Genomic DNA, 50833 nt, shown 5'->3' with positions numbered 1-50833 from the left:
GAAACAGTGAAAATCCATTGCACTGCTATTGTGTATAGGCCTCAGGGAGAACTGTTTAGCAGCTTTAGGCTAGGAATTCAAATCAATTAAAATCAATAATTTTTTGACTACAATACTGTAGTGACCTAGAATGAATGTTCTCAGGATACAGGTTGTGCACAGTTATACTGTTCTGTGACACCCAGTAGTTTATCTAGGAGACTGCAAAAGGTTAGCTTCAGTATAGATTTCCTTTGTTTTTTTTTTTCAGTGCCCTCTTACCTTTTTATGATGCTGTCAATCCTTCTCAAATTCTGGCCAGCTAGATCTGAAGAGCTGCTGCTGAACTCATAGTCTAAGCACCTTAATACAGCTTTAGAAAAAAACAACAATGTTTAGGGTAATGCTAGGATGAGGATTATTGCATGAACTTATATTTTCCTTCATTGCTGAAAAGAAATCATCATGAGAATACTAATATCAGGAGAGTACTGGTTTGCCCTTTGCTGAAGTATTATTTTTAATAGTAGCAGTAGAACTACATCTTCAATAATAACAGTAACTCCATGTAGTGTCAAAATGCTGACTGCTTATTAAACATCCTTAAGTAATATCATTGTACAATACTGGCAGATTCTTGTTTAAACAGTTTACAATATCATGAATATATAAGCATACAGTACATTTCTGTAGTTCACAGATTACACTATGTAACACAATTTTTGTTCCTGGGTAGTAAGTGTTATTTCCTAATTGCTTATGGCTCAAAAGTATAGAAAATGACTATTATTCCCCACAAACTTTGCTTTTGTGACCAGGACAGTGATATTTCAAAATATCACTATTTCCAATGGGAAAATGGGCAAATGTGTGTCTTTTCATTCACATAAAGTCAGAAAAAAACAACACATGAATCCAAATTAACATGTATTTATACTAAAGTAATACAAAAATGACTACAAAAGATTTAGAAGTGAGTAGTTTTTCGAGATTTACGATTATACTGTAAATTTTGATATTGACAAATAAACAACATAGTCTGTACTCCTTTTATTATTATTATTATTTATTATTATTATTATTATTATTATGAATGTCCTTTGTGTCTTGCAGGCTTGTAGTTCTTAAATCCTGGTAATACAAATCTGCACACTGCCTCCACCAGTATAAAGAACTATGAAGACCCAAGTTTGTCACAGTCCTTTTGAGATTTGAACCCCCAGGCCTGGATCAATGGTATTTATAGAGCAGAACTGGGTGGTCTCAGTCTGCACTGCACCTGGTCTGTACATTGAGTGACACTGTCTTCAGCCCTGACAATCCCTTTACAAACACATTATGAAAAAGCAGACGGATGTGTCAGCATTAAAACCAGTGTTACAAGGTGTCTGCATGATGATAGCCAGTATTCACACAAACACCATTAAGCTAAACAGAATAAGCTAAACTCCCTCAGAATGTAGCAGGCTTGTTTTCATGTTCTTAAAGAGTAAGTAGGTCCCAAAAAATAAAGCATTACACCTCCCCAGGTGTTGCTACAACTGTTTAAATATCATACCTGTGATTTTGCATGATAGTGTAAGGATTATTGCCCACATTGTCAAATAGGTAGCACAGCAATAACGATCCATGATGTGGAACAGAACAGAAAAGCCAGAGCATGTTTTTTTTTTTTTTTAGTCTGCAGTGATTTAGAGAACAGATCTCAGCCCCCAGGGGTTTGAGAGCTATTCTCTAAATCACCATTTTGAAAAGAGATTTGAAACAGACTTTAAAGTGTAAAAAGTTGTCAGGATGTTAACAGTGAAAGAGAAATTACAGGTATGTTATTTAAACAGTTGTAACAACATGCAGGCATGTATAGCTAAGGTGACCATATGGATCCGTGTTGACTGGGACAGTTTGGAACAGTTCAGGCTTTTCAACTCACAACCCAAGGCATTCTGGTATATTTTACCTGTCTCAGGTACCATTCTTTCCTTTAAGAGAAGCAGGACTACGCTTACCAGGATGCATTGGGTTGTGAGTTGAAAAGCCTGAACTGTTCCAAACTGTCTTGATGAACACTGAGCCATATGGTCACCTTACATATAATGCTATATTTTTTCGGAGCCTTGCTATTAACTTTTAACATGTATTGATTTGTTTTTCATTTAATCTAGAGTGTAATTCAAAAAACTAAAAGCTATGCCATTTTGGGTCATAATGTCAAGATTTAGAAAGTGGCCAAGTGATAGGGCTCTATTGTAATGAACTAGTTATCAAAATCAAAGATGATTTGCTCATTAAAATAGGGCAGATATTAATGTTAATACCAGGAAACATGTAGTTGTAAAATGCTTAGGATAATGCTAATAAAATAATGTATTATTTGTCACACGACCATCAATTAATTTTGTAATGTTTAAATGCATTTTGTGCAAGTTTTCAGCATGCATAGAAGATGTACACACAAAGTGCACAGTTGGTACTTGACATTGTGGTAAGTAGTTTAAAAACATATCAGGTTTGAAATTATGATGCATTATTTCTCCTACTCATATTTATATTGGCAACTTTGAAACTAAGTAACATAGAAAATGGGACTAGTCAGCGGTGTATTAATCTGATTCCGCCCTCTTGTGATGGTAGTAGTGTAATGCACAGCCAAAAGAATGCTGTGTGTACAAGTGAAAAACAAGATCAACTTAAATACAGTATGCCACTAAAGATGAATAAATAGATTTTAGCACATACTAGAAATGTCTTCAATCTATTTTTACAAACACACTGTACTATATTTAATGTAACATTGGTGCTTTCTAGTTCTATGCTGCTAACATCACTCATAAAACACAGACTCAGTAATAAACAAAGTATTTAAACACGTCTTGCTTGCATGCATGTGCACATCAGACCTCTAGCTTTAAAGTGGTGAAGAAAACTATCTAATACATTAGTATATGTACAATGCGTATCCTCTTTGGAACTAGTAATAAAGAAAATAATAGTATGTAAACATTAGAAATGTATGGCATCACTCCACAGTCCCAGCTGTACTCTGAATAGAAAGCAATAGAATACCAGGGATACCAGCTCTTTAAAACCTAAAGCATGGTACTTGAAAAAACAAATAAAGAAAGAAAAAATAATAAAATAACGTAGAACAAAATATTACTGAGCGCAGGACCAGTGATGCATTTCTGGAGTTTTAAACATATGTAAAGCTTTGGCTATTATTTCCTAAAAGTAGTTTTATTCTAAAAGAAGCACAACAAAATAATTACTCAAAAAAGACAAAGAAAAATGAACATATTTACACAGACCGGCCGAGGTCTCAGTAAGCCATAAGAAAGGAGGAAATTAGACCGTTTTTTTTTTTCATCAGGCAGTAATGAGACTCACAGTCGGGTAAGCACAAAAGAAAATGGTGAACTTATTTATACAATAGCTCTGACAGACACTTCACATAGAGAGCCCTACAGCTGTTAAGTGCCAATCCTGGCTTCTTCCTCTGCTAATTGACTAAACACCCAACAGGATTCCCTTCCCACCAGATTTCCCCTAAAAACAAGAACAAACCCATGGGCTTAAACTTTGCTTAACCCACGACATAACAGCTAACAGTGTCTCATCTCCTCACATTACATACCGCTATTCCAAATTGACCATGTGTGTTATGAGATGCTTACTATGATACAAATGATATGACGATACTTTTTCCTTTCTTCGGATATCAAGTGACATTCTTAAAATGAATGGTAATGTGTAGTAACGGACAATTTTTTCCAATCCAGTCACACAACATATTGGAGGCTCAATTTCTCGGATAGTGCTCAAGCAGCTACTTAAACTGTGCCCCCACCTGGAATGCCTTCCACTTTCCGTCACACCCACCACATTACAATCACTTCCGAGCGCACAGATCCTGCACATGTAACTCAATCCCCACGAATCATTCCTAATAGCTAATGGCTGATGCAGTTTTCCCTTCCCACACTTTCCCGGTGGTGCCATGATGTAATCCAGCAGCTGTTTCTCAGGGATTCCACAAATGCCTTTAAGAAATCATATAGTCATAACTGTTTACAAGAATACACTGGGTTGTTAATGTAGGTGCAGTATATTCATAACTTGATGCTACATTTAGTAAATGTAAATTACAGTGTACACAGTAATTTATGTATCTGTGTTGTAAGTGTTTTCATATTTAAAATATAGGTAAATAAAAAGGTTACTCTGATAATACATTTTTTACAAATGTAAGTAATAGTTGAATTTTTTTTTTTTTTTTTTACAAATGTTATTTGCAAATGTAACTATATAATATAAGTATTTGCAAAGATGTTTTGAATTTCTTGCACAAAAATGTGTCATAGTTTTTTAGATGTCTAGTAACACTATAAAGGACAGGATGTTTGAAACTGGTTGTGTATAATTTCATTAGTGTGATAATGCATCAGTATGGCTAAGTTTGATTGTTTTCTTGTAGTATTTCTACATTTACTGTCTATGTTTACAATGGAATTTAATGAAAATTGTCCACATTAACCCCAACTCAACCTAATAAATAGAGCAAGTTTGACCTTCCCTTTGTCTTAATATAAGTTCTTGACATTGAACTCAGTTTAAAGGCTAGAGTAGAAGCTCCCAGCCTTGGTCTTGACTGGCCTCGATCAAAATGCTCCTTCGGCCTCAATTGAAACTTGGGGACTGAACCTTAACTTCTACGCTTTGGGCCTTGGCCTTGTAGGCTCCGGCTTTTAATCCAACAATGCTATGTTTTTATTTATTTATTTACATTGAATTACAATGCTATATGCTGTCAAAGCTGTAATGCAGTACCCCTGCATGATGATATTACATCTGCATGCTGATATTACACCTGCATGAAATTATTCCTGCAGACTTCTTGCCAAAGCAAATGGCAAATACAATGTAATGTTAACAAATGTAAATTATTTGCCCTCCTCCAGGCACAAAAATATAGGATTCAAATATCAAATGGGAGGTACAGAACTAGAACAGGCCCAGCTGGAGAAAGACCTTGCTATTGTATTAGACTCTTTGCAGTCAGTACAGGGAAGTGATAGTCAAACAGAATTTTTGCTTTTAGTATCAAAAGTCTATAAACCAAAGCAGGTTTGATGAGGCTGTATACAGCACTGAGGAGACTGCAGTTATAATGCTGTGTTCAGTGCTGGTCACCACATTGCTAAAAGGACATTGTGGCCTTGGACAGAGTTCAACAAATCCCAGGGCTTAACACAATGAGTTATGAAGATAGGTAGAGGGAACTGAATGAATTTAGCCTAGTATAAAACAAAAATTGGAAGGACATCATTGACAATTGAAAAGGACCCTGGGCACTAAGCATGTAAACCAGAGGACACTTGGAAATGAAGTTGAGACAGACTTAGGACAGTGGGTAGGAGACATTTCTTTACACATAGTAAGGGTATTAAATGGGTTACCTAGCCATATTGTTAATGCTGAATCATCAAGACTAAGATTAACCAGCTAGTAGAAACAGGGCAAGCGATGGTGGGCCAGATGTTCCATTGTTTGAAAATCTTTTATGTTTTTATGTATACAAACATAAGGTAATACTGGGTTTATAAAACAGCACCTACAACAGTTGAAAGATAAAGGATTGTAGTGCTGCTTATCAAAATTAAAGATCCATGTAAATGCCTACTGGTTAATTCTTAGCTGTGAAGATATCATTACAAAACCATTTTACTTTAATGTATACGTGTACAAATACACACCCAGGCTTAGTTCCATATTATAGATTTATTTTTAAAATAATCAAGTGATGTTATGAAAATCAAAATACAACTTGATAACTCTAAATTCTAATTGTATTCAGGCACAACAGAGATTCAGAGTTAATACACAAAGTAAATTACTGAACAGTCTTTATTGCAGGTTAAAAAAATAACAGCATGTAACAAAAAAAACAAAAAACAATTTAACATTATAAAACACACAATGCAGTGGTACAGAAACAAATAAATACAGAGGTTCCAGCCCTCATCAGTTTATTATCACTTCCAAATTAACATTCGTTATTAATTACAAGCTTGAAATCACTGCAAAAAATAAAAGAGCATTTTCATTGACATTAATCATAAAATGTAATGCTAGTGAATGGCAAGACTTGCTACATGTGTTGGTGTCCAATCTACAGAGCCTGCTTTTTCTAATGTTTTCTGATCATTTTTTAAAAAATGTTTTTAATCCATAAAAATGTTTTTTTTTTTTTTAATAAATGTTCGTCAGATAAATAAAACAAACAAATCTAAAATAGCTGGTTTGAAATAAATCCTTATATAATCATGAAAATATAATTATTGCCCAAATGTTTTTTTTTTTTTTTTTTTTTTTTTTAAATAGCCATTAAAAATATTTAGCTTTTTTAAAAGAACTGGACATCATACATGCTAACTCAAAAAAACCCACTAGCTATGTTCCCAAATGATTAACAATAACAATTAAATAGACAATTAAAAAAATAATGACCACAATCCAACATTAATGTAAGTAAGCTCACACAACCATGTGTATTGGTCCGCATAACCTTCAGTGGATGAATTGTGGATCTGCTTGAGATTTTTAAAGCTTTGTTCTCTTAGTAGAAAATACACCTTCATGTGTATTGACTCCCAAAATGCCGTTATTATTTTTTAAGCTTTCCTTTCAGTGACACATAGAGTGGAACACTGTAGTAAAATCTGATATGTGGAATGCACCTGGCCCGCCCTTACAACAATGTACCAGTAATGATTTAGTATTGTGGACGCAGTAATGTTGCAGAAGTTCTAGGCGTCAGAATCATTTCTCAGGGTACATGAGTCCTTCACTCAAAGCTGCTATCCCAGTGTTGGCGGCAATCCACTGGTTGTATTTTGTAACCTGTGTATAGACGCCCGGCCTGTAAGCCTTGGCACAGCCTTCTCCCCAGCTGACGATTCCAAAGAGAAACATCTTTCCGTAGACATCACAGACCAAGGGGCCGCCTGAATCACCCTGCATTGAATACAAAAAATAATTTGATTCCTGGTTTGCATTCTTTTTCAAATCTTGGTCTAGTGCATGATATACAGAAAATGTGTAACATTTGTATGTATATTTAAAGGAGTTATTTATTAAAGCTTTCCATACCTCATTAATGTTAATATTATAAAGACTTAATTATACAGGTGCATCTACTCTTTACTGTAAAGAACTAATCTCACTTTAAATAAGCTGCACTTGTGAAGTCAGATTACATCTGTTGAAGCACAATTGAAGGCACTGCGCCGTTTTGTTCAAAATCACCTGTACCAGCATTGATGTATGTGTGAAAGAATTCAGAAACCTTTGATAGCAAAACATTTTTGAATACCTATATAAAAATGTTATCATTCTAATCAAATACTGAAACTCCCAACACCACCCAGAACTCACCTTGCAAGAATCCACTTTCCATTTAGGGTGGCCAGCACAGAACATGTTGTCTGTTACCAGAGACCCATAGTACTGCGTGCTTTTGCAGGTATTCTGAGAAATCAGTTGAACCGTCGCTTCTCTCAGATATTTGGAAAAGTACCATAAAGCTAAAAGAAAAAATAGAATTAATTTCCATCAGCTCAGATCATTGCTTATCTGTTATTTGAAGATATCATGTAATAAGCTGTGAGGTCTGCAAACCATATGCATATTATGCTGCAGCCATAAAGTATTAGTATACCAGTAAATGCATACTAACAAGCATCCCATTTCAATTACTGCTTAGCCTAGATATTGATTTGTATTCACAGATAATGAAAAATGATTTACATTGGGCCTCCTTTCCAAATCCAGCAATCTCACAGTAAGAGCCTTGGGGCAACATCTGGTTTGATGGGGGAAGGCAGACAGTTTTCACAGAACTGGACTCCACGGCACACTGTCCACTTAGTTTCACCAGTGCTGAATATAAAACAGAGGAAAACATTAATGAAATGATTTTCACAAGAAAGGGTTTCCATGCTCATGAGCTGATTTCTCTGATGTGCGTGTGCTCTGTTGTTAAACATAAATTGAGTAAAAGAACCCCCGTCTCTGTTAGGAATGCTTTTTCTGTGTTGTCTTAGCACAACTTCTTATTCAGCAGAATTGCACTGTACCTATGTCGTTGTTGTAATTTCCTTGGTTACTGTCAAACTCATGGTGAAGAATAACATTTTCAACATCAAATTTCTGTTCTTTACGAGAGTCAGTGGCATTGAGAGCATCCTTTCCCAAATAGACAGAGTATTGACCAGGTTTTGCATCAGGACTGCAAGAGAAACAAGATTTAAAAAATATATATATGGTTGGTTTATTAAACTTAAGAATAGCAGAACAAATAATTACTGGTATCATGTCTTACAATAACAAAATCCCCAACATACAAATGCTCCTTTGCCTCAGAAGCTAGTTTATTGATTTATATAATTTGAAGATTATATATGTGATGCTGCCATGATATTATACTGTAGTATATTTAGAATAAATCCTTCCAATGCATACTGCACTGTTAGCAAGTAGAGGCCACTTGTGTGTCATCTGGTGTTATACAAGATGTTAACACAGATCTAAAGCAAGTGTAGAATCGAACCCAAACCGCGGCTCAAATTACATTTGAAAGAAATACTATAAAACAAAATGTGACAAATGTGCAGAATTTTCCAGAAAAAAATATTGCCACAAACATCAAGTTTGTTTGTTTTGTACTTTGTTCTGTAAAGCTGCCTGAAGGATACTGGTGATAGCCTGCTCAGAAAAAATATATATTCTGAGCATGTAACACAGTGGTCAGTGTATCAATAAACATTACTTACCCCTCTTGGAAACAGTGTGCTGCTGTCAAAATCCAGCAGGGACTAATCAGACTCCCACCACACCGGAATATCTCTTTACCTCTTGATCTGTAGAAGATGGACGCTATCCAGGGGTGAGACTCGATTGTTGCGGTTTCTCCTCCTACAATTTTATACTGCTTTCCTTTCCTCAGGCCACAGGTGGGTGCTGCAGGAACACAACAGATCTTGTATGAGGTTTTCAAAAATAGTCCAAAAAGCCATTTTCTATAATGGGTTAACATCACATTATCTATTCCATTATATTCCATTGGAATCTGTTCTCCCATATCATCTAATCAGTTTGTCCATTGCATTCTATACCACGCCTTATAAAAGTGAGATCAATACACATTCTTAGCCAGGGTTTTGGTCTTTGTTTCCTATTCCTGGCTATGCTTTGCTATACTTTCACTTTGCTTTGTTGCACTTTCATTGCACCACGGCAGAGCACTGAACACCTATATAGGAGTGTGACAAAGTGCCCGCCCCTGTGTATATTTTGTTATATGTTGCGTGTGGTTTGTTAAATGTTGGTGTATAGTCACTGGTACACGGGATATAAACGGGTCTGTAACACGAGTGTTTAAAATGTATATTTGTATTTAGGCACGGTATTGTACATCACTTCACGTACATTTAAATAACTAATTAGTAATTGAATCCCAGCACAACAGTATATATAGAAGCACGTGTTCACATACTCGCGGTTGGGTGTTCGGTGAGTGGAGAACTGGATAGGAGACGGAGGTAGAAATAATAACACAAGTAATCGTTAGATAGAAGCTCGCTGTGTTTGTTTGTTTGTCCATTGTTTGTTTTGTTTAGTCCGTTTTGTTTGTCTATTTTGGCGAATGTGCCGTGTCCTGTTTTTGTATTGTTCCAACCGTTTATTTCTGTTTATTAATTAAATGCTGAGCGTAGCCATTCGCTCAGCTTCCCCAAACTCCACCTCTCTCTTTGTTTATTTTTCCTGCTTCTGGTCTGACGCCACCCACTCCGGCCGTCGTGTGACAAGGAGTCAGAGCAACAATCTTTTTTTTTATCACTGTCTTTGTTATTTGTTACAACCCAACACTCCTGTTTTACACAATTACTATTTTGGCCAAACATGAGTAAACAGCTTAACAACCATACAAGTATTTCTATTGATAATTCTGTATTTTATGCTAAGTCTCCTTCACTTACTAAGCTCTTGTGCACAAGCTGGAATGCTACAGAATTCCTTTACAAAGCTGTGACCTTTTTTCACATAGCACCAGGGCTTCATGCTGCTGTCAGGATTCCTGCAAACATAAATGAAAAATGTGTGAACACTGTTTGAGGATGTAACATGTTCCCTTGGGTTTTATTTCATTATTTGTAGTACCCATTGCAGTGGTTAATTGTTTTCTTGGAAAATCTATTATCACAGAAGGCATTACTCAAAGGGGAAGTAAGGGGGTATGTGTGTGTGTGTGTGTGTGTGTGTGTGTGTGGGGGGGGTGGGGTGGTGGTGTATAATTCTAATAAAGTTGAGTAATAGTGGATATTAATTATTTTGTTGACAGAACAAAAACCACAAACATATCAGTGAGTCATAATTTTAATATAAAATGATTTTGAGGAAACTTGAGTATGGCTAATGCATGTGTCAGTATTGACAACTAGTGAAGAGCGGGGGAGTATACATTCAGGTTCCTGTATCTCATCCACTCATCCCAACAAATCTGGAGGAATAAGCCATTTGCATGCAACTGATAAAAGCAGAAGAAGAAGTCACGATACTTCAAAACCAATGATGTACAATTGGTAGTCAACGAGTCAGTCCAGATTGATAATATTTGAGTTGAAGCAGCTTTTCTACATTACACTAGTTAGAAACAGTAAATGTGGTGACATGCTCCATATAATTACCGGCAGTAGCTGTGCTTGCCAAGTCCAAATTGAACAGCCCTCGGCCGCTCAGAACTGTAATAGCCAAAGTCAAGACATTCATTTCCTGATTCAGACTTGGACGCTGTGCCCCTGTAGTTTGCTCCATTGCCAGTATAGCAAGTGACTCTTGAGTCTGTAATACAGAAATTAGATTTGACCTTCGGTAAAAAGCATAGAGCCACATCCAGATGAAGACAATAAAACAAATCTGGTTTTGAAGATCATGATAGCCAAAAATAAATATGAATATTAAACAACAATGATATTCTAACACTTTGGACATACATGGAAAAATATCTGAGAAATACTGAAACATAGTTAAAGACAAAGTACCGATTTCACAAGTTCTTCCTTTGTAGCCTTTGGGGCATCTGCAGCGCCATTTTCTTTTGTGATACTTGTCTTTAAAACACAATCCTCCATTCAAACAGCCACACCCTTATGAAAAAAAGATATATTAAATACATACCTAATAAGTTTACACTAAAATATATATTTGTTTATCACACCCCCTATAAAAGCTTACGAAGGTAAGTTTTCATTGTAACTTTGCAGCTTATATGTTTTCTCTATGATTTGCCATGTGTTTTTTTTATCATGTTTTATCACACTTCAATATGGTTTATACAGATTAAATATGACTGCCACAGTTTAACTATGCTTTAAATATGTACAGTGCAAATGTATAGTTTAATATGTACAGTAAAAAGGAATAAACATGAAAGGGCACTACACCTGTAATTTGAAATATCAAGGTCTGTAATTATGCTATGGTGCACCTTGGTCTTAAAGCTCAGTGTGACAATAACTGTAATATTCATACTAAATTTCAACATCTGCTCTGAGTAAGATTCCCTGGACAGCATGTCTGACAGATTTCAGATTAGTCATGGAATATTCTGTGTTTTTAAGTAACTTAAAATGAAAGAAAAGAAAGTTTAGCATTTTTAGCAAGGCCCTACAGTATATCAAGTGGGGATTGGTTGTGGAATAATACAGGGATGTATCTCAGACATCAAAGGGGTTGGCTTACCTTCTTCCCCATATTCATAACTGTACAGTTCTGAGCTTGTTATTCTTGGAGCCTGCAAACAAACAAATATTCAAAACATTTAACTCAATTTAAGATGGATAAAAGAAAGTTTCTCCTTAAAAAAAAGCACACTGTAGAAAATGATAAAGTGTCATTACTGTCCTCTTGTAAAAGCGTTGAAACAATTACTTAACATGACTTGTAGCTGTTGCGATGACAGGAATATTTATATGAATATAAGACTGTGTTTTTAGGAATTAGACTTATTTGTGGCTTGCAAAAATGTTGCTTGCCTTATTTTATAATGCACTTCTCAGTTTTGCAATGATTTCAAAGGGCTTGCATCTGCACAAATGGTGGACTTTACTTACAGCTTCCAGACTGAAGATGTGTGGCAACACAGCTATTAATAAAAGCAGGAACTGCATTGTTATTCAGAGGTTGTTGTTTTCTTCCTTATTTGGAGTGTCTGCAAGCAAAAAGCACAAACATGGTACTAATTGGCAATACTGTTGAAGGATGTAATTATGACACAAGTGGTTTTTATTATGGTTACAGTATACATTTCTTCAAAGGCACTATTGATTCTGGGATGCGTGACGTTGCATACAATATAACAGTGTATTGTTTTAATTCACACCTACATAATGTATAAACATCCTGTGAAGGTTGACAATATTCTGGCAATAGATGGGGCCTATATTTTTTCTTCTAGGAATATTTACATTAAAGCACTAATCTCAGAAAGAAAATCATCTCTGGCTTTGTTTAAATCCCATTAATGATGGCATGACTCATCTGATTAAACTGGTTATTTGATACTGCAGGCAGCGGAAAGGCCAATCCTACCAAAACTCAAAGCTGCATAACGTTTTCAATGTCAAATGGCGTGTTCATCTGAAAGAAACCTTTAATTTGTGTGAGTGTTACTGAAGGTAGTTGACGTCCCTATCTGCAATGGTTCCGCCTAAAAGTCTGTCTATAACCTTCCTATAATCTCCATCAAGCTTACAAAGCTGTTGAGTTTTTGGTCCTGCTCAAACACAACCATGCACGTGAGAGCCCCAGGCGAGTTTCAGCATAAGTAAAGCACAGATGTCGAAACATGTTTATAGCAGATGAAAATAGCAGTACTGAAAACAGAGAAGACATAATGTTTTAAAATAAGTAATTCATTAAGTTAATTCACTAATTCATGTCCGTCACTATTTCTATGTGTGTAAGCTGGATGGCGAGTATTGTAAAATAAACAGTGCTTTGCTGGCACAAGTGGGGCTAGCCTACCAAATCCATTAAAGATTTACACATCAGCTACCCAATTACAGCTGAGGTTTAGAGCAGTAAAATATAACTGTTACTCACTACCACACAACACGATTATAATAAGGTTTCTACATCTCCAAGTTTTTACTATTACATATTCAGCAGGGGTGAGGGTCATCATGCCATGTGCTCGTGATACAAACCCAGATGATGTGATCAGTTTCTGCCTGGTATATGTGCTTGGTAATTTTTACATTGGATATGTGTAACCATTAAAATGTCTACCTATATTATATATATATATATATATATATATATATATATATATATATATATATATATATATATATATATATATTTCACAGCATTTACCACACACACTAAGCATTTACCATAGTTGTTCCTACACTGTACTACTGTCCTATGCTTTCCAATGCTTACAGCCACTACTGCAGTATGATTTTACCAAATACTGTATCACAGTAGTTATACGTAATTCAAACAATCCAAATATAATATTTAAAATGTATACTAACTTGAAATTAAATACAATTCTATTCAAGTTTCCAAACCACATTGTTCTTTCTATAGGCACGCTTCAATTGTTACACAGATGTCAATTTCCTGTGTGTATTTTGCTCTGTAGTTATGTCTCAAAATTGTATGCCATAAAAGTTTACAGACAATGCTGTAGACAACGGCTTTGTCGTCCCACAAAGCCAATGTTATGTGAAAAGATCGCTATAGTTTGTCAGGACCTGGTTTCCTGATTTTGCTAAATTACTGCCCAGCTTGCGTTGAATGTTTAATTTCATTTATATCTTTTAGGTTGATGTGTTAGTCAATATATGTTAGTCAATTGAATGCATACTTTTAAAAGATATATAGAAATCTATGGAATTTGTCAACAGCAGAAATTGATTTGCTATTTTTTTAATATGTTTGATTGGTTTAAAGTTTAGGTGTGGTTATTATTAAAAATATGTATTTAAATACTATATGACCATATATATAATCAATACATTTCAATGTAAAAGTATCCTTACCAGTCAGTAACAGCAGCCTGTGGTTCAGTGTTCAGTGGGCTGTAGGTGCTTCTTGATAGTTTGCAGTTCTTCTAATTCTCTCTTTGCTTTGCTGTTCTGCTGTGGAAGCATTCCTTTTTATAAAGCTTTGCAGGGATCGGATTGGCTTGTGGGTGGGTTCTGTCTGATGACAGGCGTGATATTGTCAGTCTGTGATTCTAAAGATTCCTGAAGCAGATGGAGGAGGTACTGTGTAAGTATTAATATTTTGAGATGGATGTGAGTCACGGGGATTTTTAAGCCAAACTATACATGCACTTACACAACTTGACACTGTACCTGCATGCTACTTTGTGCAAAGCTTCCCCATTTAAAAAAAAAAAAGTTTAATTTTGATTATTCATTAAAGTGTAAGAATCAAATGCTTCTAGATACATATTTGCATCTGTCACATGTGCTCACCTATGGCAAATCATAGTAGTGCTAATGGAATTGTAAACAGCACAAACGGATGATGCACTATGGTATTTCTGCCAGCAGTCTACTGCTAGAGTCTTAATTATGAAATATTTAGCTTGGTAGAAACTATGAGAGTTAGATTCCCAAAAGCTGAAAGATGGTCATGATAGAAACAAGGTGGTTCAACTACAGCAGAGGGCTAGCCATCTATCTGGAGGAAGCTGCATAATCTAATTATAAACCATACTTCAGCACCCAAAGATAATGACAGTAATGCAATTGCAGCACTGTACATTGTAAGTAAAGCCCAAGCTAACATTGTATTTTATGTAGCACATTGCAGGTAAACTATATTTAAGGAAAGAGAATTACCAAAATCTTTAAATTAAAATAATTATCAAGTGTCTTGTTAAAACATTATAACCAAAACGTGAAGAACCTTGCATTGGAAATGTACAGAGTACTACTATATGAAATATTTCTGAGTGTATGTGTTCTTGTTATTGCTTGTCCTAGGACTTCCGTTTTAAGAACCTATTTGAATTGTTGTCTTCCAGCCATTTTTGTTGCCAATCAGTTGTAAAAAGGGCCATGTTTGTACACTGGTTTGCTTTAAATTTCATTTAAAAGCATGAGCTGTAAAATTTGAGAAGCGATACTGGCTCTCCTATGATTCTGTTCCTTCTTTTAAATGACATTCTAATGAACAAAAATGTATTCACCAGAAATGTTTTTTTTTGTTTGTTTCTTTTTAAATTCATGACCTACCATCCAACTATTGACACCCCAAATTCAATGCAAATTCAAACTTTGTTATTTGCATTACTTATACAGTAGTAAATTGCAAAATGGCTGGAGGGGACACTTTTCTCTTCTTCACAATCCATCTCAAAAGCTTAAGTAGGTCAATGTCATAATGGTAAACAATGTCAAATACCTTGGAACCCCAGGTCAGTGTTGCAGAATACCAGACTGATTCTTGATAGACTGACAATAGGAGTTACTCATCTCTCAGCTGTGTTTATTTTATGAAAATGCTCTGTTTGGCAGACTTGCCATCTACATTTATGTCATTTTTAATATTATAAAGTGTCAAAGTAAAAATGAGGTTGTATTATTTTTCTGAGGAGACATAGCCACATGTGACCTGTTGTGCCACAGTTCTAGCTATAGGACTAAAGCAGGCAATGTAATTGTTGATCATTAATTGTTATAAATGTATACACATTTAGATTAATAAAAAGCCACGGTCAATAATAATTGCTTAAAGTTAGGTGGAAAAAAAACTACTTTAAAGAATAAACCCCTTTAGATGTATTTACATTTCCAGAACACTTGCACATAGGACAGTTATGTTGTATTCTTGCAATGTGTGTCAGCCCAGTTCACATTAATCAAAACAAAACTCTTCCCATACCTGTGGCTAAAACGATCTTCAAAGAAGCTTCTGCAGCCCTTCTGTTTTGTTCTCATTTAATAAAAAGGCAATGGCTATTTGTCTTGCACCAGTAGTGTCTTGAGATGCACAATTCTAGTGTGAAGATTGTTTTGAGTTCCCACGTGTATGAATAACTAATTTGCATATGTGTAAAATATACCACGGTTACAAATCCAACACCCACTAAGCCACTGGCCTTTCTTTTTTAAATGCAGCCCACATCAGCACCATGAATGTGGTTAGATGTTTAAATATCCGCTGAAAATCGCGTCTACAAAGTTCAGCTGTTTTGAAATGTATATGCTGCAAGAACCTAATGCAGTTCTCTTTGAGCCAGTAAGCAACAACAGCAAACAAATGCACTACTTTAAAAATATTTATTTTGTAATCACAGTAATACAAGGGTTTTCAACGTCTTGTTTGTATTTAGAGTCAGATATAGGCACACCGCATTGTAACCGCATAATTGCAAAGGACAAAAGTAATGACCCTTAAAATGAAAGGGCAGTCTTGAAGATGTCAGTAGCTTAAACACATAAAATAATTTATCATTGACATATTTTGCATCATTGTGTTTGAAACGGAAACATGACTTTCAGTGCAGTGATTAAGGTGATGTCATACATTTGGCGAATATGTGATTCACTTGTGTCACTAATCTGTAAATCCTCAAATTTCAATTTAATAAAATGACTTTTTTATGGTGAGAAAACAAAAACATGACATAATTTCCTCTGGGGATGCGAGCAAGACTGGAATAGTAGGAATGCAAAATTTCAGAATAGAGTGGGATTAGAAAGTTTCCAGAATTTCCTAGGGACTCACGTGTAACATTAGAAAACGTCCAGAGGTTCCTGAACCCCAGTTTGAAAAGCACTGCTTTAATATATTGTGTCATTTAGTTTTTGCCTATAGTGTAAACAAGAATATCTGGAGCTGTTCACACACTGTAAACTGTCAGTGAAAGAAGTGTCATCTTTAACTTTCTAAGATAAAACACTAGAATATCAGAATAGGTTTTAAAGATATTGAAGAAAACTGTGAGACTGCAACTGTTACTAATATCATTTGCATTTTTACATAATTACTTACCGGTATGTGAAGCTTCTTGCATAGTTCTTATACAAAATTGAAAACTACTGTCCATAAATGCGCAACGGAAACTAAATGACCCACCCTTCTGTGACTAAACTTGCTGTCATGAGGATAATTTCTAATGTGCAAACAACAAATTACTTAATCCAGAAACTCAATATGACTAAGAGACCAATAATACTATGCAATAAATATAAATTATTCTTGTTATCGCTAGCCCAAAGGAAAAATGAAATCTTGTTATAATAGAAAGGTGTTGAATCCCATTGTAAAAGTATACTAGTAGGTTTAATTTGTTGCTCAACAGGAATCAAAACAACTTAAAGCAAATTTGAAGTCTTAAAGTAAATTTTTGTCTAGCAGTCAGTCAGTTTTGTTTTGATTCTCCCCATGTCATTTCTATTTTTATTTTTAAGTAAAACACATACAGAAGTGTTGCTGCAGAAGTTCTAATATTTTGCAACTGAATGGACTTCCACACATTACAGTTTTCTCTTAATGTTGGAATTGCAGTTCCATCCATCCCCAAATATCCATCACAATTGTGGAAGGGACATATCCACACTGCCAAGCACACCAAAGGAAACATTCACAAAGATACTGCAAGTGTCGAGATATGAATTGAGCCATAGCATTAAGATAAATGATAGACAATGCACAGTGAGAAAAGGCGTGTCCCTAAAAATAGGGAGCAGCATTTTCGCCAAATATGACACAGATTCTGGTCTGTTTTGGCAGGACAGGTTGAAAATGGTTGGGCAATGAAGAATAAACAATAAAGGGTTTAGTGGATTTTAAAGACCATGGATCTGAAATGCAAAAATTGGATCGGAAAATAATCATGAATTAATCAGAAATACCTGAGCATAGATCAAGCATGCAATTTAAAAGGGGTTTACATAAGATAAAGAATATAATCTAAAATAGGTTAACATAAGATCAAGCATATGTAGAAGTTTTTTTTTTTTTTTCTTTTAACTATCTGGTGTCATTCTGTGAGGCCAATACTTCCAAGCTTGTAGAAAATTGCATTACTAACATCTTTATGCCTGTCATAAAGTCACTCTCAAATATGGATGAAAAAAAGGAAACCAGATTTGTCCAAAGTGCAGAGACGTCTGCACAATATATATGCCTTGACAGTGCTGAGAGTAATAGGGTGAGGAATGTTGATAACAAAAGAAAAAGGGGACATGCAATTATGGATGAGAGAAATGGGCTGTAACTAATATTAGAAGAAAAATGTTTGTGTATAAGACAATTGACTGTATAGAAGACTATAACAAAGATGTTTTTTACTAAAGGACTGGGCTTTGCATTAGTACTGTTGGGAGAACACAACAAGGCAATAAAAAGCTTAATAAAACAAACCTTTTTATTGCTGTTCTGCATTATATTATTTTTATTGCTTTTATTTTAACAATATATTAGGCATTGGAAAAACAGTCAGTGGGTGTCAAAAACGAGACGTTAAAAAAAAGTGACAAAAGATTTTTGGGTGGAAACCTGTACAAATAAAACCGAACCCTTAAATAGAACCTTGAAATGTCTCGCGTCTAGAAAATCACGTGGAGTTTTATTTATTTATTTATTTATTTAATTTTCAGGATAAAAAAAGGGGGTTGCCAAAGCAACTAACTCTTCAGAGCTCTTCCAAATGCACCCACCATAAGTATTAAAAATTTTTGGAAAACCTGTACAAATTTGGCTTGGGAATTTTAAATAGAACTTGAAATGTCTCGCGCTAGAAATTTAGTTGGAGTTTTATTTATTTATTTATTTATTTTTTAAGGTCAATACAGAAATCTCTTGTGTACACAGTGTAACAAGACTTTATTCAGTAATGTATTCATTTCTAACAATACAATCTGATTTTACTAAATGTTTTAGGGTAGACTACTGATACAGTTCAATTTGTATTGCTTAGAAGCCATGTACTGATTGCATCTGCCCATGGCAACAAAATAATACAAAACACAAAAATAAACCACATTTTTAAAAGGCTTGTATGCACGTTCTGTCTGGAATTCATTTACCATAGATGACAATTAATACCATGGTTGTACATCGCCTAGCTATATACTTGTCTATAGTGGGGGGCCTTAAAGTCCACATTTTGGGTGGCTGCTTAATCATTTCCTTTTGTGGGCGATGTGTTAATATAGATCATAATATTTGGAAGTTAAAACAAACAGTAAAAAGATTATATATATATATATATATATATATATATATATATATATATATATATATATATATATATATATATATATATATATATATATATACACCAAACTGAAAGATAGGTGGTGGTAGGAAATTTGCAGAGGCAACAGGAACTCTGTCGGATGTTTCCTCTTACTCACACTAATCTGTCTGGGTTGCGAATCTTTTTTTTTGTCAATTTAGAATGTATTCCATTAAAGTATGTTTGTAACATATTGTGATGGAAACTTAAGTCTGACGGTGAAGTAAAACTGTGCCTCTGTAGTGCTATTTGTTTTTAATTGTTTGTTTTTATTTTATTTTTGTTGAATAAAAGTGCTTAGTTGAATTGCTATTTCAAAAGCTGCCTGATTTCCTGCCTTTTTCCTGCCTAACCCTGACACAGCACAACATTATCTGCATTTCTTGATTCATCTTATTGGATACCAGTTAACTGTGACAGTGAATGGTCAAACTATCTAAACCTTTCTGTGTTTATCAAAACTTCATGCTGCTTTACAGTATAGTACAATGTAATTTGAGTGTTTTCAAGCAAACCAACATGTTTTCATTTTTTTTTTTTTTTTGGACTGATTTTCATCCACCAAACCACAAAAAAAAAAAACATTGGCAAAATATGTAGCAATTCTAAAAGAATTCTATGGGAAGTGCATTTTAGTATAACTGCTATAAGAAACAAATATTGGATAAAAGCAAACAAAATGATTAGATCAGAAATTAAACTATAGCAGAGTTGATCCATTACCTTACATCAGGCTATGATTCCTAAAACCATCCCTGAAACAGTTTTTTAAGACTCCTCTGTCTTTCCTGCAGAATGAAACAGGGTGGGTTAATACAATGCCTCAGGATTAACAACAACCCTAACATAAATTATTTGCTCAGCAGTGTTAGCCTTACTATTGAATTTTCGACAACCTAAAGGTAGACATGTCACTCAAAAAGTACTATGAAAACCTTGGTCTTACTTCACTTAATAACAGTTTTACAGTGACACCTTGTGGATGTAAGAGCATGATACACACTTGTCCAAATTTAACAAATGGTTATTTTATGAAAACCCGGTAATGTCACTCATATGCATTACACAGTCAAGAAAAGACAAATTTTTTTTTTAAATTGAATAATCTTTGAAATACTGCATTATAGTACATTTGAACACACGTTGGAAAAAACATGTCCCTATTTTATACCTGCCGGTGGGGTGGGGGCACATTTCTCCATCTCCAGTCCTGACCTCTATTTTGTCATTAATTTGTTAAGCATTCTGGGCATTTCCTTACAAAGCAAAAGCATTTTTTAAAACTCTCCCCTGGATCACTACTGCTGGCAGCATGCCAAAACCTCCGATGACAATCAGCTGCCGAGCCCCAAACATTCATACTGCAGACCCCGTAATTCCTTCAATTTTTTTGTGATATACACTTCAAAGACACTAGCTACTCCTGCTTTATTATAATCATGAAGAAACCAGACACACGGTAATTTATATTTCCACGCAATTGACAATTGAATTTTTAAACACACACACACACACACACACACATACTATAATATATATATATATATATATATATATATATATATATATATATATATATATATATATATATATATATATATATATATATATTCCCCCGCGCCCCCCACCCCCCCCCCCCCCCCCCCCCCCCCCCCCCCCCCCCCCCCCCCCCCCCCCCCCCCCCCCCCCCCCCCTCATGACAGACATTTTACCAAACCCAACTCAACTGTCAAAGAAAAGTGAGCAGCCTCTGACGTCACTTCTGGGAAAGACAAGAGAAACAGAAAGGCAGTTTTGTAGTGTGGTTTGCATAAATGTATCTTAAAATTAACTGATAACAGTAGACACAATAAGTAGAATACAGAAATGGATGCTGTTCTTTGAATATCTGTTTGAAGAATGAGGGAGATGGTAGATTTTCAGAAGTTACCGATAATTTGTGTATCCTGGTACAGCACTGTGAAAACAAGTTTGTTGACGTGATCTACTATTGCACAGGCCTGGAGAGAGTGGGTTGGATAGAGACTCGTTATTTGACTAGCAGACGAACATTAAGAAATACAAGGTAGCGGTTTGTTTGTTTTCTTTTGTCAAAAGAAAGTTCTGGATATTTCGCCGGATAAAGTCAAATATAACCGAAAAGAGTAAGTTATACACCAGCTTTTTGTACTGGCTTATTGCAAAACAAAACGGGCCTACTGTATGTCTGTTCAACGTGTCGTCAACATTAAGTTAAAAGTCGCACTTTTGAAATCAATTGTAATAAAGGTGAAGTCGTAAGATCATTAAAATGATAACTTTTTTTTTTTTTTTTTTTTTTTTTTTTTTTTAAAATGTCTATGAGAACTGTGTCAAGGCTAGATTGGCCATAGCACTGTGGCAGGAAGTGTAGGTTGTTTACCCTCAGCGTCTTTTCTAGTCATAGAAAAGTGCGACTGTATCTCTGTTTTTAGGGATCAGTTTAATTGATCAGTGAGAGCCAAACAAGGACTGCAGTAATAGTAACTGTATCAAAAATAATACAATAATCGATTTATCGATATACAATAATGGCTTTCTTGTGAAAACATGGTATTTCCACGATATCCCCTGTCAAAGATATCTAATATGTTGTTACAGTTATAACGATGAAAATTGAATTGATGGACAGTTGCTACTCAGTATAATAGAACGTGTACATATCATCTTCGTTGATATGTTTTACAAAATTTCATAGATCCCCCATTACTGCTAGTGGTAATTGGGGTCTGTTGACATATTATTGTAGTCGTAGTTAATAGAAAAAGGCATAGGGCCTACATCTTACCCACCATTCACTCACTCCCAAGTATTTAGGTGTGTGTTTAAGATTTTTTATTTTTTTAACAAAGATTTCATGTTATTATTTTCAATAATTTGCGTGGTGTGGAAATTAATTTTGTTGCCATTATTTTTTTAAATATAGAGTATGGAGAAGCCCCCATTCAGACAGATTCAGATATGTGGCGTCTGGGAAATGAAGGATAAACTCGGAACAGGAGGATTTGGCAACGTCTATTTATACCAACATTTGGTAAATATATTGTTTTTGATCAGTCTATTTATCTAATTGTCATAATCAAGTGCAGGGCTTCCTAACCCTGATCCTGTTAACCCCATGTGTCTGCTGGTTTTCATTCCAACAGCTCTCAGTTACTTAACTAGACCTTTAATTGAACTAATACTTTGCATAGTTAGACCTTTTTAATTATTGTTCTCAGTTTAAAAAGTTCAAGTTACTTATAAAATGTTATAGCTAACTTGACATCTGCAGCTGTTTAAGAGCTGAAAACAAGTACAAAGGTCTAATTAAGCAAGACATTGGTTTAATTAAGGGTTTAGATAAGTAATTGAGAGCTCAGAATGACAACCTGCAGACACACCCCAGGACCAGGGTTGGGAAGCCCTGATCTGGTGTGACTAAATAGATTATATTGATGATTCTTTTCCAGCTGTATTTAGCAGTATTAAATGAGAAAACTGTGGACTGATACTGGCTTCACAGTTGGTACACAACTATATATTATGTCACATTGAAGTGTGTTTAAGTGTTGCAATAAATTCTACCATTTACATACCAAAGTCATTTCAGTTTCTTAAGTCAATATTTTGGACCTTTGTGCACCCACACACAGCCGCTAAATTATTTGGCTACATGATTCATTTCTGCCATGAAAAGAGTCATGGTATTTACAATTACAGTAGTCTCCACGTATAGAGACACCTTGGAGAACATTTTGCCTTAATGAAACAGATTCTTCCCATTGTAAATGCTGCGGTTAAGGAACAGGAACTTTGCTAAAAAGAACACATTCTTGGCACCGATAGCAATTCGTTCACAACTGATACAGTACTGTTCTGTAACCTGATAACTCATCAGCATCAAACTTAAATTAAAATGGTTTATTCAGTCTTTTCAAAAGTGACTTGTCACCACGAGAGTGTCTTGAGGCACATTGATTGGTTCATTCAGTCTTTCAAGAACCAGCGTCATATAATTGACTTGTTTTGTATTCTGATTTCCATGAGTGCACATCATTGCTACTAAATGGCATACAAACAAATGGAAAAACGTGCCGCTTTTTCTCTTGCTAAAAAAAGTTGGAAATTGTTCGAGCCCTTGAAAAAAACCTGAATCAGACACCGAGCAATTTATGTTTCCTGTTATGGTGAGTTGCTTCACAATTCTGTTAAATAGTATTGTGATGTCTTGAATATTTCTCCTGTACATGTATTTATAATTAATCTGGAGCTGCAGCTGCATTATTTAACGAGTGTAGGGGTGCTGTGTTAGTTTATTGTGACAGTTTATTAAGATTAGCTTGTCTGTTATTTATTGTTATTATTATAGTTTATTAACATACACTTGCCTATTGCTTTTCTCTTATTCAGTTCATTTCAAATGTTGATGCACGTGCATCATGACAAGTAGTACATGTTTATTTATTTATTGATTCATATTGTGTCTGGAGGTCAATTTTGTCTTAGAGAACACTTCGCCTAAGAGAATACTTAAATTGCTTCCTGAGGGGTGTTCTCTTAGCCAGAGACTTCTGAACTAATCTTGTTAGCATCTTTTCTTCTTGTTTTTCAGGAAACCAATGAAAAGATTGCTGTTAAATCGTGCCGCTTGGATTTGAATGCAAAAAACAAAGAGAGATGGAGCCATGAAATTCAGATTATGAAAAAGTATGCTACAGTGCCATGTTTAGAATTTCTGTTTTCTTGTGAAATTCAAAGCAAAACTGAAAATACAGAGGAAGTATACAAGAATAACCGTGTCTAGTTTAATCAGTAGAGGATGTGGTTTTGAGTAACACCACTTTTTTTTTTAAATCAGGTTTCAGGCTAAATAAGTACACAGCAACCTTTCTTCATTGCAACTACAACCTGTACATACATAATATAAATATATACATAAAAACAGGACAGGGCATGTTGTGTTTGGTGTATTTATTGAAATTATATTTTTTATTTTTCTCCAAGGCTAAATCATCCAAATATTGTAACAGCACGAGACGTACCTGAGGAAATGAAGAATATTGCTTTTAATGATCTTCCACTTTTAGCTATGGAATACTGCTCCCGGGGTGACCTGAGGAAGGTAGGATGATGACACTCTATTGTGTTCATGATGTCATAAAATGTTACCGTACAAACTGGTAAATGTTTTTTCTTAATACGCAAGCATTCATAAAATATCTAGTTTTTATAAAGTACCTAATAGAAAAATAATCCAGGCCTTATTCACAACAACAACAACAAAATCCCATTGAATATGGTCACAAAACAGTAATGCAAAAATCTGCTAACATGGTGATACACAATGGCTGTATTAACATGCTGTTAAGTTTTGTGAGGTCCTTAGTTTTTTTTTAATGGCAGGGTTAAAGGACAAAGAAGAAACTGGTGTCCAGTTGCAGAAAATATATTTTGTACTTTTAATGCTAAATTGGACAATGCACCAAGAAGGTTAGGAAACCTAATTCTTCTGCCTTGTGTGGTCATATATTTAGTAAGTAATACCAGACCAAAAAATGTAATATTTTATTTTACAGCTTTTAAATAAACCAGAAAATTGCTGTGGGCTGAAAGAAAGTGAAGTGCTTTCCTTACTCAGTGAAGTTGGTATGTAAGGTCAACTGGTAAAATAAAGTGATTTATAATACTGTAATTAATGTAGTATTCTAATATCTAGATGCATGTATGCATACATGTATTTTTATAATCTGTGTATACAGTACATTTTATATCAATTATAATTTAAAAACAACATAGCTCAGAGTTTGTTTACACTAGTAAATTGAATAGGGTTTTATTGTATGCATTGACATAGCTATGAAATCATAGCTAGATTTAGGTGATAATAAAGAGTAACCCTGGAAAGCAGCAGGAAGTTTATTACATTACCTCAGCTGGAAAGCAAATAAAATGTAAATATACAAAATCCCAATCACCTGTATTGGTTTCAAAAGAACCTGTTCCAGTTTGTAAGACTTTTTGTCTTTGTTATTGTTTCAGGGTCAGGTATCCAGTATTTGCATGAAAACAGGATTATACACAGAGACCTTAAGCCAGAGAACATTGTGCTTCAGGAAATCAATGGAAAGGTGAAGCAAAAACTTTCTTTATGCTAAATAAGGAGTCGTAGTGTTAATCGTTTTATGGGAATGCATTGATGCTTTGGTTTTCATTGATGTGTGCAAACGACTTGGCTTCCTGAGGAAAAAATGGGGCATTTTAGCATTATGATTCAGAAGTAAGATTGGTTCAAACACCAATAATGTAATCTTCATGTTTGCTTTAACATTTTGTGACAACATTTCAATGTAATTTTCATTTCAACAGTTTCAGTATGAGTTTTAAGAATATAAGAACATAAGAAAGTTTACAAACGAGAGGAGGCCATTCGGCCCATCTTGCTCGTTTGCTTGTTAGTAGCCTATTGTTTCCCAGGATCTTATCAAGCAGCTTGAAGGATTCCAGGGTGTCAAGTTCAACAAAATTACTGGGGAGCTGGTTCCAGACTGTCACAATTATTGCTGTAAATAAGTTGTAATGATACTGTAAAAAACAAAACAAAACTGAAGACCTGTATTTTAAAAGAAACCATTGATTATCTTTAAAAGGTTCATCCTTTTTATTTTTAAACAATCTACAGTTGGTACACAAAATAATTGACCTGGGATATGCAAAAGACCTGGATCAAGGAAGTCTGTGTACATCTTTTGTTGGAACATTACAGTACTTGGTGAGTATTGAAAATGTGTGCATAGAGCTGGATAGTGTTTGCTTGGATTTTGTCCTTCGGTGTTGCTGCTAATATCTGATTATCTACATGAATTTGTGTGTGTTGAAAACCTGAAGGATGTTAAATGTTGTTGTTTTTTTCTAGGCACCTGAGCTGTTTGAGAATAAGCCATATACAGTAACAGTAGATTACTGGAGTTTGGGGACAATGGTATTTGAATGCAACTGTGGTTTTCGTCCATTTTTACACAATCTTCAACCTGTGCAATGGTAAGAAATGTATTGCATTTCAACTAAATGATAATACTTCTCATGACTAAATAAATCAAATAATAAACGTCATTCCCTAACAATTTAGTTATACAACTTTTTTATTGTATAAAGATTGAATTTGATAATCTTTCTTTCTTTGGTTTTAAAGATTGTATTTGGGATTGCTTAAAGTCAATGCTGGTCCTTCATTCCACATACGTAGATTAATACATAGATATGTACCAATCCTATTTGTGCTGTTTTTTGATCTCTGTATTAGAGGTCTTCACGGGTCCAAATGAATCAACCCGACCACGAACTGACAGTTATTTACCTGACCCGACCCAATGTAAAATTCTTGTTATTAGACCTAGATCCCACCCGGCCCGAAAAAACGCTTTCCTTTCCCAAGCTTAGTGTGTGCACTGACTAGATACAGTATTAAAGCAGTGTTTTTTCTCCACTCAACCTGGACATCTGGCTGAACTACAGTGTTTATTCCATCATGAACCTACACAAAGGACTGTAAAATGAAATATATGTTTGTTTCAAAGATACAAAGATAAATACATTATCTGAAAATCAAAGGAACTGAAGTATCTTAACACGAGCAAATGGAATTGAGATGTAAAATTTGTGTTTTGCAAAACTTGTTTTCCTTCTTTGTCCACAGTAACAACAAATGATTCCCACACTGCAGACTTGCATTTTTCTGTGAGCTTTTGTTCATGGAATTTGTTTTTAAGATTTTCTTTCACGTCCTTCATAAACAAATCCATTACTCTGACTTTTAATAATGAAAAGAAACCCGTTCGATGTGGGTCACATGTCTGCTGATGCGCTCTGCAAGCTGTGTCATGTGCTACTGGGGGAAGCCTATCCACGCAACAGGAATTACAAACAATGATTTTTCATACCAAAGAGAGCCTTTTTAATAACAATAGATTGTGTATTATTGAGTAAACAAAATCGGACCAAGACCCGACCCGAGTATTGCGTGACAATTTTGCACCTGAAAACCTGTTCGGTACGGGTCGGGTCTCGGGTCCTCAGGTCCGGGTAGACCCGTGAAGACCACTACTTTTTACAGAAGCGCACAGCACAAGAAGTTATAAAAGAAAGTCACTTTTTTTTTTCTTTTTTTTCTACAAAATGGTATTCCTTTGCCTTGAGTCTAAGGCTGTTCACAATCAGTACAGATAATGCACTTCTCCACGCCACCTTCTTCACTCAGGCAGAGAGTAGAGACATGCTTTGTGAGAATATTTAATACATACATGGACAGAAAGATACATGAACGTGCAGCCTCATATTTGTCACACGACTGGAGAAAATTACATTTTAAAACCAAAAAACACCAAAATGACTGCTGCGGGGCTTTTAGTGTTAACACTGTTTTGCAGGAACAATAAAATCCGTCACAAAGGCCCAAAGGATATCATGGCTGTTGAAGAGATGAATGGTGAAGTCAAGTTTTCCACCCATCTGCCGTACCCTAATAGGCTTAGCAGGTTAGATTCATTATGTTTTGAACCTTCATCATCATGACGAATAAGAGAAGTGCTCTCCGTCATATACCAAGAACCTCAATTCCTAAAAGTTTGCAGTAACTTTGATATAACTTCAGTGATTTAAATACATAACGGAATTAAATACCTGGCTCACATTTGCCTTTGTTGAAAGATACTGAAAATTGTACTTGTTTATCCTTTGTCCTTCAGAAATGTTTAAAGCCTTACCATTTTAACTGCAAGTTCATTAAATGTTAATTTTAAAATCAGTAATACCAGAAGCTTCTTTGAAAGAATGTCTTCCTTTTCTGCATTCCTGAAAGTAAAGTTTATTTTACAGAACAATGGTGGAGCCCCTTGAAAACTGGCTACAAATGATGCTGAAATGGGATCCTGTACAAAGAGGAGGGGGTATAGACCCTAATACAAAGAAGGCCCTATGCTTTTCATTTTTAGATCAGATATTAAGTATGAAGGTTAGTATATATTGAGATCATACATATTTTTTTTTTGTCTACGCAAAACAATTACATTTTAGATGGCAACAATTATCCATGCATTAAAACAACTTCATACTGTAAGTGCAGACTTTAATTTCCTATTTAAACAAACCAGACAAACATAACAAAATGTAGAAAAACATTACAAAAAACTGTGTTGGTAAGATATTTCTGTTTTAACGCTGAGCAGATTCTTTTTTTGTCAGGTTTTTCTTTGTAATGTAAATGCACTCTTTTTTTTTAATTTTAGGTAGTGCATATCTTGAACATGGCCTCTGCAAAAGTCCACTCTTTCCAACTGACTCCTGACGAAGGTCTCCACTCGCTTCAGCAGCGCATTGAAGCAGAAACTGGCATAAAACCGCTTAACCAGGAGCTACTGTTAGAGACAGGAGTATCCCTTGACCCTAGAAAACCTGCCAGCCAGTGTGTGCTCGATGGAGTGGTAAGGGCTTAATTACTATCGTAAGGTTTACAGGATATAAAATAAGCAAAGGAAAGTATATTGGTCTGTGTATTATTATTGTTGTTGTTGTTAGTAGTATTATCAATATTAGTATTTATTTATTGACAGAAGGCGTTCTGTGTATCTATACCTAGATCTAATTTGTGTACAGTAAACTCCACAATAGTTTGTTGTTAAGGTCTTGCTTACATGATTAACTTTTCTTCCAGAGAGGCTGGGACAGCTACATAGTGTATTTGTTTGACAAAAGCGTGACTGAATATGTAGGACCTTTTGCTGGCAGAAAATTACCAGACAATGTGAATTTCATTGGTAAGTTAAATCCTAGTTTTCACACCCATGCTAAAATGAAGTTATATATGTACTTGCATTAATGTGGTTCAGGATTCTCACAAGTGAAACTATAAAACCATTATATATATGTGTGTGTGTGTGTCTGTGTGTCTGTGTGTGTGTGTGTGTGTGTGTGTGTGTGTGTGTGTGTGTGTGTGTATATATACACACAGTGCCTTGCAAAAGTATTCAGACTCTTGACCAATTCTCTCATATTACCGAATTACAAATGGTACATTGAAATTTCGTTCTGTTTGATATTTTATTTTAAAACACTGAAACTCAGAATCAATTATTATAAGGTGACATTGGTTTTATGTTGGGAAATATTTTTAAGAAAAATAAAAATCTGAAATATCTTGTTTGCATAAGTATTCAACCCCTGTGCTGTGGAAGCTCCCAGTTTGCACTGATGAAAGAAATTGCCCAAATGAGGACACAGTTACCTTACCATTGGCCTCCACCTGTGAACCATTAAAGTTGCTGTCACATTTTCTGGATAAAAACCCCACTGTATAAGGATCATTGGTAAGGCTGTGAATCTGAAGGAAAATGAAGACCAAAGAGCATTCTACAGAAGTTAGAGATAAAGTAATACAAATGCATAGATTAGGGAAAGGGTACAAAATAATGTCCAAGTGTTTGGATATCCCAGTGAGCACAGTTGGATCAATAATCAGGAAGTGGAAGCTGCATCACACCACCCAGGCACTGCCAAGAAAAGGCCGTCCCTCAAAACTCAGCACTCAAACAAGAAGGAGACTTGTGAGAGAAGCCACAGAGAGGCCAACAATCACTTTGAAGGAGCAACAGAGTTCAGTGGCTGGGAGTGGTGTAATGGTGCACTAGTCAACCATATCAAGAGCTCTGCATAACACTGGCCTGTGGGAGGGTGGCAAGAAAGAAGCTGTTACTCAAAAAGTAGCATCTGAAAGCACGTCTGGAGTTTGCCAGAAAGCATGAGAGTGACCCAGCTGCGATGTGGGAAAAGGTTTTGTGGTCAGATGAGACCAAGATAGAGCTTTTTGGCCAAAACTCAAAGCGCTATGTGTGGCGCAAACCTAACACTGCCCATGCCTCAAGACACACCATCCCTACAGTGAAGTATGGTGGTGGCAGCATCATGCTGTGGGGATGCTTCTCATCAGCAGGGACTGGGCATCTTGTTACAATTGAAGGAAGAATGGATGGAGCAAAATACAGGAAAATACTGCAAGAGAATCTGCTTCAGTCTGCTAAAAAACTGAAGCTTGGGAGGAAATTCACCTTTCAGCAGGACAATGATCCCAAGCACAAGGCCAAAGCAACATTGGAATGGCTCAAGAACAAAAAGGTGAATGTCCTACAGTGGCCAAGTCAAAGTCCTGATCTCAGTCCCATTGAGAATCTGTGGCACTATTTGAAAATTGCGGTCCACAAGCGTTGTCCAACCAACCTGAACAACCTGGAGCAAATCTGCCAAGAAGAATGGGCCAAAATCACTCCGACACTGTGTGCAAAGCTGGTACATACTTACCCCAAAAGACTTAAAGCTGTTATTGCAGCGAAAGGTGGCTCTACCAAATATTAATGTGTGGGGGTTGAATACTTATGCAAGCAAGATATTTCAGTTTTTTATTTTTCTTAAAAATATTTCCCAACATAAAACCAATGTCACCTTACAATAATTGATTTTGAGTTTGTGTTTTAAAATAAAATATCAAACGGAACGAATTTTCAATGTACCATTTGTAATTCAGTAATATGAGAGAATTGGTCAGGGGTCTGAATACTTTTGCAAGCCACTGTGTGTGTGTGTGTAGTATATATATATATATATATATATATATATATATATATATATATATATATATATATATATATACAGTATATACATATGTACATGTTTCTCAGAACTGTTTTGTATGCAGTCTTCATTACATGAAGTCTCCTGTAAATATTTTATGATAACCATTGGTTTTATTCTTTAATTTAGTGCGGGAATCAAAAACGCAGTTATCTAATACCGCATTAAGGAAAGTGTGGGGAGAAGCAGTGAGTTACGTCTGTGGACTCAAAGAGGATTACAGCAGGCTCTTTCAAGGACAAAGAGCAGCAATGTAAGTAGGTGATGTGCCTGTTTCCATCATTAGAAAGTATTGCTTTGATGCATGATGTGAATGTGTGTTATATCAAGAGGCTTGTTGGTCCAGTGGTTAAAGAAAAGGGCTTGCTACCAGGAGGTTCCCGTGTTCAAATTCCGGCTCAGCCGCTGACTCACTGTGTGTGACCTGAGCAAGTCACTTAACCTCCTTGTGCTCCGTCCTTCAGCAGAGGTTGTTGATGCATAGTTCACCCCCAAGTCTCTGTAAATCACTTTGGATAACAGTGGCTGCTAAATGACTAATGAATTATAATAATAATCTTCAATAATATTGTAAAACGTATTCCTTTATAAACATTTACTTTTTTGTTTGTTGTTGTTGTTGTTGTAGGTTAAGCCTTCTTCGGTACAATACTAACCTTACAAGGTGTAAGAACGTGATGTTTTCCCTCTCCCAGCAATTAAAAGCCAAGCTGGATTTCTTTAAGAGCAGCATTAAGTATGACTTGGAGAAATACAGTGATCAGATGCACTATGGAATATGTAAGTGAAATGCAGGGTGCAGCTGGTGGGAGTCTTTTTTTCAAAATTGTTGTGGACCCCCAAAAAATGTAAACATTATGGAAAGTCAAATTAAATCAAATGATCCTGAATGTATTGTGTTGACAAATAAACCACATTTTATAAATAATTCAGAGAGCAGATGAAAGAGAATTACTCTTGTTTTTATTATACTTTAAACTAGGTACAGTATCGTAACTCCAAATTCTGTGAAATGGATTGCAACTTGATTGTTTTTTATTGTCCTGCAACAGCTTCTGAGAAGATGTTGAAGACTTGGCAAGAGAATGAAGAGAAAGCTGCTGCTTATGCACAGGTATGTATAAATTTATATATTAAGTTATGATGGGATGTAACATTTATCCTGTTGTGTAAAACGAGATCAAATTTGCGCATAAGTAATTCATCAGTGTTCAAAGTAAACTATTTATGTTTTTACTTGGTTTATACATGGTTGCCTAAAAAATAAAATGGTTGGCTTAAGGCACTATACATAGAGTAAATAACATATATACCTACTTAGTGGATGTGATCTCATGTTAATCTTTCACCCTGGGTTTGTCTTACTGCTTTTATGCAGCCTTTTAAAGTAATATATATATATATATATATAAAATAATGAATGTGTGTCAATTAGAAAGTACTTATTTAAGATAATAATTTTTTTTAATGGTTTCCCAATAAAAAATATCAGAGTAAAATTGTTGAGATAAATAAAATTGGAAGCAGATTGCAGAGTCTAATGAAACTTGCTGTAGCCTCTGTAAGGTACTTTCTGTTTTAACAAATTACAGAAAGTAAATAATATACATGCTACTTTCTGTCCCACTACAGCAGGTGTAGATAGATAGAACTGTATTACTATTGCAAAGCAATTCAGTCAGCTATTCGATTAGGAAGGATTGATAATTTTGAACCAAGTACCATTCCCTTTCATGGCTTGGCAGCCGAATAGAAACGCATGTAGAAATGTTTACATTATACACAATATTCACTAACTCGCAGCCACAGAAAAGTCCTTGTCATCAGTAGACACACTTACGCTGACTAAATGACCAAAATGATTGCTACCTGGAGCACTGAACACGTGTTCTAGTTACAAAATTCACCCTTTTCAACCAGATCTTCTGTTACAATCAGGTTACTATATAAAAAAGGCAAAGCTTCTTGAATAAGTAGCGTGCTTCCTGGCTGTATCACAGTATATGGTGCAAATAATAATAATAATAATATTGTGTAAACTACATGAAATATAAGTCTAGTGCCATTATTCATTATTAGTGCTTCGAAAACAGAGTAACAAAGTCCCATCATTCATCCAGTTTCATTGTTTTCTTATCATCATTGCATGGTTTTTCTCCTAAAGGTTGCAGAAATCAGCCACTTGGATGAAGAAATAATGTCTCTGCACTCCGAGATCGTCGAACTGCAAAGAAGTCCATACGCAAGGCGCCAAGAAGATGTTATGGAGAAGCTGTGAGGCAACATTTATTTATTTTAGTCCAAAGTTTATGAGTAATTTAAAAATCACGGAATGCATATCATTGTCTGTGTATTATGTACCTTTTAACTATATCTAAAGAACCACTTTGGGTATGAACATTCCTTAGTTGGGATAATGAAGAGTATATCATCAGAACCAAAGTTCTGCATTTTATTCAATAACATTTTGTATGGCCATTTTTTCTACGTTCCACATTCATGTTTAAGTTTTGAACTTTTTTAAAAGACAGACGTTAAGAAATAATTTTTTAATCCCCACAGAGAAGTGGAAGCAATTGAATTATACAAGCAACTAAAAGCAAAATGTAAAGGTATGTATGTGATCTAAATAGCTTGTAGTATAGTTGTTGATATTAATATACCCCTAAACTGTTCACCACTTTGATATGATCATCAGTTGTATCTTTGTAATGTTTTTTGTTTCTGTAGCAGATCCACAGCATGCTTACAGTGACAGTTCAGAGATGGTGAAAGTTATTGTAAAAACAGTCCAGTCTCAAGACCGAGTTCTAAAGGACCTGTATGCACATTTAAGGTAAAATGACTTTTCACGATAATACAAGTAGAGCACAAAATGTTTTCTCTAATGCATACCCGATGCCTCTGGCAAAATATACAAATACTATAACCAAAAACATTTGACCATATTCTGAAGCTTGTGCTTTTTCTGAGTGATATTCAAAAACTAAAGCAATGGTATAAGCAAGAGGATGGAGCAGGTAACTGTAGTTCAGGGTATTCTTTAGAGTTTAAGTAATAAAATGCTGCACTTGGTTTTTCATAGTACCCTTTGACTGTTAAGTTGACATACCCATAAAATGGCTGAAAGTTAATGCATTTTGTGTTTTCATATTTACAGTAAGATTCTGTTGAGCAAGCAAAAGATCATTGACTTGTTCCCAAAGATTGATAAAGTTCTTGAAAACATCAAAGAAGCTGATAGCAATGTGATGCAGATGCAGATGAAAAGACAAAGAGAATTTTGGCATTTGCTAAAAATTGCTTGTGTAAGTATTAGCTGTATACATTATAACATGTATAAAGGTTAGCAATATTGAAAATTTTAAACAAAAAATATTTATTGATATTTAATTATATTTAAGTCCAATTTCTTGTGAAGTGATATGACCCTGAACATACAAAAAAATTACAGTTATTTTTGTCATAAACCCCTGGACTTTGTTCAGAACACTGTACATAGCATGTATCCAACAAAAAAAAAAAAAAAAAAAAAAGATCATAACCTATCCCAGTAAACTGATTTCAACCCTGGGTCCTGTTTGTTTATCTATTAATTTAAGAAGTGTGTAGTTAGTGCTAATGTATTTAAACATGAGTATTTTAATGTAAAGGGATTCTTTTTATATGCTCTGGGATAGAGATAATGGCTGGTTACTGCATTTGAATATTCAAACTGAACCACTTGATCTTTTCTCTGTTTCATTAGGCTCAGAATTTAGCTCGACCATTTATGACTCAGAGTCCTGAGGCTTCACAATCATTACAGCTGTCAGCCTGGACACAGCAAGGACAGCCTATTGCCACACCTACAAATGCACCACATGCACTCACCTCCTTGCCAGGAGTGAATGACAGGTAAAAACCTAAATAAGGGTTAGAATCAACATTTTTTATTTGTTAATCGGTATTGCTAAACACTTCTGCCAAACACTGTTGCAAGTAACTGCATTTTATTTACAATATGTTGCAAATTAGCAGTTACGAAAACCATATTGTGTTTTTTTTATTTTTTTAAGGCCTGAAGCCTGAATGTTTATATTTGCCCCCATTTTGTTTTTTCTAGTGACTCTGTTTCCCGTTTACTGGAGGAGAACCAGAAATGCTTGGCCCAGTTAACCAGTGTGATGCAGGAAACCACTGATGAACAATCTAGAAGCATAATGGTAAGCCCTAGTTAAAGAGAGCATACAGAGATACTGAAAGAGCTAAGCAGGTCGGATTCATATTTTTTCCATGCGTGTTGAATCCTGTGTACAAATTTGCTAATTGTAAGGTATGTTTTTCCAATGTTGCATTACCTTTTGAGGTAGCTAATGAAATAAAATAAATAAATAAATAATGTGATGAATATAATTGTTTTTGTGTTTCTATACACAATTGGAACATGTATAAAATCAAAATGCCTTGATATTGGATATGCGTTTGATTCGGATGTTGTTTGATCCTGTGTAATACCTTTCTTAACTGTTTAAAAAAAAAAAAAAAGTTCAAAACTTTGCTTACATTTTTTTTTTAAGGATCAAGACTGGAGTTGGACAGAGTAAGAAGTTGTCACAGAAAAACCAACAAACACCTACAATCATCTGTTAAACTGAATGATTTCTTTTTGGCATTCTCTATTACAAAACACTATCAAAGGATTTTTCTTTTGAATACAGAAGTGTTCAACCATTACTTTCTGAAGCCTGTTTTTATTGTTTCAATAATAATATCCACACCACTTAAATGCACTGAAATATAAAAGTTATAATCCATAGAGCAGATTCCATGTGGTGCATATTTTTGTCTTGTTTCTTAATTGTTCTAATCAATCAGTCCAGCTGCATCCATAAAACTTTAAAACCAAGACATATATTTTAACAGTGTAGACAATATATACAGCACCTTACTTCAATAAGGATAGTTTGCCTTTGGTCTCATTTATTAACTACTATAAAAGACGAAGAGACAGTTTTGGTCTTTTGTACATTCCTGTACATTTTTTTATTCTGGTTTGTTGGAAATGTGAATGGACTTACCAGTTTTCACTTCTTTTTTTTTTTTTTTTGTTACATTTTAATTTAAAATATCATGTAACCATTCTATAATACTGTATAATTGTTTTTCGATTGTAAAGTACATTCATAGCTCAGTCGACTTTATAAGACTGGAAATGCAAAGATTTGAAATGAGTGTTTACTGTGAGCCCAAGACAGCATTGTATAAAAATAATCACTTTGTTTAAAAAAAAAAAAAAAAAACACACTTGTCTTTGTTTTCACTTCAGTAAAGAATAGAACATGTATTCTTCTTTAAAATATTATGCAAGAGATTCAGCCATTCTATGTGCAGTCACAATACAGTTCCTTGGAATCACAAAGTAGAATTATGTACAGAAAAAAAAGCACTACAACATGCATGCATTGATTGTTTTCTCGTGGTTAACAATGCACTGTAATAATTGTTTATTGCATGTATGTCTTTTTTTAATTTGCTGCTTCACAAAAAAAAAAAAAAAAAAAAAACCTGCTCTGGGTTTGCACATTTTTGGATCAAAGAAATATTGAGTGGAGTATTGGTGTCAACCTTCTAGCTTAGTATTCTTTATCAACACCTTTTTCACTTGCTTTTAATGTGTATACAGTACTCCAGAAAGAAGAATATGCCATCCTGATCTTGTGATTTGAAGTGTGTTGTTAAATACTGTATTATCACATTGTAGAATTATGTACAATAACTGCCTTTTAAAATAGTTTTGCCAATGTATTTATTTATGGACATGTGCAATAAAATCTAAAGGTAAGTCACGCTATTTATTTTTTTAATGAATATTCATAGAATGCTGCAAAGATTCATATGACTGTTATTCCTGTTTGGTTTATAACATTTGTTTCAGATACAAAAAACAGCATGGAGAGTAAAAATGATATCCTCCAATAAGTGCATTTCTTTATTAATCGGTAAATTGGTAGGAAGCTCCAGTAAGTTACTACAAATTGAAATTGCTTTCTTGCGTTGTACTTACAAAGTCATGTATTGTACCAAGTCAGGTTGTATAGCATACACTGCTGTGCAAAAGTCTTAGACACATTCAGGAGTTACAATATATGGATGTTATGAGCATCAACAATGTACTCGAAGCCTCCACTAGTGTTTTCTACTATTATAACAACTTTGACTTTTTAATACAGCTTAGTTTGGTTGAGAAGATACCAAGCTTGTCATTCAGCAATCTTTAATGCACATTGATCACAATCTTTAAAAATGTGTGATCCCAACAACTTAAAGTTATTCTGTGCATGATGCTTTACTTTATTTTTTTTTCATGCACAACTAATATGAAGTGTTTTAGTAGCTAATCCATCGCATTTATCAATTAAATCTAATTGATGACTCACTGTCAGGTGTTCCTGTACACATCCATAAAGCTAAAAGCCCACTTTTTGTAGTGCAGAATACAGATCTATCATGATTAAGTGTTAGTTTAAAACAAAATGGCTAAAATTTCAGTAGAAGATTGCCATAGAATTTGTGATTCTGCATGAAGAAAAAACAATGAGTGAAATTATTTATTTCATAACAGACACCCTTAGCCAGGTCGACTTGACTAGCTTCACTTGATTTCCAAGGTGTGGTATCCGAAGCATAATTAACAAGTACAGAGAAATCTGTAATTGACAAACCCAGGACTGGAAGACCCAAAAAGCTGCCTAACAAGGATCAGCAATACTTGAAGATAATATCCTTAAGGAATATAAAGAAGACAAGCGTTTTATTAACAGAACTGGCAGAAGGCTCAGGTGTCATCTATCAACAGTACAAAGGTCACTTTTGAACTTAAAGGACGTGTTGCAGTAAGAAAACAGCTGTTAAGAAAGGGGAACAAGACTAAAAGGCTAAAATGTTCACCAGAATTTACCATGGAACAATGGTCAAAGGTGCTTTGGACAGACAAAGTTTCAGTTATCTGGATCTAATTGAAAATGGTATGTGAGATGAGGAACAACTGAAGCCAACAACTAAGCATGAAGGAGATTCAATTCAACTTTGGGGCTGCATATCCTCAAGTGGTGTTGGAAAATTGGCCCCATGATTTTTTAGCAGGTCTCAATTTTATCTTCAGCGTCTTTTATTCTTTTACATCATGTGCAAATCAGATAGGACTTGCTTGCTTTCACTCAAATGTTGATGCCAAAAACAATAATGTTCCATGTTTACTGTAGTGTGTTTTTGGCATGCAAATTGTATAGTCTAGGTTGTGCTACATTTTTTTCTCACCATTAAAACAGAAAAGCCATTCCAACTGCTTAAACTACAGAACTGCTGTATAAACATGAGATTGGCAAAAACCCAGTCCAACATTAACAGCAACACTGAATAATATTAGAAGTAACTTGTCTTTATAACACAATAAAGATAAGTATTAGAACTTAGCACTGTTTGTACATGTTACACTGTTTATACTAGCACCTCACAACACAGAGATCTCCCATTTAACACACTTTAATATCTGCAGAATGCACTTCAAAAAAAAGAAAACCGTACTAGTTGATGGCTTGTACACGTATAACATTTCCATCGTCATACGAAAATAGCTCATCTTCTCTCCCCTTTAATGGGTGTCGTACTTTAACATTTCACTCGCCATTTCCCCCGGAAGTGCAGAGTCCAGTGCAACCTGCAATGGCTGGTGTTGAGTGGTATGGATAGCAGGAGTTTCGATTATTTCATTACGCATACAAGAAGGTACTGTTTTGGAAATTGGTGAGTTTATTTGGTAACCAAATGAGGTCCTGAAGCTTCTTAAGCCAAGTTATCAGTGGTGTTTTGGATGTGGTTGTGCAAAACTGTGAGTTAACCACTGAAATCAATACTAGGTATTTGTTACTCCTCCTGCGCACTATGTACCTTGTAACGAGTGCAGCAGGTATGTTAGCGGTGTAGTTCTTGTCGTTAGCAGGGGCTGCCACAGTTTTGCTATTACCAGTCGGGGATCTCGCTGTTCAAAGTGTAGTACTTCGACATCAGACGGCAATGTAGTTTGGCGTGCAGTGCAGTTTAGCAGGATATATTTGGACACGAATTGAATGACGGCTACTGTTTCAGTTAACTGTTGTTGTTATTTTAATTTATTTATGTATTTATTTATTTTACATGTATAATTAATTTCTACGTTTTTTATAATTGTACACATAGAGCGCTATGTTTTACTTTATGTTTCTTAAATTGCAATAGAATGGGAAGTGGAAAACCAAACCGAATTTTTGCATGCATGCAAATGTTTTGTCTTGTGAATACTTTAAACAGAGCTTGTCTTTGACGTAACAGATAGGGACAGGCCAATCGTGTGAATCATTTACAGTTACGCTGGCTCACGCAAATTAGTGGTCACACGTGGTTGCCTAGTGTTATACAATTTGGGTTTGAACTCTTCTATATATATATATTTTTACAACATGATACAAATTGGAGTAAAATATGAATAAATACTAATATCGCAGATGCTAAAATCCCACAAACCCAGGTGGGACTTGCGCATACTGCGATAAGTCTAATCAGTTCAGAGCAGATTTACCAAGGATCTGGTTGTTGAAACTCGTTAGGTCATTTAAAAAATATGTTTATGATAAGTAGCATTAGGGGAGATGGCATTTACTGTAAATGGGAGGTTCTGGCTAGGAATCTGTTGCAATTTATTTTGACTGTCATTTTAAAACTTACAGATGGTGGTAAGTATGACAAATCATGTACAAGTGTTGTTTGTGCAAGTTTCTGTATGACGTTTCACAGTTCAGCCTCAAAATGTACACGTTTCCATTGTGCTTATTGGAGATTGAGATGCCCTATGCTATTTATACATAATTATCCTACCGCATGTCAATGTTAAATTGTGCAACTGTAAGACTCCTGCTTTCACAGGTTTAAACCCGCTTTTCCCAGCAGATCTGCAATTGGGTGGGTTCAGTGATAAAAACTTTGGCAACAGTAGTAAACAGCGCTTTTCATCATATTCTGTCTGGCATGGATTGACCTTTTAAACTTAATGCAGGATGCGGGAATGCAGGAAACCCGTATTAATTCAAATAACCAAGGAACTGCTACTTTGTGATGGATGGGAACAGTTTCCTGTGTCACGTCTGTGTTGCTGGAGGCTGTAAAACCTCTGACCACTGAAGCGGCCATCTGCCAATGCCAGCCAGTAAATGTTTTTTTTTTTTTTTTTTTAATTAAAGGTGAATGTTGTTCACCTTGAAACAAAAAATGCTGATCTGTATGTTCCTTAAAGAATGTTTGAATATGTGTGTATGTATGTCTTCAACAGATAACCAGTAAGGATGACAATGGCCCATGTAGGAGCAGTAGTGGCTACTGTCATGGGGGTGATTGCTCTTCTTCTTCATTCTTCTATACACAAGATTGAAGAGGGACATCTTGCAGTTTATTATAGGTAAAGCTTCTAATTGTATGCAAAATTCCAATGCGACACGCATGCAAAATCCATTCCTATAGGTATCCTTCCCTTGATTTAAACAAAGTGTTACTCATTAAGTCTGTTATCAAATCCATAGAACCTGTTGGTCAAAATAAACAAACCAAACCAGTTTGACAGTCATTTGAGGCAAGCTACAGTGTTGTAATGCAACAGAGATACAATTGGAAGCACGGTGTACACAGTGTCGTATGAGATATATGTGGAATGCATTAAAATTTAAACATGAGAAAATGAAACTCAAGGCTGTTGTGCACAATTCTGGAATATATTCGGTATTCAGAAACCATTTTAGGATGGTTTAGATGCTCCGTTTAAGAGTAACTTATAGAATATTTGATACACATGCTTGCACTATGCATTTGTTTCATACTGCTATAATTGCCAGTCTAATGTGTTGGATGCAGATTTCAAATCCTAAGTGTAAGGTAGATACATTTATTTTGTCTGTGTGCACCCAGTTATTCTGTGCATGATGCTTTACTTTATTTTTTTTTTATTAATGATAAATGTTGAGCCTAATGTTCTGTTGGTATTTTTAGGACAGTTGTTTTTTGTTTATGGATTACCTGTAAAATAAGAGATTATATAAACTAGTTAAAAATTAACACCAGAAAATGACTACTAAAGGTGACAGTCCATTCAGAAATGAGTTCAAATCCTGCAATCCAAGCTTTGCTTCATTGAAAAACAGAACTACTGTTTTTTTTTTTTAATATACCTCATCTTTGCAAATATTGCATATAATTTATATTCCAACCGTATTCGATGTATAGATACTAAGCATGTAGAAAAGAAAGTGCAGAGCCTAGGTTTTGATTTGAGGGCTCAGGTTCTGAACGATCTGTAACTGCCACAGATCTGTTAAGTAATGATGCCTGTGTTAAAATCAACTTTAAAAGGTTACAGTAGAGTAGCAGTTTTAGCTAATAAATGCTTTTTAAGTACTCATTATATTCTGTTACAGAGGTGGTGCTTTGCTGAGTACTCCAAATGGTCCAGGCTTTCATATTATGCTTCCATTTATTACAACATACAGATCTGTTCAGGTAAGTGGTACTTCCTTTCCATTAACAATTGTTGAGTATGTATATTTAAAAAACAAATTCTATTAAAAAGAAATGGACATGTTTCTGTGGAAGGATACTTTATATTTAGTTGTCCATAAAAATTACATTTTTTTTTTTAAAGCTTAATAAAATGTTTTTAAATACTAGATGGATGATAATGCAGTAATACAATTTTAATTATTACCATTATCACTTTATATGCAACGGATTGTGTCATTTTGTATTTCCTAGACAACACTACAAACTGATGAAATAAAAAATGTGCCTTGTGGGACAAGGTATGTATTCCAGCCTATTCTTGTATCCTTTATAATGTTCTAAAGGGGCAGGGGTTGTTTAAAAGAGGTATGCTGTATGTGGGATGCCTGATCCAGAGTCCCTTCACTTCTGGTGGGTAAAGCAGCGAACCAGTGTTGACTCGTAAGACTGTGTGATTGCAGTCATTCCCCAAAAGAGCAACAATATTTTAATGTTGAGGATGGGTAAGCAGTGTTTTAAACAAAGTTCAATACCTTTTTATTCACATACATTTATCTTTCTGTAATGCAGTAGAAAAAAAAGAAGTCCTCTACCATATTTTTTTAATGTTGATATTAATAGTATAATTACATCTGTGTTGTTTTTCGTCGTCCTCCCCCACGTCAACAGTGGGGGCGTCATGATCTACTTCGACAGAATAGAGGTGGTCAATATGCTGGTTCCATCTGCAGGTAAACAATAAAGCTGCTTTGACAACCTCTTTCGTGGCTTTTCTTAGTGGGTTGTTTTGTGTAGGGGTCACATTCACTTGCATGCCTAATGACTTCTCTGTATATATTCAGTTGACATGGATTAAAGCACACAGAGTGTAATTTATTGTAAAGATTATTTGTTAACTGAAAGCTTATGATCCCAAATTGGATTGTTATAGTAAAATATTTGGACAAGCTTGCCCTTCATTTATGTGAGAAAATAAGAATGCTAAACAATAGCTATGGCATACAGAACATTGACATGCAGTGCAGGCCAAATATGTAGGTGTTGAAATGAAAATATTAGGGCAGGGGTCTCCAACCCTGGTCGTGGAGAGCCCTATCCAGCAGGTTTTATAGGTGTCTTTACATCATCAGTGGCTAAAGATCTGGAACACCTGTTAATCTTGACTAATTAAGCCAATAGTGTGTTCAGTTAAGTAACAGATTGGTTAAACACAAAACAGCAGTCACAGTAGCTCTCCAGGACCAGGGTTGGAGTCCCCTGCTTTAGGAGCTAGTGAGTGATCAGTGGTCTCCATATGAAGCTGTAAATGCAATATAACCAGAATAGGTCCACTGCATGACCCGTAATGGCTTGTGGTGGTCCTAAAATCCTCTTGTCCATCATTTGGTGTCTCCAACTAGTTATATTGTTGAATGTTGTTTTTTCTTTTTTCGCATATGGTTATGCATGGACACAAGATTATATTTACCCTGCCTCCCATACAGTGCTGCACAGTGTTTGGTAGACTAACAGAGTTGACAATATCAGTCCATTCATTACACAGTGACCATATACTGAACAGAGAAGACCACACAGAATTATTTTACACTCTCACAAGGTCAAGGACAAAACGTTCATACAGTATACAGCAGTGGTACTCAACTCTGGCCCTCGAGATCAAATCCAGTCCAGGTTTTTGCTCCAAGCAGGTTCTATAATTGAAGCTGTTAAGAGGCAATTAACAAATGTAAGACCTGCTTAGAATAAAGACCAGGACTGGACTAGATCTCAAGGGTCAGAGTTGAGTACCACTGGTATAGTCAGTCTTTGTTTCTAAATAACTGTATATTTAGTGATTGTGATGTTTCAACTCATGCTCTCTTTATGTTTAGCTGTAGACATTGTGAGGAACTACACAGCAGACTATGACAAGACATTGATCTTCAACAAGATTCACCATGAGCTCAATCAGTTTTGCAGTGTCCATACCCTCCAGGAAGTTTACATTGAGTTGTTTGGTAAGTGTTTTAGGCATTACTGAGTGGGATGGGTAAAGGATGATATTTTACTTCATGGTGTAGTATAGAAAGAAGCAGAGATGGGGCACAATGATTTCTAAAGACAAAGGCAGGCAACACGATTCTGTAGTGGGTACTGTATATTTAATGCTCTTATTGTTACAGATATTATTGATGAAAATCTAAAGCTGGCACTACAAAAGGACCTGAATGCTATGGCACCAGGTCTAACAATTCAGGTAGGATCATATCCCTAATATCCTATGCTAAAATCTTGCCAAAGTATTCCTTTAATAACATTTTTTAAACTGGGGTCCAAATATTTGTTAAACATTAAAACACTGTTTAGTAGAGGATCATGGAATTGTGCTCTTGCTGATTCTGAGTTTTAGGTTGTGTTGAAATAACCCCAATTGGTAAGGGTTGGTTATCATATCTGTAAAGCTTTGAATAAAGTTAATCAGGTCCAGTGATAATCGAAATACTGCTCCAGTATGGTTTATAGAGGCACTACATGGTAACGTTTTCAGATGAGACATAAAAACTGACATTTGCTTCCCAAACATGAAAAGTTTCCATTGCAGAAAAAAGGGGAATGTTTTCCATGATGATCACGACTGTGAATTCCCATTCCAACCCTTACTGGGATACAAGAACTCCCCTGTGTAATTTCTGTAATAATGATATGCGTTTTTCTTTGTTTTTTTTGTTTTTTTTTCTTTAGGCAGTTCGTGTTACAAAGCCAAAAATCCCAGAGACTATCAGAAGAAATTTTGAACTAATGTGAGTCAGCTGTTAATCTTAATTGGAACCTAAACATACACAATATGTGAGTGTACAGTACACTGGCCAACAAGAAAAACAATGGCTGAGTATGGGTCAATCGTTGCCTATTTCACCTCACTCAAACAACATGGCTTGTTTAATGTATTGGTGTCTCTGGAAAGCTATTCATCCTCTCTTCAAAATAGAAAACATTGTAAAAATCAAGCTGTCATACAATTGAAGTGGTACCCTAAGTGATATCTATTTGCTACCAATGCAGAACAACTGATTTAGTAAGAAAGCAGTCTGAGTGAGGGACCAATTCCCTGCAGTAAATCTTGTTTTCTTATTAGGGAAGCTGAGAAGACGAAGTTGCTTGTTTCTGTACAGACCCAAAAAGTCGTGGAGAAGGAAGCCGAAACCGAACGGAAGAAAGCTATTATAGGTAAAGAACAGCTGAACTGTCACTGGGCGGTCACTTGATTCACATTTTTGTTTGAAACACGGAAACAAATACTGAGATTTATAACGAAATCAACAGTTTATGTTGGTCGGGATAAATGCGCCACGCTGGATTTTACTGTGTTCACCACAGCTGGTTACAATGCAGACAACTAGCTTTGCAGACACATGTTTGGCAATCATTTAAATCAACAGAGATAAACATTCCAGTTCCAAATACGTATATACATCCGTAGCAATTGTGACTTTTATAGACGCTTAAAACCACAGTGTCAGACCACTTCCAGGGAGAGAGAGAGAGCTTTAAATCAGCACACCCCTAAATAGCAGCATGCATTTCTCTTTCTACCCAGAATGCATGATTTAAATTATTATTTTTTTTAATCTGTGATCAACGCTTTAGTTGATGAATCGTTTCGAATAATCTGTTAATCGGAACATCCCTACTGCTAATGCTTTTCTTGATCCTTTGTTGGGACTTACTGCAGAGCAGATACAAACTGAATTTCATGTTAGGTTTTGTAGGTTCCCTAATTCTTCTACTTTTGACACCAACAGTTAGAAACCAGTTAGTCAGATGTATGTTTAATGTGTTCATAACACTATTTTTCACTGAAACGTTGTCCTGTTTTATACACAGAGGCACAGAAGGTTGCACAAGTTTCTGAAATTCACTTCCAGCAAAAAATGATGGAAAAAGAAACTGAGAAAAAGATTTCTGAAATAGAAGGTATTTATTATTTATTGTTTTTTTTTAATTTTATGCTTAACTTTCTTTTATAATCGGTAACTCATTTTAGTGTGAATTAAGGTTGCTCTAACTGACTTAAAGCTGTCCCTGAACATTTATGCCAAGAGGGAAGAATAAGCTAGGTAAATAAAAAGGATGGGATAGTTTAGGATATAAGCAGTTAAACTAAGAATTGATTAAATAAATCATAATGCGATGCTGTTTCAACCAATTTGCATTTTGTGGAAGTGTTCCCTGGGAATAATAATTTGACATAAAATATTTGGACTATTTATCAATTTTATCCACTGGCTATTTTATGATATTACCATGCAATATTCATTGTTTTTGAAATACAGATGCAGCATTCTTGGCGAAAGAAAAGGCCAAAGCAGATGCAGAGTACTACACTGCGGAAAAAACCGCCCAAGCAAACGCAGTAATACTTTTACACAACTAGAAACTTTTTTTCAGCTTAACTTCTTTTACAAAGACAATGTTTCATTTGACCTTATTTATTGTACTTTTCTCTCCATGCAGTTGAAACTAACCCCGGAATATCTTGAGCTCATGAAATACCAGGCGATTGCTGCTAACAGTAAGGTTTATTTTGGCCATGACATCCCAGACATGTTTGTGGATAACAGTGCCGTTCAGCACAGGATTGAGGATGAAGAGGATGCTGATCTTCTGGAATTGCTAGGAAAGGCAAAAAAAACAAAGAAAGCACATCGTACTGATTCAAAGGGAGGGTAACAGAAGATCTGGCTGCTTGACATTTGGTGGATAGATTGTGTGGCATGCTTTTTTTTGTTTTGTAATAAAAAAAGGTATGTTTGGTGCGCTTTAGCTCTGACATTTACCAGTGGAATATGAAAGGACTGCAGGTTTTATAAAGCAGACCATTTGCATCTAAAAAATGGTTTGTAAATCTACAGTCTAGTTTTCAGATCAAATACCTACAAATCCTGCCTTGAATACTGCTGCATTATAACAGGGATGCCTAAAGACACATCTACCATCTTTTTTTGTTTTGTTTTTTAATAAGAAAAAATTAACACTTTTTTTAAATCAGATGAAAAGCACTTGGATAAAATTTAAACTAATTGCTACAAGAAGGTGCATGCTTTTTTACACAGCTTTTCTCAGTTTAGGCTAGCATTTCTATACATATTTTCAAAAGGGATTTGGGGTTAAACTTAAGGTTCTTTACAGAATTTCTTTCTAAAGCTAGGAAATACGACCTGTAAACAAAAAGTGGTGTAAATGCTTTTTTTTTCCATGTTATTCTTAGTGCTTGACTGGAATGGTGTTCTTTCTTGAGTAATTTTACTGATGCTGAGTTTTTAAAAGCTCTGAATGAATTTGCAAATGTAAGTTTAAGAGTGTTTGGTGCAAACAAATTTGAACAAGTGACTTTTATATTAATTCAATTTTCTGTTTTCAAGTGTGACTTTATACCTCATTGGTAATGTATTGAAGGTGAGGTGGGGCCATGCCACAGGGGTTGCTAGCCTAGGTACACCTAATATGAACTGTGATATGTGGGGTTCCTGTTTTAAGACTAAAGAAATAAGTTACTGCTATTGCATTTCCAGATAATAATAATAATAATAATAATAATAATAATAATAATAATAATAATAATAATAATAATAATAATAATAATTCCTTTGAAAAGAAATAGTCCAAAGATTAACATTTCATGACAGCTATACAGTTTGTGTAACTGGGCAACAAATAATTCTGTGATATTCATTTAAAAACATAGAATGAAATATCTTGTGTTTATAATGGTCATATTTGAAAAAGGCTACATATATTTTAGAGAACTTCAAGTTTCGTAACAAGCGCTACTGCTTGTTAAAATTTCTTGCTTACTAATTTCTTGTTACTAACAGCCTACTCCTAAGAGTTGTCCAATTTAAGATTTTCAAAATTAATTACTTTAAATAACATTGTCAGGTTGGATTCATTTATCCTTACTAGTTTTTTTTTTTTTTTTTTTTTTTTTTTTTTTTAATTGATGTTATGCCAGCACAAGACTATTACCAGATTAAAGTAACAGTTTTTCTTTATGCTTATACCTTCATTACAAAATAAAATCTTGTGTAGTTGGTCTAACATACTGACCTATGCCCTTTCAAGCAAGAAAAAGGTGACTTGCGTGTGTATATGGCTATGCGCATATTTGTAAGGAAAGTGAACAAACCCACTGAAATTACAGTATGATGTGTTAAAAGCTCCCCAGTTAGTTTCAATATCTCCATGCAGTCTTTGTTTTGTGTATTAACTGGAAATGGAATAGCTGTATGGAGAGCTGGTACAGTATTTTAATCTGAAGCATTCACAACTGCCTAAAACCAAGTTAAAAATTTAATGGTATTGTTTTGGAGAGCTGCGGAATGCTTTATATATTTAGATTTTGAATCCATTGACGTGAAAGACAAAAGTAACAGGAACAATGATACATTTATTTTACAAACCTATAATGAAGATTTTGCTATGTCAGCTATTTCAGTTATTTCCTTGAATCACCTTTGGTATGTTCTTTAAAATTAACAAATGACTGAGAAGATGAGAATAGAGACCTACTTGCTTGTTATTTTCTTTCCCTATCCACGCTACCTAAATAATGCCTGTTCAACACATGTTGAAACTGATTTCCATGGACTTTGAATGTGATTGTTGTGCTTTATTTTGGTAGTGTAAAGAGGATATCTGCCTTTCCACCAACCAGATTAATTCACTCTACTCATGGCACATTACAAGGCATTCTTGGATGGAAGATTTTCACCCTCTTGCCCATCAACATCCCATGTTAATTTGAAGTGCAGGATTCTAATTAAATGCAGGTCAGACAATGAATGCGTGATCTCAAAAAGCGTGTCTCTGAGCATGGCAATACTGACAGCTGGAAAAGAAGATTGTTTCAGACATATGTTTGGTGGAAACTGGAGAGTGAACCTTTCTAGCCATGCAGTTTCATTTGAATCAATACAACAGTGCATATGTTTTAAAATTAAACTGGAATACATTGGTAAAATTAACCATGCTCATTTCTTTTTAGAATTTGCATGAGTTGTTGGCTTATCATATGCAGGCCCCCACTACACACCCACACACTGAGATAAAGATGAACTACTTTGCAAACTCTTTCTTCCTTAAAGCCCATTGTTTATTTTGTGTAAATTTCCTTATCAGTAATTCCTCTTGTAAAATGTGATGCTGTACGTCACAAATCCGAGTGTAGGGTTAATCCCAGAAATGTGATCTAATGCTACCACCTTACTTTCCCTCTCTTCCTGGTAAATTGGAAGAAAACAAATTGTGAATGTTACTTTATATAATTCATGATGCAATCTCTGTATTTAAGAATTTATATGCAAAATTTACAAGCATTTTTGCAGTTGTCACCACAAATAAAACCTATTTTGATACCACTATAACCTCTGAGATATTTTGCTTTTAGTCTGCATGAATTCAACAGTTGCATTGCCTGTATTGTTTGATTCTATCGAATGTAGGTTAATTTTATGTCAAGCCTTGGAAAATTATTGGTTTAAAATGGATTTAATTGGGTCTGTGTTTAAGGTTGTTCACTATTTTGGCATTTTAGATAAAATTACACTGAAGAATTAGGAACAATTGTTCTTTTTTTAACATCTGTTTTCACTTTATGTTCTGGGGCTGTGGTTTGTAATTTAGCCACAAGAGGGCAGTGCTTGAACATATTTTCTTAAGATGGAGTTTTAAATAGTTGATATTCTGTATTCAGAAAGGATTGCTGCAGTATAAATGGTAAAACAAAAAAAATCTAAGCATGAACTGGGTTAAAAAAAGGCACACAACTTATGTTCAATTAGTACAAGGTACATGTTTATTTGTGTTACCTGTGCCAGGATGGTAATTTGAAGTAATCCCATTTAATTTATTGTACCATATTGGAGTTCTCCAATAAAACCATGTTTGCTTCATCCTTTGTCAGAAAGTAAAGTCACAAGAAAGAGCTGGCTTTGGGGGGAAAAAGTGATTAACTCGTCAGCTGACCGCTTTTTTCACACTACAGATTCACTGTGCAGCCACATCAGAGCTACAGTGTCAGAGGACAATGCAGCTTTCAGCAAGCCCGCAGGCACCTGGCCAAGACTACAGGAGTCGCTGGTGCGTGGGGAGCCAAGGTCACATGGCCAACCTCAGTGCCTTTACCAGATGTGCCACTCGGAAGCCCCCTTATTCCATTTTTTTAAATGAGGAATGATTGTACAACATTGTTTATTTTATTATGCGTATTCGTCCTTACTTTCTTTGATCCCTGGACAGAACCTCAAACTCTCCCCTGCGTTGAGTTTTTGTTTAGGACTGGTGTTCAGTGTTATTGTGTTTCCTGCCAGCTGATGGTTTCCACCAGAAGCCTTGATGCCAGCTCAGCTTACTGCAGCAGGATGTATCCAAACCCAATGATGTGTTCAAGGACAGGAACCTGGAGAAATGCATTGGTGTTTCTAGTATCAGTCACCACAGTAATGCAAACGTGGGAGTATTGAGCACTAGCTCTAACGCCACATCTGTTACCTCCGGTATGGAGGAGTTGTGGGGCCTGTCACTCATTGGGGATGCAGTTTGAATGTTAGACTGGCTAGACCAGTCAGAGGAACAAGATGTAAATTGACACTCTATGTAGCCTAACATTGCCTTTCCACACAGGTGAGATACCTGTGAAATAAGCACTAAAGAACCAAGGCCCACGTGATTTTTGGTTGTCATTCTGACTGACTCACGTGGTTTTAAAATACACTTCGCATTATAATTGTCTTCTGTTATTCTCAGCCAGCTAATATGAGTGTGGTCAATCAAAAAAAGAATGACCTTGTTTTTGGTGTTCACTTAGTTGGTTTTCTTTTTACATGTCGGTTGTGTGACTCGATCTCTTTTTTGCAAATCAATCACAGTCACACAGTGTGTTATATTTCTCAAAGTGTGTGTGTGTGTGGGGAATGTAACAGCTTCTCTCATCATATCATGGGAGAAACCTGTAAAACTGAATGCATTGATGTTAAAAATGTCAAGGCACCATGCCTATTCAGCCAGATTAAACCAAGAGCCTCTACTGTCTGTTGCTTCAACTGTGCCCTACATAAACATGATTGCTTTCTTTGTCAGAATGTCTTTATGGCAGCTCCCTGATAAAGAATTTATCCATTTGTTGCACTGGGAACTCATTCTGGATGCACAAGAACAGACTATCTCACACATCTTATCTCACAGCCGCTCTGGCTCTGGGAATGTTTTAAAGCTTAAAAATCCCTAAAATTCTTTTTCACCCCTATTTTAAACCTC

General features: G+C 35.2%; 3 protein-coding genes across 5 annotated transcripts; 2 read left to right on the top strand and 1 right to left on the bottom strand.

Moving 5' to 3' along the window:
• Positions 1–5793: 5793 nt before the first annotated feature.
• Positions 5794–14208, bottom strand: LOC121321543 (urokinase-type plasminogen activator-like). Its single transcript, XM_041260536.1, has 11 exons — positions 14085–14208; positions 12147–12244; positions 11776–11827; positions 11076–11180; positions 10722–10875; positions 10014–10111; positions 8808–8994; positions 8112–8263; positions 7783–7914; positions 7411–7559; positions 5794–6990 (listed from the first exon to the last, which is right to left on the bottom strand). Exons 2-11 carry the CDS (start codon positions 12201–12203, stop codon positions 6796–6798), a joined length of 1281 nt encoding a protein of 426 aa, XP_041116470.1. The 5' UTR covers positions 12204–12244; positions 14085–14208; the 3' UTR covers positions 5794–6795.
• A 6850-nt stretch (positions 14209–21058) lies between these two features.
• chuk (component of inhibitor of nuclear factor kappa B kinase complex) lies at positions 21059–36042 on the top strand. Its single transcript, XM_041261023.1, has 22 exons — positions 21059–21447; positions 22248–22355; positions 23916–24010; positions 24308–24425; positions 24880–24949; positions 25343–25431; positions 25983–26072; positions 26217–26341; positions 27727–27834; positions 28175–28310; positions 28585–28779; positions 29010–29112; positions 31109–31232; positions 31608–31759; positions 32032–32093; positions 33144–33253; positions 33542–33591; positions 33710–33815; positions 34140–34287; positions 34728–34876; positions 35085–35184; positions 35539–36042. Exons 2-22 carry the CDS (start codon positions 22251–22253, stop codon positions 35563–35565), a joined length of 2262 nt encoding a protein of 753 aa, XP_041116957.1. The 5' UTR covers positions 21059–21447; positions 22248–22250; the 3' UTR covers positions 35566–36042.
• A 2620-nt stretch (positions 36043–38662) lies between these two features.
• On the top strand, positions 38663–48939 carry LOC121321808 (erlin-1-like). Of its 3 annotated transcripts, none has more exons than XM_041261020.1 (12): positions 38663–38746; positions 40323–40448; positions 41458–41539; positions 41792–41838; positions 42209–42270; positions 43411–43536; positions 43702–43775; positions 44261–44319; positions 44655–44746; positions 45404–45493; positions 45853–45932; positions 46034–48939. In XM_041261020.1, the coding sequence occupies exons 2-12, from the start codon at positions 40336–40338 to the stop codon at positions 46247–46249; spliced, it is 1041 nt and encodes a 346-aa protein (XP_041116954.1). In that variant the 5' UTR covers positions 38663–38746; positions 40323–40335; the 3' UTR covers positions 46250–48939. The 3 variants fall into 3 exon arrangements, with proteins under 3 accessions (XP_041116954.1, XP_041116953.1, XP_041116956.1); XM_041261019.1 differs by having other exon boundaries at positions 38673–38764; XM_041261022.1 differs by lacking the exon at positions 38663–38746 and adding an exon at positions 40078–40199.
• Positions 48940–50833: the final 1894 nt, after the last annotated feature.

The sequence above is a fragment of the Polyodon spathula genome, chromosome 10 (genome assembly GCF_017654505.1).
Source record: "Polyodon spathula isolate WHYD16114869_AA chromosome 10, ASM1765450v1, whole genome shotgun sequence".
In the NCBI taxonomy this organism is placed as follows: domain Eukaryota; kingdom Metazoa; phylum Chordata; class Actinopteri; order Acipenseriformes; family Polyodontidae; genus Polyodon; species Polyodon spathula.
The sequence above is the reverse complement of the archived record's forward strand: the minus strand, read 5'-3'. Positions and strand labels throughout refer to the sequence as shown.

What these genes read in the sequence shown, in the direction of transcription:
- LOC121321543 (XM_041260536.1), bottom strand. Translation starts at nt 12,203, where the DNA reads ATGCAGTTCCTGCTTTTATTAATAGCTGTGTTGCCACACATCTTCAGT. An exon ending in GCACACTGTTTCCAAGAGGG is followed by an intron (nt 8,264 to 8,807) that starts GTAAGTAATGTT and finishes TTTCTCTTGCAG; the next exon opens with TCCTGATGCAAAACCTGGTC. An exon ending in AAATTACAACAACGACATAG is followed by an intron (nt 7,915 to 8,111) that starts GTACAGTGCAAT and finishes TTTTATATTCAG; the next exon opens with CACTGGTGAAACTAAGTGGA.
- chuk (XM_041261023.1), top strand. Translation starts at nt 22,251, where the DNA reads ATGGAGAAGCCCCCATTCAGACAGATTCAGATATGTGGCGTCTGGGAA. An exon ending in TACCCTAATAGGCTTAGCAG is followed by an intron (nt 27,835 to 28,174) that starts GTTAGATTCATT and finishes TTTATTTTACAG; the next exon opens with AACAATGGTGGAGCCCCTTG. An exon ending in ATTTGCTAAAAATTGCTTGT is followed by an intron (nt 34,288 to 34,727) that starts GTAAGTATTAGC and finishes CTGTTTCATTAG; the next exon opens with GCTCAGAATTTAGCTCGACC.
- LOC121321808 (XM_041261020.1), top strand. Translation starts at nt 40,336, where the DNA reads ATGACAATGGCCCATGTAGGAGCAGTAGTGGCTACTGTCATGGGGGTG. An exon ending in CAACATACAGATCTGTTCAG is followed by an intron (nt 41,540 to 41,791) that starts GTAAGTGGTACT and finishes TGTATTTCCTAG; the next exon opens with ACAACACTACAAACTGATGA. An exon ending in ACGGAAGAAAGCTATTATAG is followed by an intron (nt 44,747 to 45,403) that starts GTAAAGAACAGC and finishes TTTTATACACAG; the next exon opens with AGGCACAGAAGGTTGCACAA.